The sequence below is a fragment of the Myxocyprinus asiaticus genome, chromosome 27 (assembly GCF_019703515.2).
Source record: "Myxocyprinus asiaticus isolate MX2 ecotype Aquarium Trade chromosome 27, UBuf_Myxa_2, whole genome shotgun sequence".
NCBI lineage: Eukaryota > Metazoa > Chordata > Actinopteri > Cypriniformes > Catostomidae > Myxocyprinus > Myxocyprinus asiaticus.
Window position 1 is genome coordinate 5,195,881 of NC_059370.1, and position 72,089 is coordinate 5,267,969.

The window sequence follows — 72,089 nt, forward strand, 5'->3', positions numbered from 1 at the left end:
CTAATAACATATTTTATTTGCAGTTGATGTACATCTAATGTTGTGTGGCTGTAAGACAGATTTAATTGTTGTGGTGTGTGCTGGTTTGTTCTCTTGTTTTCTTGTTCTTGTTGTTCCTCTTTCTTTCAGTAGACTCTGCTTGTTAACATCAGGTGTCATCACTAATGATCAATCATCACTCAGAGAGTATATCTACTTTATTTAATTATCTGCTGTAGATTCAACACTGCTTCAGTGTTAGTTTTTAACACCAGCGAGTGAGAACCATATAAACACCAGGAGTGTACATTTAACACCGGGGATTTTGCTGTGTGGCTGCATAGAACACTGCAGCCATCTACTGGTTATTATTGTCACAACATTATTTTCAAGTCTTGCTACCTCCAATATATGTCACATTCGCATATTGTCTACATGTTTCAACTTATAGAAGTGTTGGTTTTTACTGTACTACATTTTCATAAATATGAATATTTGCATATTCAAATTAATGGTAAATTGTAAAGTTACACCTTTGTTTTTTCCAGGCAAAAATGACCGGGAGGACCAAAGGTAGGGCTCATTTTAGAAGACCATGGGAGGGTTAATTTTAAATCAGTTTCTTCTATCCTTGATGATGGAAAAATGTAAATAAAAACTGACAAGTCCTACCGCCCCCACGACTTGCATGTAAACATAATATACATGTTCCAATCAGAAATGGCAGTACAGTTGATGTGCACTCTGTGAGTTATAAAACCCTTAATGTAAGGGTGTATTGCTTCACCACAGAGAGAACTGCTCACATTGACCTGTATTGCTCAAAGTAGGCTATCGGCACCGCTAGGGAACCTGGATAACGATCTCCAGACTGCGTCAGAGAGGCTTTCACTGCCACCCCATCCCATCATCTGCCATAAAGACAGGGCAGGGAAGGGCTGAGGGAGAAAACCAGGAGAGCTCATGCTCCACATTGAGCTTCCGAGTTGTGTAAGATTTTCCCCCTCTTAGACAATTGATTGTATCCATGGAAACCACAATGAAGCAGAGGAAAATGTTTTTTTTTTTTTTAAGTTGCCATTTTTGGAGTGACTGGAGGTCTCCGAACATCTTAAGAAATCTTATTATCGAGAATATGGTATTGGGATGCAAGTTTGCCAGCTTAAACCAGCCTAAATTGTTAAGCTGGACTTTCAGCCTGGCAAATGTGGTAAGACTGGTCTGGTTTGCTGGTTAAGGAGGGTTTTTGGCAAGTTGTCAACTCAAAGGGGTTATTTAATGGCCAATACGATATCTAGACAGAATTGTGGCTGATGTCGTGTTTAAATGTAGATATAAAAATAATAAATTTTAATGATAGACAATAACATGAGGATTTACACAATACACACAAATGCATAATTCTCAGCCGATGCGATAATTTCTAAATGGCCAAATATCGACCTATATATATATATATATATATATATATATATATATATATATATATTATTTATTTATTTATTTATTTTATTTATTTTTTTGCACTTATCATCTGGTTAGGTACAAAAATGGCCAATTTCCTACTACATGGCAATATCTGAATAATTGCATCAATATATAAGAAGCAAGACACTGTATTGAAGTAAACATGACAATTAATTCCCACCATCTACAAGCTGTTTTAAGAGTCATGTTAAGGGTTCAAGAGCACCTTGAAGGGATGGAGGTTCCCCACAAATATTAGTTCCCGTGATAAATGACCTATATACTCCAGAAAATGGTGTCTGTCTCAAATGTCTCTTAGTGGCTCGGCTTACGTGCAGAGCTAAAATTTAACTTCACTGCACCAGGGGGCCTTTCATATCTTTACATAGATGCAAGGCAGTCAAATTAAACTAAGCAATTTAGGTTGCCACCAGAAAATCCTAAAGCAGTGCAGGTCGAAATATTACACCACAGGAAAGCTCATTTCACTGATATTGAACTATGATGGATGTGTGTCATTTTAACACAGATACAGATTTAGTTCACACTGATCAGAAGATGCTGTTAATGGAGTATGTTAAAAAACTTTGTAAAAGTGTTGTTTATCACGCTAGAATTGAAAGTTAATTTGACATCAGGGTGAATCTCGGAAACATGCTCAGGTCAATGCAAAATCAAAATCTATTCTCATTGCTGTAGTCTGCTATATACAGATGTTCCCTATCTGTCACTCACTCGACGTTGTGTCAATGTAGTGACACTAGTGGTCATCCTTGGGAGCCCCAAACACCTCTGATCTTTGAGAAAAGGCCAATGGGAATTGGCAAGTGGAATTTGCATGCCACTCACCTGGACATACGGGTATTAAAGGAGCTGGCTTGCAACCACTCATTCAGATTTTCTCTTTGGAGCTGAGCAGTTGTGTTCAGTGAGCTGAATTACTCTGCTGATCCATTCACCTCGAAAAGCTGTTGGATTTACCGCGCATTACAGTGGCTTCTCCCCCTCTTGCACCGGTGGACTGCAGAGAATGCCCCTGAGCGCTTCAGCAGTCTAAAAGAGTATATTCTTCCTCTAAAAGAGTATATTTCCCTTCTAAAAGAGTGGCACTCACGGAGAGCGTCTTTTTAAAGATGCCTTTCAATCTGTGTTTAATTCCTGGTTGCGGTCGTTATCTCTCTGCTTCCAATGGCCACAATCGCTGTCTCACGTGCTTGGGCGCTGCCCACGTGGAGACGGCATTCGTGGACGGGTCATGTCCTCACTGCGAGAACATGACCATGGTAATGTTGTGGTTGTGCAGAGGGAAAGCCACCCCAGCTGCTCCCTGCCGCGGTCCTTCTACCTATGGATTTGAGGCCACGTCGGTTAGCACTGAAGGCGATTTGGGGACCTCAACAGGAGCTTCTCCGCTGGGAAACCCCCCACGGACCTCCCATTCCCCAGCACGCTCGTTTGCCCCAGTCGAGTTCTGGGATGAGACCGCCGGCTCATCTCACGGCGAGTTCACAATCTCATTCGGTGCACGCAAAGTGGATGAGCTCTCGATCGCAGCATCGGAGAGGGGGCTCATCCAGTCTGACGCTGAGGACTCGACTGGGCTCCCACCCTCGGGTGCAGTCGACCAGTCGCAGGCTGACGTGGAGCTGGCAGCCATGCTTGCCCGGGCGGCTGTGAGCGTCAGGCTGGAGTGGAACTCCTCACTCCCCCTGAACCATCGCGGCTCGACAATTGGTTCCTGGGCTCAGAGCGCCTCTCACGGCCGCGCCCCGCCCCGGTTCCTTTCTTTCCGGAAGTGCATGATGTGCTCACGAGATCGCGGCGGGCACCTTTCACTGCCCGGACCTGATTTATGAGCTCCTCTGCTCTCACTACCCTGGACGATGGGGTTTCCAGTGGGTACTCGGTGATTCCCCAGGTGGATGAGGCGGTTGCGGTGCACTTGTGCCCGCAAAACGCTGCTACCTGGCAGAACCATCTGAGACTCCCATCCAGGGCTGGACACTGTTGGACAGGCCACCTCCACCCTGCACGCCATGGCTCTCCTGCAAGTGCATTAAGCCAAGGCGCTGAGAGATCTGCACGAGGGTAGTTCTGACCTGGGATTGATGCAGGCGCTGCGCTCGGCAACCGATCTCACTCTCCGGGCGATAAAGGTCACGGCGCAGTCTCTCGGGTAGGCGATGTCCACCCTGGTGGTCCAGGAGCACCACCTTTGGCTCAACCTGGTCGAGATGAAGGAGGCTGACAAGGTACAATTCCTTGATGCCCCCATCTCCCAGGTTGGCCTATTCAGCGACACCGTCGAGGACTTTGCCCAGCAGTTCTCGACGGTTAAGTAGCAGACGGAGGTTATCCAGCATGTCCTGCCAGGGCACGGATCAAGATCAAGATGATTTGGAGTTGATTCGGTCAAGCGCAGGTAGACCTGTTCACTTCCCAGGAGTCCTCCCACTGCCCACTCTGGTATGCCCTGACCGAGGCGCCCCTTGGCACAGATGCGCTGGCACACAGCTAGCCCCGGGGGCTATGCAAGTATGCGTTCCCCCCAATGAGCCTACTTGCACAGATGGTGTGCAAGGACAGGGAGGACGAGGAGCAGGTCGTCCTAGTAGCACCTTAGTGGCCCACCCAGACTTGGTTCTCAGACCGCACGCTCCTTGTGACAGACCCCCCCCCACCCCCCAGTGAATTCCCCTGAGGAAGGACCTTCTTTCTCAGGGACAGGGCACCATCTGGCACCGCCGACCAGACCTCTGGAATCTCCACATCTGGCCCTTGGAAGGGACACGGAAGACCTAAGTGGCCTACCACCCGTGGTGGTAGACAAGATCACTCAGGCTAGGGCTCCCTCTAAGAGGCGCCTGTATGCCTTGAAGTGGCGTCTGTTTGCTAAGTGGTGTTCTTCCCGATGCGAAGACCCCCAGAGATGCACAGTCGGGTCAGTGCTTTCCTTTCTGCAGGAGAGGCTGGAGGGTCGGCTGTCCACCTCCACCTTGAAGGTGTACGTGGCCACTATAGCAGCGCACCATGATGCAGTTGACGGTAAGTATTTAGGGAAGCACAACCTGATCATCAGGTTCCTTAGAGGCGCGAGGAGGTTTGAATCCTCCCAGACCATGTCTCGTCCCCTCGTGGGACCTCTCCGTGGTCCTTCAGGGTCTACGGGGAGCTCCATTTGAGCCCCTGCAGTCAGTTGAGCTAAAGGCACTCTCCTTGAAGACTGCCCTCCTGACTACTGATTACTGGTACTAAGACCCCGACCGGGCTATGTGCCCAAGGTTCCCACAACCCCATTTCAAGATCAGGTGGTAAACCTACAAGCGCTGCCCCAGGAGGAGGCAGACCCAGCCTCGTTGCTGTGTCCGGTGTGTGCTTTTTGCATCTATTTGGATCACACGCAGAGCTTTAGACACTCTGAGCAGCTCTTTGTCTGCTTTGGAGGACAGCAGAAAGGGAGCGCTGTCTCCAAACAGAGGATCGCCCACTGGGTCATTGACGCCATTGCTTTGGCATCTCACACCCAGGACGTGCCGCCCCCCTTAGGGCTACGAGCACACTCTACTAGGAGTGTGGCGGCCTCCTGGGCTCTGACCAATGGTGCCTCTTTAGCAGACATCTGCAGAGCAGCGGGCTGGGCAACACCCAATACCTTCGTGAGGTTCTACAATTTCCGGGTTGAGCCAGTCTCGTCCTGTGTGTTGTCAGGTACGAGCAGGTAAGTTGCGGGACAGCTGGCTGGGTGTACCGCTTGCGTATAGCACCTTTCCCCTCCTTGAGGCGAAGACGTTTGCTTTTTACCCCCAGTCGTGTTCACAAAGTCATGGACCCTGGATGTCCTTCCTCCTTAGCCCTGTGGCAGGCGAGTTTGTGGAGAAACTCGTTGCCAGCCCAGTACGTGTGCTAACTTGGCCCTGTACTGGGGTAGGTGCTCCACATGCGCTGGTTGCCCATATGTAACCCTGTGTGATATATCTTCCACGAGATGGTTCCCCTGTTGGTGAACCTCATCTTCCTTGGGCAGAGGCCCCCAGAGGTGTTTGTAGAGCCCCTCCCCCCCTGGGTAGGACCTACTACGGGGACTTCTCCACATGAGACACTGCCGAAAATACTCAGTAAGACCATGTGACGTATTTCCACACAATTTCCTCCCCCTTAGGCAGGGTGTGGTCTCCACGGTGTCTTCCCCTTGGGAGTGACACCCCCCCGACACGGACGCTATGTGACCCCCAGCTGAACTATTTTTCCTTTTGGGGAGAAGAAAGAGAAGAGGCCGCGGCTGGGGCAGCCGGTCCCCATTTTTTGGGCAGTTGACTTGTCCTAGAGGTGCAGGGGACCATACGATGCTCATAAGAGCATTGGGGGAGGTTACATGATGGCCAGGTGCGCTGGCTACAAGGCACACAATGGTCTGCCTGTCTCGTACCGCCAGTTAACGTAACACAGTTCATCTAGTTGTGGCGTTTTGTATAGGGACCCCTAGTGTCACTACATCGACACAACGTCGAGTGAGTGACAAATAGGGAACGTCCTGGTTACTTTCGTAACCTCCGTTCCCTGATGGAGGGAACGAGACGTTGTGTCCCTCCTGCCACAACACTGAACTACCCGCTGAAATGGCCGGGACCTTGTCTCAGCTCCTCAGCACAAAACCTGAATGAGTGGTTGCAAGCCAGCTCCTTTTATACCCGTATGTCCGGGGGAGTGGCATGCAAATTCCACTCACCAATTCCCATTGGCCTTTTCTCAGAGATCAGAGCTGTTTGGGGCTCCCAAGGACGACCACTAGTGTCACTACATCGACACAACTTCTCGTTCCCTCCATCAGGTAACGGAGGTTACGAAAGTAACCAGGACGTTTTACTTTGGAGTGTTTTTTTGTAATTCACATTATTCTCAATGGTGAATTCATATTAGATTCTCATTACTGTATCTAATACAGTATTCTAACTGTATAACTGAAAAAAAATACTGTAATACAATGTTTTTTGCTCTCCCTTTGAGCGCAGCTGCATGACTGCAGTGGGCAGCACAGAGGGAACACTACCTCGACCCTGAAAGCACATCCATGGCCATGCACTAAAGTTTGAGTGCTCGAGATTTAGCAATAGCAAATAAGAGTCATTATACATGTTCTTTGTTGCAATGCTCTTAATATAAATTTTTTTGCAGATTTCCCAAGCACCAGAGATTAAACTTAACAATCAAAACTGCTTTTGTTTTGCCATCCGTCTAATCATTTAGGGTGGGCAAACAAACCTTCAGTGTGGGCAATGCCAAACCTAGCCCACCTGTAGACACGGCCCTCATCTAAATCAGCATAAATAAATGCAGTACAACAAATGTTACCATGATATGAAGACTTTTTAAATATAAATAATAATGTCAGACTTTTAAAAAATATAAAACTAAATTTCTTTGTTTTACCCAGTTCTTCACAGGTTTTGTGAGATTCACCCATTAGTGAATTCATTCTTAAATCTGCTACAGGCTGGTTATCAATGTTTAAAACTTTGAACAACATTCTAGCAAAATACACAAATCATTAATATTCTATTAACAAACAGAATGGAATACTCTAAAAGAATGAATCAAGTCTGACGGTTCACATCGAGGTCCTGATCACCCTGTCAGGGTTTATTTTGTGAAAACAACTGGCTGACTGTACATCATCTCTTACTTAAACCCTTTTATGGTGATACAAGTCCTGATCACCCTTTCAGGGTTTATTTTGTAGTAATGACCGCCTGACTGTAAATTATCCCTTACTTATTGCAGATTTTGGAGTTTTGGAACTTATTTGCACAGATTTCCAGAGGTTGTTCTTATGAGGAGGATGACAGACTTACAGCTCAATTTGGTGTCGACGCTCCTGAGACCTCCCATTAAACCTTGCTTGAGGTGACATCATAACTCTCCCATGATCCCCAAACAGGCTGCAATGAGCAGAGAGGACAAACCAGAGCTAATGAATCAGTCTGCTAGCTTCTTCCAAATCTCACAGGGTGTTTGTCTTTGTGCACAAAATAAAGAAGGGAGTCCAGCTGTTGTCTTTCTTTGTGTTTATCATTAGCAGTGGTTGCTAATCCAAGCATCACTCTTACAATTGCTTATTCTTAGAGTTAGAGATTTGAACAAAAGCCTTAAGGTGCTGGTTTACTTCTAGCGAAAGAACGGAAGTAACTTCATTTTGAACAAAAAAATTTTGAACTGGTTAAAAAGGTGTTTTGAGTTTGTTGCGGTGGTTCAAAACAAGTTTGCCAGTGCAAACTTTCAGGAAAACTTTTTGCTGGTTTTGACGGCAACATATTTTTCTAGTAGATTTTTTCACTCAGTCGGGATCAGTCAACATGAACACACTGGAGTAAAGAGCTGACACCATTTTATGCACCCATCTCTGCCAATGTCTCAATGTATTTCTTAAAAAAAAAAAAAAAAAAGATCTCATGATCTTCTGTGGATTCTTATCACAAATTCATCATAAAATACAGTGACTGAGGGTAACTGCTGCATATTATGACCATGTGCAGCATGCTAGCATTAGCATTAGCACCATGAATGCAGAATGTAGCCTAAATGTGACAAATTACAAATTATCTAGGCATATCTGTAAGTGATAATCCATGGCTAGGTGTGAGTTAAACGATTTTAATGCATGACATGGAGGTGAAGAACCACCCAACGGATACTGTTTAATGCACACCAAGCCATGGATTATCCCACTTATACCATGGTAACTTGCCAGCATTGATTAAGTTTTTTGGATCAAACACTCTTTAAAAACTGTGATTCTATTTCACTGTCGGGACTATGCTAGTCACAATACTCATGGAAGTTCCTTCCGCCTCGCCGCAGGATGAAGCATTAGCACTCCTTTAAATAACTTAATGCTGCACACACCTTCCTCTTTTCTTCCCTCAGGAAGCAGGAAACGAGTATTGTGAAACATATATTGCTAGAAGTAATAAACTTTTTAAATCTGCAGAAATCTCTACCTGGACAAAGCTTGCTCCTCCTGAGAGCATCCTACAGTGTTTTTGTTGATTTGTTCCGAGATGTAAATATCTTGGTCTTGCTAAAACCACAGTTATTGCATTCTCTCAAAACATGAACAAGTGGTCACTGAGTTACACTTTTCGTTCGTTTTCTTTTAGGGATGTCTCGATACGATACTTGTATCAGTATCATGTCCGATTCCACGATCATGTACTGTTACTCGTAAAAATGCTCCGATACCAAAAACCATTACCATCTGACATGCAAATGTCATTATGTAAACATTCAGCCCACAAATTAAAATCACGTTATGTCCTAGTGAGATTATTTTACTGCAAAAGCTGTGATTTAATATTGTTTGCATGTAATTCAAATGTGAGCGCTTGTGAATGTGTGGAGACAGTGTTGTGCTGAAACTGGCTGCTCATACTTTTTAAGGCTCCTCCAAGGCTCATACAGGAAAAACACCATCATGAGCATCGCACACTCTGTTTGTAGCAGATGACAGAAACAGAGTGCTAATTCACGGTGTAGCATGAGGCAAATACAGATCAGCATTTTGCGATTATAATCACTTTGAGTCACGTAGGGACCTGCTTTTCCATAGTGGGAATCTGCCATCATAACATCAGAGCTCTTTGGTCAAACAACACAGAAACACTTCAAAATAAAAGCTCAGTCAAAATTAAAGGTAAATTTATAGGACAAAAATATGACAGAAATGTATCACTACTGTGAAGTTATGTAATATTCACTGTAATACTACTACTACTAATAATAAATCAGTAGTAATTGTATTATACTTAAGTTGTATATAACATCTGTGATGCTCTGTTATGCAGCATTTTATTTGACAAAATACAACTCCAATGTTATATTTTGGATTGTGCTGTGAGGTTCTGTATATAAGCAATTCATTTGATAAAAATAATACAATATTATGTTGAAAATTAATTGTTATATTTTCATTTGATTAACGTTTTAATGAATTCATTTATTTAAACACCATTTTGATGATAAAATTGAAATAAACTGCTGATATGGAGTTTAGGGGAAACAATTTAATAACAGGTATTGGACCGGTGAGTACCAAAAATGAAATATCGTACTCGTACTTGTTCTCAAAAAAATGGTATCGGGACATCCCTATATTCTTTCCCTTTGTATACAAATGAACGTGTTCACTGAGTTGCACTTTACGTTTGTTTTTCTTTACCTTAGAATACACACGAACGAGTGGTCACTGAGTTGCACTAAACATTTGTTTTTTCTCTCCGTTAAACACATGAAAGTGTAGTAACAGAGTTACACTTAACGGTCATTTATTGATTGGTGGTGAATGTTTGTACAGACTGTGTGAGCACATTGCCCATCCTGAATAGCTCAGTTGGATAAGCACTGGTTTGCAGATTCCGAAACCCTAGTTTTGAATCCTGCCGAAGTAACTTGAGTTAAAGGGTGTGGTTTTTGGCTTTGCTTGGTGTTGAGCCCTCTTTATTGATATCTATAAATATAAATATATATCCATCTTCTACATATAGATATATTTATCTGTATATATAGTATATATAGAGTAGTTTTGGTATTGTTACCTGTAGATTGCACTCTATCACAATGCCATACTCTTGTGTTAAGTGTGGCACAGGTTTTGCCAGTGCTGATGCCCACTCCTCTTGCATGGTGTGCTTGGGGCTGCAGCATGCTATCCAGGCTGTTGAAAACCCTTTAAAGGGACATTTCCGCTACCGCTTCCGGGGCGAGAACGCTGTGCGCGTTTGGCTGCTGCTTCGCACCTGGACTATCATTTGTTCTGTCTGTTTTTGTTTGTGCCTTATTTGGATTATTTCGTTTTTTGATTCCTCAGTGTTTTCTGTTTTGGACTCTCTTGGATCCTGATATTTTGATGTTCCAATTTTGCTTGTTTGGCCATCGGCCTGCTGCGAGCTCTCTCCCCACTTTGTCTGCCACTGCTTTCGGCTTGGCTGATGGGTGAGTTAATGCTCTCTGTGTCAGTTGCGCTGATCGTTTACTGTTTGCTGTTTGGATGGGTTGCTTTCCTTTTGGTGAGCTGTATATTGGTGATGTGATGATTGGGGCTCTGTCTAACATGGTATCGCTGGTGGCCCGCATTATATCTATCAGCGTAAATATGCCTCGGGCAGTAGCACTCATTCTGCTTTTATTTTGCTTCATTTTTGTTTATAAAACCGAAATTAAAATTGGATGCTCACCATCTCAACTCAGGGCTTTAAACTGCCATCTGCACCTTAATTCTGTGACATATGAGTACTGTCAGATGCTTGGAATTGCACGTCGTCCACGATATATACACCGCTCATCCAGAAGATCCCTGAACATTCACTGTTCAATGCCTGCTGCAATGCCATGCATCTGGTCTAACAACAGGGCTCCACCTAAGTCTAAGCTCCCTTCTACTGACTGCAGAACACGCCGATCGTTGATATATCTTAACAGCGATGACCAGCACCATAATTCATCGATCAACCTTGATGTTTCATGTCGTCACTTTGCTCTTCTGAATTGTCGTTCCATTTCCGATAAAGCCTCCTACCTCAATGAAATAATCACTGACAATAACGTTGATATGTTACTGTGGCAGGGTGAGAGGGATAAAGGCCGACTGGAGATGGCAGTGCGACAGAGAGAGAGTTACGGAAAGCTGCCCGACACCTGTGTGTGTGTTTGTGCTTTTGTTTTAGCTAATCATTAAATATTATTTATATTGTCAAGTTGGTTCTTGCCTCCTCCTTTCCATTGATGTGTTACACTGGTGCCGATACCCGGAAAGGAGGAGAGATGTGCCATATTAGAGTTCTCGCCGCTACCATCCACCCCAAAGGAGCAGCCGCGGCCATCCGCCGGAGGACGGAGGAGCCTGGCTGCCTGGAATTGGAGGAATGTCCGCTGACCGTGAGGGGAGGAGGGGCTCCCAACCAACCGCCTGGAGCGATTACCGCTGCCAGGGGCAGGGGAGACCCCTACCGTCCACCAAAAATGCGCCAGGGCGTTCCATCCGCCAGGGGCTGGAGGACTGCCTCCGATCCACCCGGGGAGGCACGGCTGTTGTCCACTAGAGGGTGGAGGAGTGGCCAAGGAACGGACTACGGCATATCGGAGAACCGGCAAGTAAATTATAATTTTTTTTCTCTCCTCTCTCCCGCTGCCACTCCGTGTTGGCCTTTTTCCTCTCTTTTTAAATGTTTTGTTCATTTGACATGATCGCTGTTATGGCGTGTAGGTGCCACATTTATTTATTTTTCCTCTGTTTGTCCCTTCCCCTGATCCAGGTAGATGGGGATGACCTTCCGGCAAACGGGGCGGAAGGCCCGGGGTGGGGGGGGAGGGTGTATGTCATGGGAGAAAGGAGGATGAATGTGGCAAGGCGGAGGGCAGGGCCGGGTCATGATTCTACACACCCGGCCCCTAATCAGGCTGATCATTAAATATTATTTATATTGTCAAGCCAGTTCTCGCCAACCTGGAGGGAATAGCAGAGGGAGACGGGGGGTAGGAGAGACAGACAAGGGGAAGGGTCCTCTGGACCGGGGGCGGGATCTGGGCGGGCCTCCCCACCTCTGCGGAGCCAGAACTGAGCGAGAGTGAGGAGAACAGGAGGGAGGGGAGGGAACATGAGGCACAGGGGTGGAGAGAGAGAGAGAGAAGAGCCTGCTTCGCCGCCTCCTGGGAACGCCACCATGTAGTCCTCTGCCAACTGGACGGCTCCCTCCAATGACGCCGGGCGGTGGCACTGGACCCACTTGGACATGCCTCGAGGAAGTTGGGAGACGAACTGCTCCAGTACCACCAGATTGACCACTTCCCTGATGCCACGGGTTCCCCCCCACCAGCAGTTATTTCCGGCAGGCGTCACGGAGCTGCTGCGCAAAAGTGAATGGGCGGCTGTCCTTCCCGAAGCTCAACGAGCGGAAGAGCTGCCGACTCTGCTCCGGGGTCTGAACGAACCGTTGCTGGATGGCCTTTTTCAGGTGACTGTTGCCCCTGCTCTCCTGGGAGGCGCAGCTGGCAGCATAACAACTCCCCACCGCCAGCTGCGCATCCCCGGAGAGCAGGGGCAACAGGTGGGCCGCCCACTGATCGGGAGGCCACCTCCAAACCTCCACGTTTTTTTCAAAGAGGTCGAGGAAGGCCTCCGGATCATTGTTTGGCCCCATTTTCATGAGGGCCACCGGTGGGACGGGCTCCAAGGAGGTCGAAGCGCCAGCCCCCTCCCTGGCGATCAAGCTCCGGAGCACCTGCCGGTCCTCTGCTTGTTCCTGGAGCAGGAATTGAAAATGTTGTTCCTGCTCCCAGCGTACCTCCATGAGGGCATGGTGTTGTGACTGCTGGATGATGGTGAGGGTCTTGAGGACTTCGCCCAGTGGTGAGGACTCCATAATAGCGCTCTCCTCCAAAGCCGGGTTCTCGGCACCACTGTAACAAGTTCTTAGTTCAGGGCAATGGAGGAGTCAGGAGACAACGAAGCAGGTTCAAGGTCAGTCCTTTTATTTGGAACCACACAATCGATGATAACCGTCGATAATAGAGAAAAAGTAAATAAATGAAAACACTAAACATAAACACAATCTCTCTCTCTCTGGGTACGGGCTGTCATGCTTGAAGAAACACCCTCTCTGCTGCTTCAGCATCCTTTTAAGCCTTCCTCCGCTATCACTTTTATGAGAGACAGGTGTTAGAAATAATTATGAGCCAAGTGACGAGTCTTACTGCTCTCCCTCTCCCGCAGACCGACACATGACCATGCCCCCAAAGCCACAGTTACTACTCGTTGAAACCTGGCAAGTACCAAATGATTATTTGCAGCTGAACATTCTTACACCAGATGGATATAAACACCTGTCCAGACCATGGCTACATGGCAAGTGGGGTGGCTTTGCTGTCATCTGTTGAAATGATTTGCGTCTTTCACAACTTGATTTCCTCAACACTAATACATTTGAATATATGGTATTGAAGGCTGATTCTCACTGTCCTCTCACAATTATTCTACTATATCGTCCTCTTGCCTGTGCTTCGTCATCTCGTGTCCTCCTGCTTGGTGACTTTAATATTCATGTGGATACAGTTTGCTCTAATTCATCTCAACTGTTGTCTGTTTTTGACTGTTTTAATTTGACTCAGCAGGTGTCTTTTTCTACTCATACTCATGGTCATATTCTTGATTTAATCTGTACATTTGAGTTTGATATTGCTTCAGTGTCTCCTTTTGACACTGGCATCTCTGATCATAAATTACTGAATTTAGTTTTAGTCTACCTGCTCAGAAAAAATGCAATAACAAAATGATATCAGAATCAGAATTAGAATCAGAATGAGCTTTATTGCCAAGTATGCTTACACATACAAGGAATTAGTATATATATATATATATATATATATATATATATATATATATATACATACATACATATATATGAATATATATACATACATATACATACATACATACGTACATACACACACACATACACATACATAGTGCAAATCTAAATACAAATCGGTTATATACAGTGCAAGGGAATGTAATGGCAGAAGAGGTAGAATGTGTTGGAAAATATAAAAAAGACTAAGCTGTGTATTGCACATAGTTATTACTCAAAGGGGCAGTTTTAACTGTTCATGAGATGGATAGCCTGGGGGTAAAAACTGTTCCTGTGCCTGATGGTTCTGGTGCTCAGAGCTCTGAAGCATCTGCCAGAAGGCAACAGTTCAAAAATTTAGTGGGCTGGGTAAGTGGGGTTCTTGAAGGGAGGGCAGGGGGCAACCAATAATCCTCTCAGCAGTCTGAACTGTCCTTTGTAGTCTTCTGATATCCAATTTCATAGCTGAACAAAACCAGACAGTTATAGAAGTGCAGAGGACAGACTCAATGACTGCTGAGTAGAACTGTATCAGCAGCGCCTGTGGCAGGTTGAACTTCCTCAACTGGCAAAGGAAGTACAACCTCTGCTGGGCCTTTTTCGCAGTGGAGTCAATATGGGTCTTCCACTTCAGGTCCTGTGAGATGGTAGTGCCCAGGAACCTGAATGACTCCACTGCTGCCACAGTGCTCTTTAGAATGGTGAGGGGGGACATTGTTTTTAGCGTGTTCAGCTCAATGATGTTTTGACTGCACCAGACAGCCAGCTGTTTGACCTCCCTTCTGTATGCAGACTCATCGTCATCTCGGATGAGGCCGATGACAGTGGTGTCGTCTGCAAACTTCAGGAGCTTGACAGAGGGGTCCTTGGCAATGCAGTTGTTGGTGTAGAGGGAGAAGAGTAGTGGGGAGAGCACACATCCCTGGGGGGCACCAGTGCTGATTGTACAGGTGCTGGAAGTGAATTTCCCCTGTCTCACAAGCTGCTGCCTGTCTGTCAGAAAGCTGGTAATCTACTGACAGATAGACATGGGAACAGAGAGTTGGTGTAATTTATTCTGGAGTATAGCTGGGATGATGGTGTTGAAAGCTGAACTGAAGTCCACAAAAATGATCCTTGCATATGTCCCTGGTCTGTCCAGATGTTGCAGGATATGATGCAATCCCATGTTGACTGCATCATCCACAGACCTGTTTGCTCGATAAGCAAATTGAAGGGGATCTAGAAAGGGTCCAGTGATGTTCTTCAGGTGGGCCAACACCAGTCTCTCAAATTACTTTATGACCACAGATGTCAGGGCGACAGGTCTGTAGTCAGTAATCCTGTGATTTTTGGTTTCTCTGGGATGGGGATGATAGTGGAACGTTTGAAGCAGCATGGGATTTCACATTGCTCCAGTGATCTATTGAAGATCTGTGTGAAGATGGGGGCCAGCTGGTTAGCACAGGATCTAAGTCATGCAGTTGAAATGCCATCTGGGCCCTGTGCTTTCTTTATCCTTTGTTTTCGAAAGACACGGCACACATCTTCTTCACAGATCTTATGTGCAGGTTGAGTAGCAGGAGGTGTTGGTGTTTGTGTGAAGTGAAGGTCAGAGCAGGTGTGGGGTGTGATATTGGGCCTTTCAAATCTACAGTAGAACACATTCAGGTCATCAGCCAGTTGTTGGTCCACCACAGGGATGGGGGGAGGAGTCCTGTAATTCGTAAGTTGTTTCATGCCACTCCACACTGATGCAGGGTCGTTAGCTGAAAACCTGTTTTTCAGCTTCTCAGAGTATCTTCTTTTAGCCACTCTGATTCCCTTATTCAGTGTGTCCCTGGCCTGATTGTACAAGACTTTATCCCCAACTCAGTAAGCATCCTCTTTGGCCTGACGAAGCTGCCTGAGCTCTGCTGTAAACCATGGTTTGTCATTGTTGAACTTTAAATAAGTCCTAGTAAGAATGCACGTATCCTCACAGAAACTGATATATGATGTTACAGTATCTGTGAGCTTGTTCAGATTGGTGTCTGCAGCTTCAAAAACACTCCAATCAGTGCAGTCATGCAGGCTTGTAGTTCCAGCTCTGCTTCGTTGGTCCATCTCTTTACAGTCTTTACTGCAGGCTTAGCAGATTTTAATCTCTGTCTGTAGGTTGGAAGAAGATGAACCAGACAGTGATCAGATATTCCCAAAGCTGCTCTAGGGACAGAGTGATATGCATCCTTTATTGTTGTGTAGCAGTGATCCAGTATATTTCTGTCTCTGGTGGGGCATGTAATGTGCTGTTTGTATTTGGGCATCCAAATACAATATAGGGTTATCCTATCGTGACCTTAAATCTGTCAGTGACACATTATTTTCTACTTCCATCACTTCCTCTGCAATTTCTGATGTCGTTGATGTCTCCTGTCCTTCACTGATACTTTCTAAGTACCACTCTGTTATTTCAGAAATTTTGCATGAGCATATTCCTATTAAGACTAGGTCTGTTCCCTCCTCCCACACCTGAGATCCGGGCCTTAAAAGTCACTTGTAGACAGCTTGAGAGGCTTAATAGGAAAACAGGTCTAACTGTTCACCATCTAGCTTTCATTGAACACCTCAACGCATACAAAATTGCTCTGAACTCTGCACGGTCTATGTCTCTACAATTATCAATAAAGCAAGCAATAGGCCCAAGGTTTTGTTTGACATGATAAATAAGCTCACCCAACCTCCAGCTCATGATGTCCATGCATCTGATGAGCTTTGTTGTTCTTTCCTGAATTATTTCCAGGAAAAGTTGAATGCTGTCTGCCAGTGCTTTATAGATGAGGCTTCTGATTTTAGTTTTATGCCAGACCACTCTTGTCAATATTTGTCTAGTTTTACTCCTACAAACCCCTCCTCTATAAGTGAATTAATACTGAAGTCCAATTCTTCATCTTGCCGACTTGATCCTGCTCCCACAACCCTCCTCAAACTCTCCGCACCTATCTCACATTTCATATACAGATCACTAGCTTCTGCTTCTCTACCTTTACCACTTAAAACTGTGGCAGTAACTCCAGCACTTAAAAAACCTAACTTAGACCCTACTGTTCTTTCTAATTTTCGCCCTATCTCTAACTTAGCATTCATTTCAAAAATACTGGAAAGAGTTGCTGCCTCCCAGTTACAATCTTTCCTTGTTCAAAATGATCTTTTTGACCCGTTTCAGTCTGGCTTTCGCCCACTTCACAGTACTGAAACCACCCTTGTAAGGGTTGTCAATGACCTACTACTCACTGGTGTCTCTGGTTCTCTCCATTCTTCTATTACTTGATCTTAGCTCTGCTTTTGATACTGTTTTCCATTAATTACTTCTCTCCCGCCTCTCGGATGTTGATGTCACTAGTGCTGCTCTCTCCTGGCTTTCTTCATACCTCATGGATAGACAGTTTTATATTTCAATGCAAAATTATCAGTCACCTACTGTTTCCCTGAAATTAGGTGTCCCTCAGGGATTGGTTCTTGGACCTCTGATATTCATTATATATATACTGCCTTTGGGTCAACTCATTCGCCGCCACAGTTTCAGTTACCACTGTTATGCTGACGACATTCAAATATGTACAGCTTGTAGATCTGCCCCCACTCTCCAGACTGGTCCACTATCAACATGTGTAAATGAAATAAAAAAATAGCTTAACTCCAACTTCCTAAAATTGAACATGGATAAAACTGAGATCATTATTATTGGAACACCAACACTTATGAAAAAAATTCCTTATGACTTTGGTTGTGATATTGATGGCACTTTCATCAAACCGTCCAATACTGTAAAAAATTTAGGTATCATCTTTGATCCCTCACTTTTGAAGCTCACATTAAATCTGTTTCTAAAATTGCTTTCTTCCACCTTCGCTGCATTGCTCGCCTTCGTCCCTTTATCTGTCTCAAAGACGCCGAAACACTGGTTCATGCATTTATATCCTCACATCTTGAATATTGCAATGCCCTCTTCATTGGTTTACCTGCTAACTCTATTGATAGGTTGCAATATATTCAAAATTCTGCTGCTAGAATTCTTACACATACCAAGCGCTTAGCTCATATTACTCCATTCCTGTTTGAACTTCACTGGTTACCAGTTTTGTTTATCATCAAATATAAACTAATTCTGCTTACATTTAATTCACTTCATGGTCTGGTACCTCACTATCTTAGTGAATTGCTTCTCCCCTACAACCCGATCCACTCGCTTAGGTCTTCTGGGTCCGGACTCCTTTCTGCCCTAGATCTTGCCTCTTTTCTATGGGTGGCAGGTCATTCAGCATAGTAGCACCCAATATATGGAATTCATTCCCCCTAACACTTCGCAGCATCTCTTCTATCGCTGAGTTTAAATCTCAACTTAAAACTTTTTTGTTTTCTCAGTGTTACTTATCTTAATGTGTTATGTATTCACTCTCAGTGACTGTGCTATCTGAACTGTGTTTTTGTGACTGTTCTTTGTTTTTGTATTATTGTGTTACTATTGTAAAGTGTCCTTGAGCTCTGGAAAGGCGCTATATAAATTAAACATATTATTATTATTATTATTATTTAAATTGCTTGTGCTGTGTCACATTGGGGCTACGGCTGTGTGAGGCATGTCTAGCTATGATGTGTCAACACACAAATAAGGGTACGGAACCTGAAGAACGCAGATCTCATTCCCCTGGACAAAAGCTGGTACAAGGTTCCACATATCAAGCAGGTGCAAACCCTGGAGTTTCATGTCCTCCTCTGAGAAGCTGGTTTGGACCATTACCCTCCGATGGACCCCATAGTAGCTGCTATGGTGCTTTCAGATAAATAAATTATTGGAAAGGTTCCTTGTTGTCCCCCTGGCTCTCACCATGTGGCAGATGATCAACTGAAAGATACTTTTCTTACATTAGACATGATGGCTCGATTACTGAATGCAACCACCCTTCTTCAGTCATATCAGTTTGCTGTGATGGCCCATGCAAGTGGCAGGGCCCTGGCCATGGTCATCTTTCCCAGTCAAAAGTGCCAGCTACCCTCCAGAAGCCTTTCATGGAGCTGCCCATCACCCCTGGTCAGGCATTTGGTCCAGGGGTTGATTCTATCTTGGAGCTGATGGCAAAACTCTGGAAGGACAGAGAAGTTCTCCAAACTTTCTGAAGACCTCATATCTTGAGTCATTAGAAAAGACCTCAGACCTCTTTTGCTCCTAGAACCTGCTTTGGTACATCGACTGAGTATACCGGGGTAAATCCCATGGTAGGCACTGTCAAATGCTTCTCCCACAAACAAAGATCAGTTTGGGAGCGGCTAGTGAAGTCTCCTTGTGTTTTAAAAACAATGCCGCAAGGATACAGACTCCAGTTCTGATGCTAGCCACCTGTATTCAGGGGCATTCTTATGACCTCTGTGACCCACCCAGAAAAACATCAAGCCCTTCTTATGGGGATTGCGTCCTTATTGAACAATAATTCAGTTTGACCACTAGGGCAAGAAGAACAACTGAATGGATTTTATTCCATGTATTTTCTGATTCCCAAGAAGGAGGATGGGTTCCACCCCATTCTAGACCTGAGGCCCCTAAATCGCAGCAGAGGTCACAATGGACAGGCAGCAATGGACACAGCAGAGGTCATCCAGCACATATCATAGCTAGGCTTGACTCTGAATCATTGCAAAAGCTGCCTTGTCCCAGCCCAGTCAATGAAGTTCCTGGGTATGCAAATAGACTCCATACAGATGAAGGCATACCTTACCTAGGAGCATGTTTCAAACATCATGACACACCTTCGTCTTTTTCAGAAGGTCAGTAGGTAGTCAGTCCACTCCATGACTCGGGCTCTGCTTCTGTGGGCACAGCAGATATATGGCCTCTCTGTGAGCAGCACATATTCCAGACCACTAAACACAGTGGCCAATATTCTGTCTAGAGGGTGTCTCCCACAGGGAGAGTGGAGATTACATCCAAGAGTGGTGAGTCTCCTGTGGGAAAGGTTCGGCCAAGCACAGGTAGACCTTTTTACCTCCAAAGAAAACACTCAGTGTCAGCTGTGTTTCTCAATGACCACTCCCCCAGGGCCACTTGGGCTGGACACCTTCATCCACGAGTGGCCAAGGGTACAACTTTATTCCTTCCCTTCTATTCCTCTGATCACGGCTACTCTAGACAGATTTCAGAAGGCAGGGCACCAGCTGCTGCTGATTGCCCCGAGTTGGCCCAGCTGCCACTGGTATGCAACGATGTTGTCATTTCTGGAAGGTCCCCCATGGAAGCTTCCCCAGAGATCAGAACTCTCATCTCAGATCAGAAGCACGCTATTGCGCACAAACTCCTCATGATGAGGGACCCGATGGACCCATTGGCAGGCACCCTTTGTTTACAAGGTTTCTGAAAGGGGTCCCCAGGTTGTGGCCAAGGAGGTTACCTTCAGTTCCCCAATGGGACCTTGATGTAGTGCTTTCGGTTTGCAGTTGTGTCTGCCAAGAGAATGGGAGAATTGCATGCACTGCCAGTCAGGGACCAGTGCTATCAATTGAGCTGAGACGGACAGAGTGTGAGACTTAGACCCAAACCATAATTTGTCCCCTGGATTTTTTCAACAAGGACATGGTTATTTCAGCATTTTCTCCCTCATCTTCCTCAGCAGAGGAAGGGCACTTTATTGTCTTATACCCAGTGAGGGCCATAAAGACTTATGTGGAGAGGACTCAGACTTTTAGGTCCACTGACCAGTTTTTTGTGTTGCTGATGTGACAGTTGTAAAAGTGGCACCTACTTGTACATAATGAGGGAAAAACCATCCAAAACATTCTGAAACCTGCAGACTTTGACCTCTGATACATCCATATGGTATCCATTAAGGCTTCACGGTTGATTGAATTAACACTGAAATCACAATATGGCCTTGCTTGATACTAAATTGATAGTCCATTCACAGCTTCAGTTAGCGATGTGTGATTGCTGGGCGCCCTCTAGCGGCTATAAGCGACACATGTTGAGCAGGGCAGCAAAATTAGATGATGTTTATCATATTACAATTTAATTTATGACAAACCACACTTTCCTTACAGGCACTTTGGGTGATACGGGGTAATACGGGGCTGATGAACACTTGTCTTTTCCGTGTTCCCTGTAGTGATTCACAGTTGATTTAAAGACAGCACTGCATGACTTGATGCTGTCTTGTGATGAGACAGTTAATCCCAGCTCTGAGACTATATTCATGTCCAGAGGTCATTTGAACAGATATTAAACTGTCGCAATGTCCCATTGTAGCAAGATCTCTGAGTTCTGGGCAAAGGAGGAGTCAGGAGACAGCGAACAGCCAAAGGTGAGTGTTTTATTACTCTTAATAAAATGTCTTAATAAAACTTAAACAAAAAGAGCTCTTGATGGCCAAACACACAAACAGCTTCAGGTGGTGGCTCTGGTCTCTCTCCCCATTCTGACACTCTGGTGTGCCTTTTCAGGTCTCCCTCTGCCATCACTATAATGACAGACAGGTGTAAGAGATAATTACGGCCTAGGTGACGAACCTTACCGCTCTCCTTCTCCCGCAGACCAACACATGACCATGCCCCCCATGCCACACCCATTATGGAGGACAGCAGAGTAGGCGCGTTAACCCTTGGATGGTCTTAATGATCAAGTCCCTACTTTGAACCTGCCAGGTCAAATTGACAAATTTTTAATCTTCATTTTCAAAAGCTTGTAATAAAGGCTCAGTTTGCTCTATCTCTCTACATTTGGTCTTAAATTGTTCCTCTAGATGGCCGAATATACTATTTTTTTTTTTTTCTCTCTATCATAGTCTATCACAATATACAGATCTGAAATACAGGGGATGCTCCAACACAGCTTTAAAAGTCTTGAACTAAAAAAGCTTCAAAGGCTTGTAATAAAGGCTCTGATTGCTCTATTACTCCTACTTCTACACTAGATGGGAGCAAACACCAGAAAAAAAAAATATATATTTTTTTCTCTATCAATTAAAATTAAGAACCTCAGCTTTGCAATGGTTTATTGCAACATTTCATCATCAGTAGTCAGGAACACATTCAAACAATGATTTTTGTTTTTCTTTCTTTTTTTTTTTTTTGCTGAAATGCATTTTTTCTGGACATTTGAGAAATAACAGTGGATTATTTACCCAGGCAAGTTGAGACACAAATAAAAATTGACTCATTTTGTTGAAAGGTAAGAGCTGATATAGAGTTTGTGGCAATTTGGAGCTTACAGAAGCAGTGATCGGAGCACACATGAGACTTTTTTCACTTTTATTATTCACAATTTCAGTTTGAAATAATTTTGATGATTATTCGAGCAAAATAATCCAATAATAAATGTAATTTGCATTTATTCTACTTTTTTTTAAACAGGTGTTTTTTGTTTGTTTATTATATCTCATTTGAATATGTTGAACATTTAATAAACATAATGAACACTGAATTGACATTCAAATAAATTTTGAAGAAATTAAAATCAATAAAAAATCTTGTGTTTGCATTTGTGCCTGTTGTCAATTAGTGTTTGTGTGTGTGGGGGGTGGGGTTTAGGAGGACATTGTTTTAGGTTACAAACTGGTAATTACATGGGTATTAGTGTACTTATGAAAACATTTTAAACTTTTATACCATTTTACAGCTTTCTTGTAAATTTTTATATGATCCAGGTCAAATTGACCTGGAGGTACAAAGTAGGTACTTTTTTGTAGCTTTGTTTATAAAAAAATAAAAAAATAAAAATACATTGCCAGGTTCAGATCACCTCCGTGGACAAAAACTTAAAGTTAAGTAATATAAATCAGTGTTAAAAGTTCAAGTGGGTCAAAGTTCAAAGTGTATCAGAGCCTGTAAAAACATCATGTGTAAGGTGGAATAAGTATATATATATATATATATTCAAAACACTTCAGCTTTAAATCTGTACAAAGATTTTAACTTTTCTTCAACCTATGGGCTTCAAAACTTTGCTAGTACTGGCTGATGATAAAATAAACTTGCAGATTGGTTGGTTTAAGCTTACTTTGGTCATTAATCAAGCAGGCATGCCTTATTAAACCTCTCATGACCACTTATCCAGAAGTGTAAAGTCTGTGTCCTGTGGTCTCTTGGGATATTGGGACAGAACCTTTGAGTAATAAATTAGACAGGGTTATATTTAGCCTGCATAAACGAGCTCCAGTGGGTGAGAGGAGATGTGGATCGCCTTCTGCGAAGATTTGTCGTTTCGATGTGGGAATGTGGCGTATCTCCAGGTCTCTGTTATGTGCCACTGACTGCAATAACGAGACTCGTTTGTATTGTCATTTGTTTACAAGGCTTGCAGTGACCATGCCTGCCACTGCCAGACAGAGATCATGAGACGCTAATATGAGATTATGGTTATGTTGAATCTATGACGGTGTGATTCTAAATGAATCAACAGAACAAGGAGTTATTTAAAGGAATAGTTCACCCACACCTGAAATTTCTGACGTCATTTACTAACCCTCATATTGTTTCAAAGCTGTATGATTTTCTTTCTTCTGTAAAGCTTATTACAGTTATTAGGCAGTCCTCCTGGAGTAACCAGTTAACTTGAAATAAAAATGGACCCTGTTTTCTTTCTGTATTCATGTTCCTGAGAAGAACAGGTGTTTCCTTTTCGGTACCTACCAACATCAACAGGGTGCAATGGGGCTAAAGGCTCCATGGGGTAAAAGGCTCCTTTAATTGTATTATCTCCCTAAACACTAAATAGCAACAAAAACTATCACAGGACATTCTTAAACACCTGTTTGACACCTTTTGAGATCTTTGTGTGTAAAGGTTAATTTTGTGGCAATTTGATCTAATATTTAATATTTTTTTAAATGTTGTCAATTTATGTAGCTAATGAATATCCTTGGCCCCTATTAAACACATGTTTTTTCTTAAGTGGGGTGAATAGATTTTTTATGACTGATCCAATCACAATGGAGATTCATTTGTTTATAGGATATTCTTAAGATGTGATGAAATGTCAAATATGATTGAAATGAACAAGAAATTCTGCACCCTTTTCTGAAGTGGCTATTCTGATTAAGCATTATCATAATTTGTTACTAAAAAAAAAGCATCTTGCCATCTCAAAATTATTTGCATTAGTTGACAAATTTTGCACTATAATAATTGTAAATTTACACAATATCACTATAAACCCCCTGGGGGCCTTTTACCCCAAGTAAGGGATAAAAGGTGTGGGGTAAAAGGCACCCTTGCCAGCTTTAAAATATAAATAAATAAATAAATAAATATTAAAAACAACCTTCTGTTGTTCTTTCTTTTCACATAAATTATGTTGCTCCATCAATATTCAATAAAAATGTATTTATTTCTCAAATCTTGATATACTTTGTGACTAGAAAAAAAGCTAATTTTCCTTAGGGTGTGCCTTTAGCCCTTGTTTTTTGCTTTATTTTTATTTTTTGTAATTTTATAGTTTTCAAATACAATACAAATACAATACTGTGAGACTGATGATTTGTTTTAGCATAATAAGTATAATAATTATGTTTATTATGCTTCAATTACTCAAAAGACATCATCAAAAAGTAATTTTTATCTGTCTTAAAATGATCAAAAATCACAAACAAATTTCACAAAAAAAAAAAAAAAAAAAAAAAATTATATGTAAATAATCACTATAAACAAAACCAAGAGAGCTGACCTGCTGACTCTATTGGTTTCAGCAACTGTAACTTAACAGACATTATCAAAAATAAAAGGGGGAGAAAAAAAGATTAATTTTTAACTCTCAAATTTCACAGAAAAAAAAAACAAAAACACAAAACAAACAACAATAATAACCAATGTAAAAGCTGTCAATCAATAAGGATTCCTCTGCAAATGTAAGGGGCAGTTGCTTATATTAACAGAAGCATCTCTCATGCATTTTTGTCTTCTTCTGAATTTTGTATTTGACAGTTTAATTAAATTTTAAAATAGAAGGGTGTCTGAATAAATGAATTCATTAAACTTTTATAAAAACAATAAATAAAAATGAATATTACACATTTGTTAAGATATGGGAACCCTTTGTTGAACATATTATATCACTTCCTCTCGCACTTGCTGAACAGATTAATTTCCTATTAATATATGCACTGTGAGACTTGGCATTGCCATCATTAAGGTACACTGTTGTTTTGTTTTTTCTTTTTCCTTTTTTCCATGGGTATTATACCTGTTTTCTTTTTCTTTAAGAGTTATTTGATATTTATTTATTGTTTTCATTTGTTTTTATCATGCACATCTGTGTCCAACCATTCACTTGTCAATGTTGTGTTAAAGGGGTTGTTTGTTTTCATGAAAATTTTAAAATAAAATGAAATCTACATAAAAACAACAACAACAAAAATTTTCAACATAAAATTGCATTATTTTAAGCATATGAGGTACTTTTATTTTTGTCAAATAAAGTGCTGCACAACAGAGCATCACAGATGTGAGATATTGCTTATATAATACAGTTATAACTGATTTATTATTAATATTATTACAGTAATAACTATTCAGTAGTGATATTTTTCTGCCATATTTTCCCCCCTTTAAATTAAGCTTTTATTTTGGCCGAAAACCAAGTGAAGTCCTTTCAGTTTGAATATTATTGACGATAGCATCACACCTCCAGAAACGCAGGTCCCCACATGACCCAGTGTTTTTATTAAACCTCAAAATGCTGTGATTTAATAAAATAAATATTTAGTCTGTAGAGTGATGTAGAGTGAATGCTCTGTTATAGAGCATGCATGATTCTCAGGATGAGGTGTTTTCAGTTTACGAGCATCCGGCTTCACACATTCATTGTGAAGCATGCTACACATGCACACTTTGTGGTTTAATACTAGGACATATACATTTTTTATTTGTGCACTGAATGTTTACACAATGACATTTGTTCTGTATGCCAGATGGTATCGGTTTTTGGTATTACAGCATTTTACAAGTACGCATACAAGTACTGTACGTGAGCACAATATAGGACCTGATATCGAAATCAGGACATTCCTAGTTCCTGGTTTTGTGGAATTTCCAGTTCATTTCCAATAGTTTTCTTTTTTTCACTCAGAAATACATCACATTATGGATATAATTTTCTTTCTCTAGGAAGCCAGACATGAAAGGTCACTTCTTTGAGTTCATTGAGAAATTACTGAGGAAAAATCATGCAGAAGTAGCACCACCACTCAAAAGCCAAGAAGAATGCTGGTACCTGCCTCTTTTTGGGGTGTGTCATCCAAAGAAACCAGGTCAGATCAGAGTTGTTTTTGACTCAACAACATACTTCTGACCAGCCCTGATCTCAGCAATGGTCTTCTTGGAGTACTTTTGCGATTCAGGAAAGAAGCAGTTGCTGTTACTACAGATATAGAACAGATGTTTCACTGCTTTCTTGTCAGACCAGAGGATAGGAACTTCCTCAGATTTTTTTTCTGGTATCAAGATAATGATCCAAGCAAGAACGTTATTGAATACAGAATGAAGGTCCACATCTTTGGCAACAGCCCCTCTCCTGCTGTTGCGATTTATGAACTTAGACATGCAGCAAGAGAAGCTGAAGCCGAATATGGGTCTGATGCCAAAGAGTTTGTAGAAAGGGATTTCTACGTTGACGATGGTTTGAAATAACTACCTACTGCTTCAGCTGCAGTTGATCTCTTGAACACAGAAGATGTTAGCTTGTTCCAATCTAAGGATTCACAAAATTGCATCTAACAGCAAGGAAGTTATGAGTGCATTCCCTTTTGAGGATCATGCAAGTGAGCTGAGAGATTTGGATCCAAGCGCTGACACATTGCCCATGCAGCATACTCTTGGAGTTAGCTGGGATCTCAAAAGTGACTCATTTACATATCAAGTGTCAAGTAAGAAAAGTAATTCACATACCATGGTGTTTTATCAATTGTGAATGGGTTGTATGATCCCCTCGGTTTGGCAGCTCCAGTTGTCATTCAAGGCAAGGCTTTGATTAGATACCTTACAGCTTACTGTAAAGATTGGGACATGCCTTTACCCCCTGAAAAGGAGCAACACTGGCAGCGATGGAGAGATTCTCATCATGAGCTTCAACTCATCAGTATTTCCAGGCCCTACACTAAATCTTCTCCATCAGAAGCTTTAAGCAGAGAGCTCTGCATATTCTCAGACGCTTCTGATTTAGTCATAGCTGCAGTGGCTTATTTGAGGATTTTAAACACAGACAAAAACTACAAGATGGGAAAGCCAGACTAGCCCCCCGTCCAGATTGGACAATTCCATGTATTGAGCTCTGTGCCGTAGTGCTGGCTGTGGATATGTCTTGCCTGATAATGTCAGAGATGGACATTAAATTCGATAAGACAGACAGCAAGGTAGTCCTTGGCTACATCCATAATGAGAGGCGTAGGTTCTACATGTTCGTGAATAATAGAATTCAGTGAATAAGGAGAAGTACTCACCCTCATCAATGGTGTTACGTACCAAGTGATCAGAATCCAGCTGACCGTGCAACAAGATCCGTTCCTGCAGCTCGTCTTAGTGACATAACGTGGCTTACAGGTCCAGCATTCCTGTCTCACCCTGACTCAACACACCTTGGTGCAGCCAAATATGACCTTGTCGATCCCACAGAAGATGTTAATGTCCGCCCAGTGGTAATGACACTCGCCACCTCTAACTCTCCACCTTGGTTCAGCATGCTTTGAACTTTTCTCATGTTGGAAAGCACTTCTTCAGGCGGTTGCACACCTAATATACATTGCTCGCTCTTTCACAAAGGTCTGTAAAGGCTGGCATTGTTGTGAAGCTTTACACAAAGCAGATGTCTTAACACAAGCCAAGAATTTCATCATTCGAGCCATGCAAAATGCTATCACCACTGAATTTCAGTGCATTGGAGGCAGTAAATGTCTCTCAAAGGATAGTCCTCTATATACACTGAATCCCTTCATAGATGAGGAAGGCCTAATGAGGATTGGAGGACGTATTTTTCAGGCAAACATTGGACAGGACAAAAATAATCCCGTCATCATCCCAAGACAACATCATGTTGCAGTTTTGATAGCAAGACACTATCATAAGCAATCACAGCATCAAGGAAGACACTTTACCGAAGGCACCGTCCATATGGCTGGCTTTTGGATTGTGGGAGCCAAGAGATGCATGTCTTCCCTTAACTTCAAATGTGTTTTGTCACAGGTTGCGTGGAAATGTGAAGTTTAGAAGATGGCTAACTTGCCTGTGGACAGATTCAGCTCTGAACCTCCAATTACTTATGTGGAGGTTGATGTATTTGGGCCCTGGAACATTTCTACATGCCACACAAGAGGAGGTCATGTCAATGACAAAACATGGGCAGTGTTGTTCACCTGCTTACTTGGACGAGAACAGAGTGACAAAGTTTCTTGCAGAGCAAGGGTGTACTTGGATCTTTAACCCACCCCAAGCTTCACACATAGGTGGTTCTTGGGAGCGGATGATCGGCTTGACTCGAAAGATTTTGGATACAATGATGTTCGGACCTACCAGAATCACAAATGAGGTTCTCACAACATTTATGGCTGAAGCGACTGCAATAATAAATTCTAGACCAAATATCTTCTTCAGCGTGGTGATTGGTGAGAGTCATCTTTCTGTCAGCTTGTGCAGGGAGCATAGGGATGGCAGAACAGTTAGCATTACCACTATGAATGAAAAATGTAAACATTGTAAATTACACATTATCTACAGCTTATATATTACTTAAATCATCACTGAGTGGTTAAAGCAGTTTCTTTTACGGATGTCATGTGGAGTCTTCTTACAGAATGAGGGGTGTAGTAATTTGTTATAAATTTTAATGTCATATCGGTTCATGTTTTACACATAGTCTGTTGACACAACAGCGTGCATCTCATATTTAAATGCTCCTCTAAACACTGGCACCAGCTTCTTGAGCGGTGTATGAATGTTCGTAAACAGTATACCATTGCTGTATCGACCTTCCTTCTATCTCTAATTGAAGAACAAAGAAGAAATTCACTGGGAGTGTATTGGAGCTTTAACAGATGGATACAGCTCAACTTGCACAAATGGATTTTCACTAATGACCATATACAGCCTCACATTTTCACAACCTTGTTATTCAGTCTGAGTTCAGTAACAGCACAGTATTTATCCTGCTTCATAAAGACCCAAACACTTTTATCCCACAGCTACCTTTGAACTGAGGGTTTTGTTGCCATGGAAATAGTGAAATGATCTTCTATTACATATATAAGTACTGTTCAGAAGCAGTGTTTTCCACAAAGCATGGATAAAGAAAAAAGAACGTGACAAAACAATGTTTTCAAAAAGATAATGAAACCATCATCAAATCATCAAATGAGAGGCAAAGCATGAGCCACTGCAAAAAGGGCTAACTAGCTGCAGGCATAGTGGATGTAATCATCCTCCAAATAACTGTCTAAAGTTATTTTTTCTGTAATCATCAGCTATCTGCAGCAGCCTACCCCTGACAGACTTGTCCACGGGTAAAGATTACAGCAGGAGTTCTCGGCGAGATTGTTTAAGGGTCACGGGTTCAATTGAAAGATCTAACTTGCTTGTGTGGATATTTTTCCATGATGCAAGCTGGCACTGTGTGTTTTTGAGACCAGATGAGGTGGATCAGTGCTCAAAGAAGCACAGGATGAGAAGACAAACCCAGATCTGGAGGACAGTAATGCTCAGATAAAAGCTGTGATGAAAAATGATTAAAGGAGGAATTCTGAAATATATCACATCTGTCTGTCAGTCCCTTCGGCATAAACTGAACCATGAGGGAGTGCAAGGACACTTTAAACATATGTGTGTCACAGAGTTTCTGTTTGCATATCCACATCATAGAATGTTACATCACCAGCATCCTGGGAATGACATCAAAAATGGATGTCAGTTGTGATTCTGTTTGATCTTATTTGCATGTCCATAATGGACTGTTGAAAAGGTACATATTTAAGTTGTCTTCAGGCAGGAAAATTCCTCTCTAATCATCTGTGCTCCCATTGGCTGTCATCCCCAGTAGACATTTATGATGCCAGCATTACTGACTACATCAAGACCTATAGTGTTTGAGGAATGATCTATGTAACTATGGCAACAGATTACAGAAGTTTACAAGCAAACTTTAACTTCACATCCCTCTGTTCTCTAAGGGATTTGATAGATTTGCAATAATTGGCCAAATCTCACAAAATTGTGTTCAGGTCACTTTTCACCCCAAATTCAAAAGAAATAAATTAGAAATTATATTTTACTTAAAGGGATAGTTCACCCAAAAATGAAAATTCTCTTATCATTTACTCACCCTCATGCCATCCCAGATGTGTATGACCTTCTTCTGCAGAACACAAATTAAGATTTTTAGAAGAATATTTCAGCTCTGTAGGTCCATGCAATGCGAAGTGCAAAGTGAATAGTGGCCAAAACTTTGAAGATTAAGTACATTGAAGCACATAAAGGCAGCATAAAAGTAGTCCATAAGACTACAGTGGTTAAATCTATGTCTTCAGAAGTGAGTAACAGATCCATATTTAAGTCATTTTTTTATTTAAGTCATTTTTTACTATAAATCTCCAATTTACCTTTCACTTTTACATTCTTCTTCTTTTGCTTTTGGTGATTCACAATCTTTCCCACGTACTGGGAAGGAAGGATAATTTATAGTGAAAAATTACTTAAATATTGATCTGTTTCTCACCCACACCTATCATATCTCTTCAGAAGACATGGATTTAACCACTAGAGTCTTATGGATTACTTTTAAGCTGCCTTTATGTCCTTTTTGGAGCTTCAAAGTTCAGGCCATTATTCACTTGCATTGTATAGACCTACAGAGCTGAAATATTCTTCTACAAATCTTTGCTGAAGAAAGAAAAAATTGGTGCTGGCCAATCACCAGCAAGCCACCACGTTCAGACCCTCTCTGTTAGCGCATCAGAATCAGACATCAGTTGGGCTGTAGGTCTCAGCAGGGTTAACAAGATGTTCACATGACTGCGTAGCCACGTCTGACTACATTCTCCATCTGTCATCTCTTTCAGCTCAAATCAACCTGCCCAGCACCCAGGGCTTTATTAATAACACTTTTATAAACTGACACAAAAGAAGCCTTAGATCTACAACAGTGTTGTTTGCTAAGACAAGCATCACTAATACTACTGATCACACTTCGGGTTAGTGATGAACAAACCCCTAACCACTAGGTACTGCATTTTGGTGAATAAAACTTCACATTGTGTGGCTTGTTGAGGAGAGGAGTTCTATTGCTTTTCTAAGTGATCAGGCTTACAATTTTTGTCTGGCGGTCGATAAAACATATTGATAAAACATAAACCATGGGCATATAAGAACCAAAATCTCAGAGAGTTGGAAATGGGCTCTTTTCACAAGGGTTAGTTAGCAACACCAATGCACTGTCCTACATTATGGCAGATAGTTTTGCAAGGGTAAACACCAATAACATTTTCTTCAGTAAATGTAAAAATCTAGTTTAATGTTGATGATTAAAATACATGGTTTTAAAAAAATAAAATAAAATAAATACATGCCAATCAACTCACTGAAAAAAATACAAAACTCCTGTTATCACTTAAGAAATTATTTTATCATGTCAAAATCAGGTCAGGTCACTCTGAAAGGGTTTAATTAGTGATAATTAAAATGTGAGAAAAAAAGAGTCTCCAGAAACAGCTGAATTCCAGCTACGGTTTGCATCAGAGTACTGCTTATGTTTATATTGTGAAAATGACCATCTAACGGCTAATTATCCCACTTATAACAAGACTTCTTGCTTAATAAATAAATAAATAGGCATGAAATATTGATGTTGATTTATTTATTTATTTTTCACTTAATGATCACACAATGATAGAAGTAGGATAGATGACTCGCAATACCTGGATAACCAGTGAAGTATTACTTTATGTAATTTCTTTATATCAGAAATAGTTGACTATTTAAATATATTTAAACATTGAAAGGAATATTCCAGATTCAATACAATTAAGCTCAATCAACAGCATTTGGGGCATAATACTTATTACCACAAACATTAATTTTGACTCGTTCTCCTTTTATTTAAAAAAAGCAAAAATCTGGGTTACAGTGGGACACTTACAATGGAAGTGAATGGGGCCAATTTTTAAACATTCAAATAAGTATCGCCTCAAGACATAAACAATGTGCATGTAAACATGATTTTAGTATGATAAAATCACTTACTAACTTTTTCTGTGTAAAGTTGTAGCCAATTATACAGTTTCGTTGCCATAACGATGTAATGTCAACAAACCCTAAAACCCTAAAATGACTATAAAAATGACAATTTAAACAACTTTAAAGCTCAAATAATACACAAGTTTTAACAGAAGAATTAATGTAAGTGCTTTTATAAAATTATAAGCTTCACATTTCTGCCTTTAAACCCTCTAAAAATTGGCCACATTCACTTCCATTGTAAGTGCCTCACTGTAACACAGATTTTTGTTTTTTCTTTTAAAGAAAAGGAAGGATGAGTCGAAATAATTTTTTGTGGTAATCAATATTATGCCACAAATGCTGTCGATTGAGCTTAACTTGTATTGAACCCAGAATATTCCTTTAAATATTTAAATTCAAGCTGGTTTGTGTGATTTACTACTCTCAGTACAGAAGGCCTCTGATGTATTTCAGCCACTGGTGTAATTTTTGTGTCTTTCAAGTGGATCAGACCAAAGCATCTATGTCTAAACCCGAGTGCAACCACCAGTGAAACAAATGACTGTGTGCTACCATTGGTAACTGTTTTACATTATCCAAATATGGAGCGACTTGTACAGCGAATACCAAGAGAAGTGAGTGTGCATGCGTGCGTGTGTGTGTGTGTGTGAGAGAGAGTGTGTGTGTGTTCCGGTTTTACTATCCTTGTGGGGACCAAATGTCCCCACAAGGATAGTAAAACCTGAGATCACCTACGTTAAATAACATATTAAATTATGTTTTTTTTTTTTTTATGTAAAAATGCAAAAAGGTTTCTGTGAGGGTTAGGTTTAGGGGTAGGGTTAGGGTTAGGGGATAGAATCTATAGTTTGTACAGTATAAAAATCATTATGTCTATGGAGGGTCCTCATAAGGATAGCTAAACCAACGTGTGTGTGTGTGTGTGTGTGTGTGTGTGTATGTGTGTGTGTGTGTGTGTGTGTGTGTGTGCAATTTTAGTGGCATAAAAACTGATTCAATGTCAACATGGAATGACATTGAAGGACTAATTAGTGGGCAACCATCACTAGGAATGCATGCTAGTGACCAAACAGGACAGCGACTGGCGACAAGTAGCGACAAAGGCAGTGTGGTTGGGCTTAAGACCAAACCACAGCAGGGGTCAGAGGGAATCAGAGAACACATGCCAGTTTGCCCTTCCATCCACAGTATGAAATACCTAATCTCTCTCAAGCAACATTTTAACAAAAATGAAAATTCTCTCATCATTTACTTACTCTCATGCCATCTCAGATGTGTATGACTTTCTTTCTTCTGCAGGATGCAAATGAAGATTTTTAGAAGAATATCTCAGCTTTGTTAGTCCATGCAATGCAAGTGAATGTTGACCAGAACTTTGAATGTCCAAATATCAAATAAAGGCTGCATAAATGTAATCCATATGACTCCAGTGGTTAATCAATGTTCTGAAACGATCCAATCGCTTTTGGTTGAGAACAGACCAAAATATAACTCCTTTTTCACAATAAGCCTTGACATCAGCAGTCTCCTTGGCAATCATGATTTCAAGCTCGATTACACTTCCTATAGCGCCATCTAGGTCACTGTGCATGCATCTAGCACTAGGAAGTGTAATAGAGCTTGAAATCATCATCAAACCTAGAGACTGCAATGGCAAGATGTTCAGTGAAAAAGGAGTTACATTTTGGTCTGTTCTCACACCTACTCAACTGGATCACTTCAGAAGACATTGATTAAACCACTGGAGTTTTATGAGTTATGTTTATGATGCGTTTATGTGATATTTGGGCGATTGTGAGGACTAACAGAGCTGAGATATTCTTCTAAAAATCTTTGTTTATGTTCTGCAGAAAGAAAGAAAACAGTCATACACATCTGGGATAGAATTAGGGTGAGTTAATGATGAGAGAATTTTCATTTTTGGGTGAACTATCTCTTTAATTAAGTTGATGCCTAATTATTGCCTGGAAATCCTGATCGCTCAAAGTAGCAATGTTACAAACGTAACTACATTTTTCAGCAGTGTGACAGAAGTTCAGCCATTTTCACAATAGTGTCGATTTCCAGTAGTGAGCTCAATTTTCCATGTAACGAGTCGCACTGTAGCATCACAAAACGCTACATTTGTCGCATTGTATTGCAAACACAGCAATAAAGCAGAGGGAGTAATCAAACACACTCACATAAACCATCCTTTCTCTCTCATGTAGTGCTGGGAAAACAAAATAATTTGAGTTAATCGGATCTTTTGGACAGTTCACATAAATGATTCACTGATTCACTTGAGCTCTGCGTAGGGACATCGCCTTTCTTTTTGAAGCTAAATATTTTGTATATTGCTGCTGTTTATCACTATATTTCTATTCAGTTCTATAAAATATATTTTTTTCTAGTTTCATTAGACTTTTTTATGTATAAATATATCTTCAATTTAACCCTATTTGTATAACCCTTACAAAAATGAACCATGACTGCAGTAACGCAAGTAACTATAGTTTTGCCATAGCCCTTAAAAAAACTACAAATTTGCCGCAAACTTGCCACAAATTCGCCACAGATAATTTACACATGCAAATGAGCTTTGCGGCAAACTTGCGGCAAAATGTCCATTGTTGCCAAAGGTTTGCCAGAGGTTCACCACTACCGGCAAGTTTGTGGATAGTTTAGATTTTTGTAAGGGTGGTTTTGTTACAGATATGGTTACTGTAGTAAAACCATGGTAAGGGAACATCAATTTGATTAAATATATAACTATCTGATATTATTGAATTCTGCAATAGTGGTGGTGATTTTGATTCATCTCAGTGACTGGAGTCTTTAGAATCTGTTCACCAAAAAGGTTTGTTCACATTTGTTCATTGATTCGTTCATCGACCATTTCTTCAAATTAAGTCTTTGTGCCTGTAGATGGTGTCAAATGACCATCTTTTATATTTTGAACGAGTTAATTGCATGGAATCAAAAGCACCAAGTCATTCACAACTAAAACCGAAGTCTAAGAGACTTCAAGCATCATAAGCGTTTCCCCACAAATGACAACAAAGCATACATATATATATATATATATATATATATATATATATATATATATATATATATATATATATATATATATATATATAAAATCAATAAATAAAAAAATTAAATTAAAAATATTTATGAGTTTCAATAATGTCCAAATGTCACTGAAATGTGTGCTTCTTACTCACTTTTATTCATAACTTATCCGGCACCTTTTCTTGTTGAATGAGATTGACGAACTGAACAAACGACATGCAGCTCCTCCTCTCAGCAATTCATCGTTCAGTAATGATGACTTATTTATTCAATTCATTGGCAAACAATTTTACCAGTACATTCAGTTCATTCAGGAACGACATATGACCAACTAGTTCAGTGAAGGGTGTATTTGTTCAGTGGATCAAACCAATGAAATGCTCCTTTACAGCCCACTCTTGAATGCTAGTGGCTTGTGCTAAAGTCAGTCTTTAAAAGCATGACAAAGGAAGACAAATGGAATTTGCATGTCTACAAATTTACGAAGACACTTTTATAAGTAGAGTTTAAACACGATAACCGTTTTCACCACAAATGTTTTCATGTCTTAATCTTCCTATATTTTGTCAAATTCTTAGCTAATTTTTTACTAAGACAGAGAAAAAGTTCAACTAAAGCATAAATATCTTTCACTGTACATCAAAGCACAACATTTATATCTGTAATTCATGTTATTTTAACTGTATGGGCTTAAGTCATTTTTTACACATTCATAAATTGAGGATTATGTTTTGTGCATAACTATAAACTTGTGTTAGTGCATTTCATCCCTTTCTCTCCTTTTTGGATCCAATTGACCTACATGCCGAATTGAACAAACGAAATGCATCCTCTTGATCACTCAGTCAGTCAACAGATTTTAGTTGTTGAACGAGATGACCGAGTCATTCATTTTGTTCGCAAACAATTTACAAGTACATTCAGTTTGATCATGAACGAGACATCTCATCTCGTTCAGACTTACTGACTGGTTCAGTGAAAGGGCGTATTCGTGGTATTCATAGCCCGCACTTGAACGCTATTGGCTCATGCTTTAGTCAGTCTTTACAGGCATGAAAAGCCACCACAGCAGTCCAGTGCTTCAAACTAGAGCTCATTGGTTTCGAAAGGGAGAGACATCAGTGAACAAGAAATATGAGTCAATGTATGGAGGTGAATGAGCGATATGTTCACTTAAAAGATTAGTTCAGAAAGATAGATTTGTTCACGAACAAAACATCACTATTCTACAATCAGAACCGTAAACAACTTCAATGTAGTTAACTACTTTTTGTTAGTAGTTTGTAGTGTAGCTTTTTTTTTTTTTTTTTTAAAGAATAGTTTGACTGATTGTAGTTTAATTACTTTAAAGGTGCACTCAGTAATTTTTTTAAGTATGTTAAAGTGGCTTACATTGGCTTACACTGACATAGTTATGAGTAGCTTGTAGCTTGGGAAGCTACAGTTTTAAACTAGCATTTCTTCTTCCCTAAAATTGTCTTGGCACCCTAAAATAAATATTTATTTGTAGCAAGTTATTTTTTAGAATGATTTATTTATTGTATTTTTTTTTATATGTTATCTTAAAGGAATAGTTCACCCGAAAATGACAATTCTGTCATCTGTCATCATGATGGCAGCTGCAGGCTTGAATGTTGAGGAAGGTCTCATTAGCTTTTTTCAGGTTAAATGACATGGACCAGTTTAGAAGGCACCAATTGCAGAATGTATCAATCACACTCTGATACCTACAGACACATTAGTTTGTGTCTGTGAAGAATTAGAGACATTTGGTAAATCCAGTTGAACAAAGAGCTTCATTACGCTTCCATATTCAGCCATATGGGGTGGATTATCTCCATACAGGAGAAAGAAATTAGTCATTTTATGTGTTTGGAGGTTAACCTTCATGGTAAATGGTCACGTGTAATGACAGGCACCTCCACAAACTGACACTGGATTTCCAGCACCTTTACCAAGCCGTTGGAACATAACAGTCGTCCCACCTATGTTTTGAGGGGTGTCACGAGTACAGTGGTCTGCTGTCTACAGGTATAATCTACTTTTCATTAAGAACCCTACTGGCCTGCTGATAGGACCAGGTGTGTGTGTGTGTGTGTGGGGGGGGGGTGTTATCTGTATGTGTGTGTAAATGCAATCATGTGGGAAGGTTTCAGACTGACGGCCCATAAAGGTGGGGTTGCTGTACCCGGCTAGCAATCTGGGCGCATGGCTTTACCTGCTGTTATGAGCAATTTGTGCTCCCTGAAATCTAACATCGAAGTACATTGGCTAATATGATTTGAATCCTCTTTGACCTTAAAAACTCAGCAGGGTTTCTGTTTTGATGAAGTAATATGTGAGATCCCATTGTTTCTGAGTCAGAGTCCATATGTAGGTATACTATGTCCAAAGGACTCTTAGATGTAGAACGCCTACATGTGTGTACCCATACTTCCTGCATTTTGAAATGCACTCCACTGCCCTTTCAGAAATGTACAATGGTAAACATTGTAGGGTTATTCCTATTTGCAGTACCTTTTTATGGTATCCACCTTTTTCCAGAACGTGGATGTAAGCCATGATTCATAACAGATGCCTGTTTTCCATTTCCATTCTCCAGTGGTTTCACTCACATCAAAGTATGTTCTTATCAAAAATGTGAGGTTTAGAGTATTACATTTGTAAAAATGGTCAAAAAAGCAAGTGACTCCATAGTGCCGATACTTTAGAATTGCCATGACCACAAGGACAGTGCCTTACCTGAGTGGTTAGATGACATGAAGCGATAGTCCGAGATTAGTTATGATGATATCAATAACTATTTTGAGTTGTTATGACAGCCAACAACTGCCCAAGCCTGAAATTCATTTTAAAGGGCTGTTCACACCAAGAACTATAAGTAAATTATAATGATAACTATAACCATAACGTTTTAAAAATTGTTCTAACTATAAGAGAATAGTCCACACCACAACTATAACAATAACCACACAGAGGAACAATATCATTGCACTTTAAGAGAGATTGCTTTTTTTCCAGCTGATGAATGATAAAAACATTAACAAGCAATCAAAATCCATCTAACTTTAAAGGGTTCGAGCTGCAACGTGCACTCATCTTCAAGATAACACATTCCAGAACTGGATCGCCACTTATTATTACACACACAAACAAAATGAAAACTCCTGCTTAAGGACCGGCAATTTTTTTCTGCATTTTTCTTCAGTATTGACGGAGATGATTAAAAGGCATTAAGCATTAAGGCATAAAATTACTTCAGGTAACCAGCGCTTATGTTGACAATATTGTCTCGTCTCCTTTGAAGTTTTATGCGTCTGTTTTTCTTTTGGCTTCTTTGCAAAATGTAGAGCAGAAGCAGACTGTGAACATAACTGCAGACACAGGAAGTTATCATATGTTGGTGTGGATGCTAATATAATTATATTTATAGTTATCATTCTTGGTGTGAGCAGGCCTTAACTCCAAACAACACTTAAATGCTTGCTGTTCTCCCTCTGGATCGCTTCTTATTGAGACCATAAACAGAAAACAGGCAATCAGAATCATCATGGCACCACCTAGTGGTTGCTCAGGAAAACTGTGGTTATGTGAAGATGCTTGTGTGGTCAACATGATCACATGGGAAGTCGGCATGCTGTTTCCGAAAGTTCCGGTACCTTAGGATCAGCAACATTATGCCGACTCACTGACATGCCCTATCTCCCATCGGACATATTTGGAACAGCTCAACAACAATTACCTATCCTTGTGGTATGACTGTTATTGCGTTACATCAGTTGCATGGGAGACCACAGTTCTCAATCCCCATTCAAACGAGGAAGTAATCAGGTTTGTATAAACAATCACAAGTGTGATAAGGAGGTTGCATTTTTATCCCTAACATTGCATTTGTCTCTACTAATGGTTAGGTTTAGATTTGGGATTTGGTTGGGGGGTAGATTAAATAAAATAAGCATTTTTCTTTGCTGTTTTACAGCCTGTTCATCTGAAAACAATTCTTTTCACAACTGGCTTCTGGCTACCTCTCCTGGATATAAATGGATGTCACACTTGTTTATATGCTCTGAAACACTTACCACTTACCGCTTTAGAGGCAGTGTTTTCAAATTTGGTCAATGTATACCGATTTCAGCTAAAGAAAAATCGGCACACTTGACAAATTTTATGTGAGTTAAGGCTGGTGTGGTAGTATTTCTATTAAAAGGTATACCAGATATTTTTGTAATATGCTCTGGTCAAGCTAAAAGGCACTAAAACCTAATAAATTTCAACCTGATTGCACAATGGCAAGAAAAAAATTTCAATCATGCTAATAGTTATTGTAGTAAAACAATGGTAAATGTTGTGGTTACTATAGTTTTACTACAAATGCCATAGTTCACTATGATTACTGCAGTAAAACCAAGGTTAATTTTCATAAGGGATGGAAAAGGGTATTGTGAGGGAACCCTAACTAATAGCCAAGTCAAGTCAAGTAATTTTTATTTGTATAGCGCTTTTCACAACAGACATAATTTCAAAGCAGCTGTACAGGATATTATGTTATAACATAAAATAAAGCTGTAATGTATTTTATCTTTGTGCACTATGATAAAAATGTGATTGTAGATTGTGCTTTAATAAGTAAATAAGTAATATTTGTTTTCAGCCCCCCAAGTGAGCAAGCCAAAGGTTACGGAAATAACATTATATTATTTTGATTTGGATGATCTCTGACGCCCCCTGCTGTCTAGGAGACGTCATTCCATAACATGAGCCTCGCGGCTTGCCGTAGTTTAAACATTAATCACATGGATGAGTTGTCAGGAAAAAGAAACAATAGAGATTTTAGGCCAGACGTGAGAATGCGACCCACGGGTGACGAATGATGCAGCCGCGCGAGCGAAGCATCCGCAGGTGACTCACCTGCGCGAACCGGTCGCATGCACGCGCTTACACGAGTCATGCAGATAAAGTGCCCGCGTCCAAAGAAGTGTGTAAAGAAGCAGCATCCGGATCAGCTATGGAAAAGTAGTTGAAATAAATGCACCTGATCCGTGCATGTCATGGGGAACTGCTGGGCGCAATGTTTGGGACTCTTTAGAAGGGAAGCAAACAGAATCCAAAGAGGAGGAGGGTGAGTCATTCATGGGACAGTTACATTATTTAATACGCATTATATAAAGTGGTATTTTGATCTTTGGCAGCGTTCAGCATGATTTGCCGGTTGGGGTATCAGGTGCATTGCACTGGAAAACACCCATACAGCCGGTTAACAGCTGAAAATCTCTGGATATTTGTCTTGGAAGTGACTGAATACTAGTAATGAAGCTATTGGTGTGGTAAATGCGAATAGTCTTGTGAAATTAGTCCTGTCAGTGATGTCCGTTTTGAAACGGTTCTTTTTTAATGATTCGACAGAAACGGTTCCCAAGGCGATTGCAAATCACTCGACTGTTTGGGAGAAGATTTGTTATCATTTCTGTGCTATATTCGTCAATATGGTGATAAATAGCTGTGTTTGAATAAAAAGTGTTTTAATTGCAAGTAAAGTAGACGTGAACTTCTGAGAACACCTTTGAGCGATGCCTCGACATGAATTGAGCTGCTTCATTGAAACGGACTTTCCGAACGAACCGACTCGCTCAAATGAACCGGACTTCTGAACGCCCCTCTGGTTTCCGCATTAGTAGACTTTAAGATCAAAGGGCTACGCCCAGAGTCCTCTTGTGAATGCTACCAGAGCCAGTCTGGGGACTTTCATGTTTAGTTTATCCCTATTCATGTTTAAATGTTGGGTCCAATTAGTAAAGTGCAAATTTTATGTGTGTGTATGTGTGTAAGAACTTGTCTTATAATATTGAACTTCATTCTGACAAGCATTGTCCTCTTCTGTGTCCCAGATTTGGGTTGAGTACATGTGTCTAACAACACAAAGACTTTACAGACAATAGAGATTCAACAAACATTAGTGGGCATAATGAGTCAAGTAACCTTCTGCACTAGTGAATTCTAAAAACTTCTATGGTAGTACCATGGTATTACAAACATACTTTTTAAAGAACACCATGTAAATACCATGTTATGCAAATATGGTAATCGTATAATGTTGTAACCCTCCAATATTTACCATGGTACCACCACAGTACTTTTTTGTAAGGGTAGGGTGTATAATCTTTTAGGTTCCTATTTTTAATCACTTATGCTGTTATGGTTATATTGGATACTACTATTTTGTTTTAAAATATTGTAATACATTTTGTCAAGGAGACGTGGGTGTTACCTCCCATACAACCAGCCCTGTCTGATTATTTGTTGTATGCCACTAGGTCAAAGTACTTCAGAAGTAGCACAGCTGGGGAACACTATACCATAGAGGTACAGCCTTTGTAATATAAAACTTATTTAAACTGAGTATTCTATATAAATATATAGAGCTGTTCAGGTTGTAGTCCAAAATCCTGGGAGACATTTAGCAATTTGGAGCCATAGGTTCCCTCAGGAATTTTCTATTGGTTTTTTGAATAGATCTTATTTTACTCGTAATTCAAATATCCCTGTGGTGCAAATTGCTTAAAGAAACTTTCACATTTTGTTCTAGAACATAAAATACACACAGTCGTACCTCAAGCGTTAATTTTGACATTACTGTGTTAAAAACAAAAAAGATTTTTCTCATGTAATCACAATGCTAATTAAGGACTACAACTACCATGAGCATGTGAGCTACATGCTTTATGAAATGGATGACTGTTGTAGTCCTTATTTAGCGACGGGTTAGCAGTATGCATTTTTAAAAGACACAACAGCTTCAAAATCCACAATTGAGGTATGACCGTGTGTAATTTATGTCCTAAAACAAAACGCGAAAGTGTCCTCAAAGAATTTTCACCACTGGTCTTATTTAACTCAGAACTCGACAATCTCTATTGTAAAAACCCATAGGAAATTCACGAGGGAACCCATGGCGAATTAGCCTTCTGGGTTTGCTAAAAATTGACGTCACGGCTGAACAGCTCTGTTGTCTTTGCCGAGAATCTCTGCAGTTTTAGTGACTTTGCTCTTCTCTCCTTCCATTGCAGTTTGAGAACCTCGTGGAGAGTGATGAGGTGAGAACACACTTACAGAACAGCACTCAAGTTTTTACACAATTTCTCCTTTTATCAAATGTCAACACTGTCATCTTCTTTTCCAGGGTGAGAGCTCGCAAAGCTGTCCCAGGTATGTTATACTTAATCTTCGCTTTTTTACTGGTATTTTAGAGTCTGATCACTTATTGCCTGAATGATGTTGAAGTGTTATTTAGACTGACTTTCACATACTTTGGTTCCTATTTGGTTCATGGCATGGCAGGTGTGAACTACATTTTGTGGCACTTACTGAAAGGTTTTCTGCTCATAATTAAAGTTTTGGAGGACAGTTGCAATTCCAGCAGTGACATTATTTCTCAGTTGCCATTTTCTGTACATTGGTGCTGTTTTATAGCCTTAAATGATAAACCTACAAGCTGTTCATGAACCGTCCAATGTGCATTGTTTATAAAACTTGTAAGAGCTGGTTAAAATCGGCAGTTCCAATGTGATTGGCTCACAGATATTTACGCAATTCCTGGGAGTGAGGGTGCAAGGGTTTATTATCAGTCTGCCGGTTAACAAATTTGTGTTTACAAGCTACCAGGTTGCTACAAAGAGAAAAAAGTGGTGTTGAATCCTTCAACAATACTCAATCATTTTATTTGAAACACTTAGGAGTAATTCAATTAGATATCCTTGAGTGTAACCGTATATTCTGTTTTTGTCTTACCCGCCTTTAAATTTCAGGGGGGAAAAAACAAAACAAAAAACAAAACAAAAACGAATTGTGGTTGTTCATTTTATATTTCAGTTAATCAGTCTCTTTCTGTCTAATTTAGTTGCTTCTAATGAGACTTCTGATATTGTTGCTTTGCTGTATTTCTGTGTACAATTTATACAAAAATTGAATGTTTAGTTTTGTCATGCTACGAAGTATGCCAGTGTGGACTTTATTTTAGGGATGCACCAAAATGGAATTTCTGGGCTGATACCGATAATTTACAGCTTATTTTGTGTGTGTGTGTGTGTGTGTGTGTGTGTGTATATATATATATATATATATATATATATATATATATATATATATATATATATATATATATATATTATAAATACACTGGCGGCCAAACGTTTGGAATAATGTACAGATTTTGCTGTTTTTGAAGGAAATTGGTACTTTTATTCACCAAAGTGGCATTCAACTGGTGACAAAGTATAGTCAGGACATTACTGATGTAAAAAACAGCACCATCACTATTTGAAAAAAGTCATTTTTGATCAAATCTAGACAGGCCCCATTTCCAGCAGCCATCACTCCAACACCTTATCCTTGAGTAATCATGCTAAATTGCTAATTTGGTACTAGAAAATCACTTGCCGTTATATCAAACACAGTTGAAAGCTATTTGGTTCATTAAATGAAGCTTAACATTGTCTTTGTGTTTGTTTTTGAGTTGCCATAGTATACAATAGACTGACATGTCTTGTCAATATTAGGTCAAAAATGGCAAAAAAGAAACAGCTTTCTCTAGAAACTCGTCAGTCAATCATTGTTTTGAGGAATGAAGGCTCTACAATGCTTGAAATTGCCAAAAAACTGAAGATTTCATACAAAGGTGTACACTACAGTCCTCAAAGACAAAGGACAACTGGCTCTAACAAGGACAGAAAGAGATGTGGAAGGCCAGATGTACAACTAAACAAGAGGATAAGTACATCAGAGTCTCTAGTTTGAGAAATAGATGCCTCACATGTCCACAGCAGTGGTGTATCCAGGACATTTTTACTGGGGTGGCCAAGATGGGGCACAGACCTAGTGTGGTGTGGCGATACCGGGAGAACCTTTATGAATGGCACATGATCAAAATGTGTAAATATTGTATTGCTTTGCTTCAACATCTACACATGTAGAATAAATGAATTCTTAAACTCATGGTAGCATTCACTGAATTGTTTGTATTCAATATCAGACTGTTGTTTTGACATTTGACAGTTTTCTGTTCCTGTTCTATTTCAACCTATTACAGTTTCTGGGAATCTCTGGTTATTTTAACATAACATCCATTTTTAAATCAGTAATTGTTTAGGAAAAGTCAGTTACACGTTTTTAAGAGCTATTCTCATTGAAGAGAATTAATCTGCGTATAACATCAGGTATAGTGTATAATCATAAAAAGATACAAGTACAGGAGATAACTGATTGAGGCGCAATTCAGTCAATCATTCAATCAATTATTCATTCATTTATTAGCTATAACTGCACTGTCCAGCAGAAATATTGTTAAATTGGGTACAAATCAGTGTGTGAAATTGGCTACGAGGGCTTATAGGTGTCTGTCTGGAAACCCCAAAATTGCAGATTGAGCTCTGAATACAGTAAAAAACAAAACTCTATTTACAGTGTCTACTCAGGTTTATTTTCCACATGTTCTGATAGTTTCAATTACTTCGAATATTACCAAATAAAATAGTTAGTCAAATCATTTGCGGCATTTAAGTGCAATTTGCCCTGCCTCTGCATATTTAAAATGTCAAATAAGGTATAAAAACTTTGAAGATTTTATTGGTCTAACTGACCAATAATACACATAAAGAGCTCATAAATAACTCATGTAAAGATTTAAAGTACAGTCACAGCACAAACCCTTCCATTTCACACACAGGTTAGCCATATATATAACTTTAGCTATTGAACATATACATCTGTTAAAACGCTTTACACACCTCCGTCATTAAATCAGAAAACATGGCATTTCATATTTCATGTCAATATAAAGATAACATGCTGAATGTGGTGTAGGGTCTAGCTTACTCTTTAACCTAGCTACTGTAACAATGAAAAAATGTTTTCACATTCACATGGAAATTCGGGATAAATTAAACGTTAGATTAGATGAACATACCTCTCAAATAACAGCTTTATTTTTGACCACAAATCGACGTCGTCAACTCATTGGAAGTTGGAGGTAGACGCTAGCTCGTGTCAGCTTCGTGCTTCTGACCGACCATTATACTCCAGACCTGGCGCCCGCTGCCCGCGACCTGCGGCACCTGCCTGGCCACCCGCGGCCTGCCCCTCCCCCCACTGATCAAAGATCAGCTCACACAGCTTCAGTCCCACCACTACTATAATGGTCAGAAATATAAAACTGACCCTGGGTCAGTGTGGCTCTAAATCAACAAATGACCTGAGACGTCATCTTTGATTGACAGGCGTTTCTATTGGTTCTTCGTTCTTGTGTTGATGAACATGATGAACTACCAATCAGTTCTGGGGTGGCCACAGGGTGGCCAATGAGATTTCAGGGGTGGCCCAGGCCACCACAGGCCACCCCCTAAAATCGCCACTGGTCCACAGCTGACACCTTCATTGAATTCTACCCGCTCAACACCAGTTTCATGTACAACACTAAAGAGAAGACTCAGGGGTGCAGGCCTTATGGGAAGAATTGCAAAGAAAAGCCACTTTTGAAACAGAAAAACAAAAAGAAAAGGTTCGAGTGGGCAAAGAAACACAGACATTGGACAACAGATAATTGGAAAAGAGTGTTATGGATCTTAACCCCATTGAGCTTTTGTGGGATCAGCTAGACTATAGGGTGTGTGAGAAGTGCCCGACAAGACAGTCACATCTATGACAAGTGCTACAGGAAGTGTGGGGTGAAACGTCACCTGAGTATCTGGACAAACTGACAGCTAGAATGCCAAGGATCTGCAAAGCTGTCATTGCTGCACGTGGAGGATTTTTTTCATGAGAACACTTTGAAGTAGTTTAAGTGTTTGTTTTTTATTTTTTTTCAAATTGTAATTGTAATTTTTCACATTATTAATGTCCTGACTATACATTGTGATCAGTTGAATGCCACTTTGGTGAATAAAAGTACCAATTTCTTCCCATAAGAGCAAAATCTGTACATTATTCCAAACTTTTGGCTGCGTGTGTGTGTGTGTGTGTGTGTGTGTGTGTGTGTGTGTGTGTGTGTATATATATATATATATATTAACCTGGAACTGCTAGCTAATTAATTAAAAGCTACTCATTTAAAAATGTGTTATTTAGAAGCTTGAAGCGCTGCTATTTGAAGTTTGCCAGATGCAACATGATTCAGAAATGTTCCTAAATTAAAGATGTATGCTGATCTGAATAAGAAATACATGATAATACACTTGCATAAACTGTATGGTGCCCATTTATACGAGTATTCACAGTAATCCTGAAGAATCGGTCACAGAGAGAGAATAATGAACTTCTAACTGCGTAATAATTCATTAAACCAAAATGAGGTGATAATTTAACAGATATAACAAACATTAAACAACAAAATACTCAATACAAACCCTAATCTCTGTATAAGTGCTGTAATATTATTGCTAGCGGCCAGATTGTGAGTGCAGCGGTGGTTTGAGCGTTATGTGTGTGCGCATTGTGGACATGCATGTCTCATTTACAGTTGCTTATTACAGCGCTCATCTATGACAGTTTAATTGTATAACTTATGAAATGTAAACAATAATCATAATGGTAACAGGAAAAACATCCACAGATCGAATAGGCATGAGTTACAAAAATCATTAGATAAATCTCAACTCGTAAAATACAAGCACATTCGTTTAACTCGCATGCCATCTCTTGATGCTCTGTGAGGATTATTTTAAGCTCTATGCATCGTGTTATGTTGTGTTTGGGCTTGTTTTATTCATAATCCTTTGCTATAAGTAACAGTGTGGTATTTTCATATTCGGTTTATGTTTCATGAAGTAATAAGCGAACATTATTCCCCCAAGTAACATACTAGGGATGGGCTTGAGTACTCAGATGTGACAGCAATGTTTGGTCATGAAAACGATGATAATGAAAATGTGTGATGAGACTTTTCACTCAATACAAAATTCAGTGACAACTATACACAAACGTGTCAAAGAGCAGCCTTATTTTTTAATTTTGAGATTAAGTTGTGATTTTCAGCGCTACATTGTTTGTCAACAGAGACGTCTAACCAAACCGATAAACAATGCTGCAATGCTAGCGTTTCTTTGACAGGTTTACTATAATCAAAAGAGAGTGTAATTAACCATGTTTTGAACACCTGTCTTTGCAAATGTTTGCTTAACAAGATGTATAATCATGTAATATAGAAACTTTGACTCATTAATGGATATTATTTAATAAAATTCAATGTTTATCATTGACTCTAAATCTCCTGGGTTCTGACTTGTTTGCGTGAGGTCACACCTGCATCTCTGCGAAATCAGAATCTGATCATTCTGGCGTGGGCATCCATTGACTAATGAGAATTACTTTCCACACCCTCAAAATGCATCTTAAGCATTCTTATCCATCAAACACCCCTTCAGAGTTTTCTCGAGTCTGTCGCTTCAACCCAATCACTGATGTTTGTCTCAGAGCTGTGCACCACATGACTTGAGCTCACAGAGTTGGTGATTGACTGTTGAAGGCTTTGAACTTTACGCTTTTTCCTGTCATTGGCCCAGACCTATCAGCGAGGAGGAGATTGGCCAATTGAAGGAGCATTGCTACGGTGCTATCTCAGACAAACAGGTGCTGATCGACGAAAAGCTGAATGCCGAGGTACTACAGGTCACATCTGTATCTCCATCAGCACTATCACCATCATTGCTTTAGTTTAGTAAAATGCTAGTTTCTCACTGTAGAGCTTCAGTTACAGACTGTACAGACTTTATAATTGAAATACATAATTCGTGGTGGTTCTACATTACCTAATATTTAGTTAGACCTTCAATAGAGCACAACAGTGCCCGCCCACTTGAGCAGTCGTCTGGGTTCTGGATGTATTTTCCTTATTCTTTTCCATAGGGATTTCATAAAATTCTTCATAAGAGTTCTAAACCATTTACCAAACCAACCAGCTCCTAGGTGAATTACAACATTACAAACTTTGATTTAAAGCAAAAAAGATTTGAAAAACAGACAAAAAGACCAAGATACAAGACTGTATTTTATAAGAACAATAAATTATTGTTGCAAATTATTCAGATATACAAATATATAAGTAGTTTGTAGTGTAGGGAGGCCAACTCAATTGCATCATTCACAGTGTGTCATGGAAGAGGGCGGTCACTGCAGAGCTTGATGGGCTTTATTTGCCAAGATTCTGTGATTGGTGGAGTATGGGTAGTGTAGTTCTTAAGCAGAACTTCTGGAATTGGACTGATGGCTTCAGAAGCACATACCTTCGATTTACAACCTTGGAGCTCATGGTAGGCTGTCTACAAATATTTTTTAATTATCGTTAAAAATCAATTTGTCTATGGAGAAAATGAATGGGATTTTTACTTCCGGAACCGGACTGTTGTACTCTGTCTAATTTAAAGTCAACATGAAATTCCGTTAGCAACCCATTTAACATCTTTAATTGAACATATTTCTGAGTGAATAGGATGTTGGAGAAAAAAAATAAAAATATGGCTGGACTTGATGTTATCCATCGTTAAGATAATGAAAAGTTGGCGTTACCCAAATGGAGCCAGGTGGCTGGACGAGAGAGGATGAGAATAAGAGGTCTTGGTGATGTCATCCGAAAAGGAAAAGCGTTTCAGAGGCAGTGCAAGTTTTTACATTTTGATGAAAGGCAAACTTTTGCTTTAGAATAACATGCACTCATAAATTGTGCACAATAAGAAAGTACTGTAAAGCTCGTCTGTTATGATTTCATGTTGACTGAATTTCAAACAATGTTTAAAACAACATCAGCAGTATTTTTACTTTAAAGTTACTGTTTATCTTGAGTTTTTATGGTTTTCTTTGATGTTTTCCATTGTTTTTCACCCTTTTATTTCTGTTTAGTTAACCCTCCTTTTCTTTTGTGATTTATGCCCAGTTAGTGGCAGAAGAGGAGAAGTTAAGGCTAGAAGAGGAGGCAATATTTGCAGCCCAGCGTGAGGCAGCGCGGCTCGTTAAGGAGCGAAAGCTAAAGGAGGTGAGGCGTTTGCACTGAGCACGCCCAGCCCTTCTCTTAACCCCACCCAGTGTGGCTTCTGCCACACCCTTCATCTATGACATGCCTTCAACTCTGTCACAATCTAGTCAAATCTGATTTTAACACTAACAATTACAGTTAATAAAGTCAAGCACTATATAACATTTGCTTGCTATTTTTATTCAAACTAAATTAGACTCGTCTTTTATAGGTTGTAATTTAAATAGTTGTGGTCAGAGACTCATAGTAAGAAACTGAAGACTCTTGACATTTTTCCAACTGTTTATCTAAGTCTGTTGAATGCTAATGCTATACTAAAAAAGTCAAAGCAACTGTTTTTTTATAGGGATGTCCCGATACGATACTGGTGTCGGAATCGGGTCCGATACCACGCTCATGTACTCCGATACCATCTGACGTTATGTCCTAATGTGATTATTAAACTGCAAAGGCTGCGATTTATTGAGCTAAAGATATGGTTTGCATGTGTTCTGTGCTTCAAATGTGAGAGCTTGTGAATGTGTGGAGCCGGTGTTGTGGCGTGGGGGGGTTGTAGCAGATGACAGCGAGCACAAATACACTTTGTTGCACTAGGCACATACAGAATACATATTTATTAAATTAAATGGCAGCCTTTTGTGGTTTAAAAATAATATTGGGTCGTGTAGCAACCTGCTTTTCCGGAGTTGAGAACCTACCGTCAAGAACACCGAACCAGAAAGGGCTTCACCCCAAAATAAAAGCTTTCTCCAAAATAAAAGTTCAATTTAAATGCAAAAAAGTATGACATAAATATATCACTACTGTATAGTTATGTAATATTCACTGTAATACTACTATTACTAATAATGATAATACATGCATTGTAATTGTATTGTATTTAAGTAATATCTCACATCTGTGCTGCGCTGTTGTGCAGCACTTTAATAAAATATAACTCCAATGTTGCATTTTGGATTGTGTTTTGAGGTTCTGTATAAAAGCACTTTATTTCAGAAAAATAATACAATATTATGTTGAAAATGAATTGTCCTATATTTATTTTATTAAAGTTTTAATGAATTCATTTATTTAGACACTGTTTTGATGATAAAATTGAAATAAACTGTTGAATATCGAATTCAGAAAAAAACAAAACAGGTATCGTAATGGCGAGTACCGGTTCTCGTACTCGGGATATCCCTAATTTTTTTTTTCAAATGTTCATAATTACAAACAATGCAATTAAAAGTCTTCTCCCCCTAAATCTATCTGACCTGGTGAAACTAAGTTTCTCTTATCTCCTCCTCATTTTTTATAACTTCTATTGTCATATTTTCTCTTAATTTGTTTGTTTTATTGTTTTCTTCTTTATTTGCCCTCATGCCTCTGTTCAGTTTTAATGTGTTTTATTTTGCTTTGTATCATATGTGTGTTACCATCTGCTGGTATTACATTTGGTGTATGGCACACAGAGTTAGAAATAATTTGTGGCATGTTATTTTTTTGAAATACTAAGAGATGCAAGGTATTGTAGAGCTTGTTGGGATATTAGTGGAAGGGAACTTTTATTGTTAATTTGGTCTGTTTTCAGGGGAAGCCAAAAAGGACCAAACCCAGAGCAGAACCAGAGAGCAATGACCCTCGTCACAAACCGTAAGCCTGATCTATCTGATTAATTTATAAACCTTTTCTGAAATCAGTTTGAATGTATAAGGGGACACTTAAGACAGTACTGAAATAACAAAGGAATTAGGGCTGCACCTAACAACAGTTTTGATCATTGATTAATCTGTCGGTAATATCTTCAATCATTTTTCTTTTATTAATCAATAAGATTAATTAAATATATTCAATGAGCAATAACTTATACATTTATACTGTAGTACAAATACAAATTCAAACTCTTAATGCTGCAGTCTCTCTAAATTGCAGATGGTTTTGTAACTGTGTGTTTTTCTCCAGTAAACCTCCAGATGGAGAGTTCGAGGTGTACCTGCAGACTGTGAAAGCTCAGTCTGAAGCGTTTCGCAGTAACAGTGAGTTCTCAAGACACTGCTGGTTCTCGTACTTCACCCAGAGGCCACATTTCACTTGTACACGTACACTGAGAATGCTGTAGATTACAATTAGAGATATACGGATGTTTCGGCCAAACATCAGTATTCAGCTGATAAAAGCAGCCGATGATCAGAGCCATTTATTTCCTGTCAATCAAAAGGGGGACGAAAAATACATTGGACAGTTGGCCTACAACTCATGATGGAACTACCGTTTAACACAACTAATTTGATTACTCGCCTTAAAGCTCAACACAGCAAGGGATGTGATGAGTTTGCGAAAGCGGAAGCTAATTCTCTGATCATTTACTCACCCTCATGCCATTCCAGATGTGTTTGACTTTCTTTCTTCTGGTGAACACAAATTAAGATTGTTAGAAGAATATCTCAGCTCTGTAGGTCCATACAATGCAAGTGATTGGTGACCAGAACTCAGAAGGTCCAAAAAGCACATAAAGTCAGCATTTAAGTAATCCATATGACTCCAATGTTTTAATCCATGTCTTCAGAAGCTATATAATAGGTGTGGGTGAGAAACGGATCAATATTTAACTCCTTTTTTTACTCTAAATCTCCACTTTCACTGCACATTCTTCTTTTGTTTTTTGCAGATTCACATTCTTCATGCCATGTTGCCACCTACTGCTCGGGGCCGGGAAAGGTGGAGATTTATAGTAAACAGTAAACAAATATTTAAGTTTTTTTTTTTTTTTTTTTTTTTACCCACACCTATCATATTGTTTCAATCTTCATTTGTGTTCTGAAGAAAGAAAGTCATACACACTTTGACTCTTTTGGACCTTTTTTAATGAATCAACCAAAAATAACTCCAGGTTTGAAATCAGGAGCTCAGGTTAGCAGTTTGAATCAGCCACTTTCTCAGCGAATCAGCGAGTTTACAACTGGGAGTGCAGACATTACATAATAAGAGTCCAAGGTGTATTTTGGGCTTCTCTATAATTAAAAGTCCCGTGTTATATACCATATCTTGTTTATTATTATTATTATTATTATTATTATTATTTCTTCTGGTAATTATTGATTACGATTGGAGAAGCACAATAAACTGCATCTGGGATTTCATTCAGTTTGCAATCTTGTAGTCTCTGTTTCTGGTCCAACTGGTCACAATAAAGAGAGACTATGAATATTTTTTTAAATGTGTGTGTGTGTGTATGTATGTGTGTGTGTGTGTATATATATATATATATATATATATATATATATATATATATATATATATATATATATATATACACCAGTTGTGCTCAAAAGTTTGCATACCCTGGCAGAAATTGTGAAATTTTGGCATTGATTTTGAAAATATGACTGATCATGCAAAAAAAAAAAAAGGATAGTGATCATATGAAGCCATTTATTAGCACATAGTTGTTTGGCTCCTTTTTAAATAATAATGATAACAGAAATCACCCAAATGGCCCTGATCAAAAGTTTACATACCCTTGAATGTTTGGCCTTGTTACAGACACACAAGGTGACACACACAGGTTTAAATGGCAATTAAAGGTTAATTTCCCACACCAGTGGCTTTTTAAATTGCAATTAGTGTCTGTGTATAATTAGTCAATGAGTTTGTTAGCTCTCATGTGGATTCATTGAGCAGGCTAGATACTGAGCCATGGGGAGCAGAAAAGAACTGTCAAAAGACCTGCGTAACAAGGTAATGGAACTTTATAAAGATGGAAAAGGATATAAAAAGATATCCAAAGCCTTGAAAATGCCAGTCATTACTGTTCAATCACTTATTAAGAAGTGGAAAATTTGGGGATCTCTTGATACCAAGCCAAGGTCAGGTAGACCAAGAAAGATTTCAGCCACAACTGCCAGAAGAATTGTTTGGGATACAAAGAAAAACAGCGAGTGGCCACAGGTAACCTCAGGAGAACTACAGGCTGCTCTGGAAAAAGACGTTGTGGTTGTTTCAAGGAGCACAATACTTGTTGACCCCTCTTCAAATATAGCGCTCATGGTTGTGACCGTAAAGCTCTATTTTGGTCCCGTCACTCCAAATTACAGTGTGCCAGAAGCTGTGAGGCATGTCAAGGTGTTGTCGGGCATATTGTAACCGGGCTTTTTTGTGGCATTGGCTTCTTTCTGGCAACTCGACCATGCAGCTCATTTTTGTTCAAGTATCGTCGTATTGTGCTCCTTGAAACAACCACACTGTCTTTTTCCAGAGCAGCCTGTATTTATCCTGAGGTTACCTGTGGGTTTTTCTTTGTATCCTGAACAATTCTTCTGGCAGTTGTGGCTCAAATCTTTCTTGGTCTACCTGACCTTGGCTTGGTATCGAGATCCCTGAATTTTCCACTTCTTAATAAGTGATTGAACAGTACTGACTGGCATTTTCAAGGCTTTGGATATATTTTATATCCTTTTCCATCTTTATAAAGTTCCATTACCTTGTTACGCAGGTCTTTTGACAGTTCTTTTCTGCTCCCCATGGCTCAGTATCTAGCTTGCTCAGTGCATCCACGTGAGAGCTAAAAACTCATTGACTATTTATACACAGACACTAATTGTAATTTAAAAAGCCACAGGTGTGGGAAATTAAACTTTAATTGCCATATAAACCTGTGTGTGTCACCTTGTGTGTCTGTAACAAGGCCAAACATTCAAGGGTATGTAAACTTTTGATCAGGGCCATTTGGGTGATTTCTGTTATCATTATGATTTAAAAAGGAGCCAAACAACTATGTGATAATAAATGGCTTCAGATGATCACTATCCTTAAATATTTGTTTCAAAATCAATGCCAAAATTTCACAGTTTCTGCCAGGGTATGCAAACTTTTGAGCACAACTCTGTGTGTGTGTGTGTGTGTATATATATATATATATATATATATATATATATATATATATATATATATATATATATATATATCTCTGTATAAAATTTTAAAAAAATGTAAAAAAGTAAAAATCTTAGTCTCTCTTTACTGTGACTGTTTGGCCCAGACATATTTATTTATTTATGATGTGAGATCCAGCTTTTTGACACAAGATACTAAATGCATAATGTACTTTATGTAAATATCTGTTATGTACATTCTGAAGTACTAAATAAAATACAATAAAAAACATTTTATGTCTTTTTGAAAGGGGTGTGAGAACTTGAGACAAAAGGGGAATGTATGCACTAAACTGTAGATATACTATTAAACCTGTGATTAATGGGTTATCAGCTGTCTTCCTTTTCTTTTGTTTTCTATGTTGTGTCTGAACAACAAAATCTCAATCGAGCAATTCTGTGAATTGGCAACTAAATAAAGCCATTTGGGTCCTAAAAGTTTTAGTTTAGGAGCCAATGGCTCCAAAGTCATTTTTTTTTTAAATTATTTTTTATTTATTTTTTTATTCTTAAGCCCTTACACATTTGGGACGGCATAAGGCTGAGTAAATGATGGGAGAATTTTCATTTTTGGGTGAACTTTCCCTTTAAGAAGATTACAAAAATTAAAAGATACAAAAACAGACCAATTTAATGTGAGCCTGACAAGAGGATATTCTCTGTGGCACTTTCAACATTGATGTTTGTTTTGAGTGGCCATTCCAGCCTGACACAGCAACATTGGCTCAACCAATGGCATAAGTTTGGGGCGGGACTATCTGTTAGTTCTGAGTGTGTGTCTCTTGTGTGTTAAGGACTGAGCTCTGAGGCAAACATTGTGACCCCGAACACAGAGGGCAGCTGGGACTTCACCAGTAAAACTGATGCCACCTCACTGGACCTAGAGTGGGAGGATGAGGAGGGTGAGTGACATCACACATCTACTTCCTGCATTCAGTAAATAATTTATGAGTAATTATATATTTCATCCATTGCATTGTCCTTTTGCTGTTTAATCCTTTTAATTGCCGCATCCAAGGGCTGCTGTCTAGGATTGACATTTAAAATGTGCTGACACATGTAAACCAATATTATTAAGCGATTACAATATTTTGTAAAGTAACTAAACTTGAATAGCATGAACTGAAGCATCAAGCACAAAAAGACCAGGAGCATTTTTTCCCAAGTAAATGGTTTCAATTAATTTAGTTGTTTTCAATGTAATTAGTTAAGATATGAAATTCAACAGGAATGAATCGGATGGGTCCTGCATGGGAGCGTTCCAAAACAGAAGAGGACATTTTATGGGCAGCGATTCGTCCCGGCGGGAATCAGTTGGGCAGCGGCCCCACCTCCACCTCTGAGGACTCCAACGCTCTGGAGTGGGAGAACGACTTCATCAATGCACATCCCGAGGACAGTGGTGACCACGGCGATGAGGACTTTGAGGGATTTGTTAATCCATTACTGGACACACCCACTGAGGCGGCGGAGATTAAGCCTACCTCTGACCAACAAGAAAGATAGTCCTCATGAGACCACCGTGATGCATTATATAAATTCAGTGTAATATCACTGCTGAGCGGACAGGCCAAAATGACAATACGGATGTCTACAATTTAACTCCTAATTCTCAAAGCACGAACATGATGATTGTCTCAGAAAAAATCCAAGAAACTACTCACTTAAAGAAAAGTTTTATATGATTTGTATTTGTTCTTTGGGTGAATCTCTCAAAAATCTCTCGAAAACATTCCATCTAAATATATATATGTATATATACAGTACAGATTATCTTTTACATTGTGAATGTAAAAATGCACATGATTGTAATGCGTTTGGACTTTTACATTTTATTTGGGTAATATCCCATTATTATCAATGGTGATTCTCATTAGATTCTTATTACTGTTTTTTCATACAGTACAATACAGTATTTTAAAGCTACACTATGTAACGTTTTGCCCTCTTGCGGTTGAAGAATAAAACTGCAAGTTACTTGCGGAGGAACACTTTACGTCAGTTGTGATTCGGCACTGCTCTTGCGGCGGATGAATCTCATGGTTTGAGGACTATTTTCATGTTGATATTATGTTATTTGCTTAAACATTTAGAACCGATATTACTTACTTTGAGGACGATAAACAACACTCTTAATTATATTTTAATATGATTATTAAAGTGTATTATCCACTACACAATACACATTAATGTTTGTATTTTACTACACATATCAGTTTAAGAGGTGAAACTTGTGAAATGGCTGATATGAGTTCAGTTGAATACATTACATTTTTATATTACAATCTACAGCCTCAGTGGAGAATGCGAGTGAACCCTAATACAATAGTAGGTCTATGCACTGCAAACAATAACAATATAAAAGTTCATTACTCTGCTATGAAACTGGTACATTATAAACAACTTGAGATGAGCATACATTCATGGGGATCTGTTTAAAGAAACCAAAAAATGGCTCCAAAAATACTTTATTGGCTTACACTTGCTTGCAACGTTTAGACCATTAGGTCTTCGTCAGGCAAAAAATAAATAACAATAATAAATATTTCAACTTGTGCATTTCTGTGACTGAGGGAAAAAAGAAACAGCGGTGCAAACGTACTTAGAGACACACTTTGGGAATCTCGAAACTGCAGCAATATTATAAAATATTCAGAAGTCATGAAAATTAGTAAATGTAATGGAAACTTCACTTATACTTATGAACGCATCGTGATTAGTACACATTCGAGTCATTAAAGCATAACAGCAGAAAACATTCCCATGCATTACAGCAGGTAAACAACTTCACCAAACAGTTAAAAATCCATGAGGAGAGTGATTTCACAGCGCCGCTGAACAGCTGTTGCGATCGCTTCTCCAACACTCGAGTGAGTTGCGCCACAACCGAATTCTTTCTGAGCTCATGGACATGATGTAAACACGCAAGGACGAATGACATATTCCTGTGATTTCATGCCAAATCCGTCCCGACAGCTCTAAATAAAAATCTCTATTGTAGACTTACCGTAGTGAATCGGGGTAAGGCAAAAACATGATTTGGAAGACGGGTTGTTGGTTTACTCGATCATTAATACAATTTTGTTCATTTCTAACAAAAAAATCTTACATAATACTGAAATGAAACTGACTTTATTTAAATCAGCAAACATTAAAGGCAGTGAAACAAATACTATAATTTTGTATAAAAATCCTTTACAACTTAAATAATACATCGTTTTCCCACATTACTGCAAATTTTTTTATTTTTTATTTTGTATTTATTTATTCTTTGCATTACAATTAAGAGAATGGGAGGGGGGCTAAATTGCATCATTTTACAATAAAGCACAATTATTTTATAGTGATTTATTTTTATTTTTTTTCCTAAGGTGAAATACAGAGCCCCTTAGAGGGCAGGAAGGGAATTTATTTTCTGAAATAGTTATGCGTTCCCTAGTTATATACTATATACACTGTATATACAGTATAAAATTACTTTTATGGTGGAAACTATTGTACAAATTAACCATGTTGTTACTATTGTAAAACTGTACTAACCACATTTTTGGTGGAATTATTGATTAATACCATATTTTTTATTTTCCTGTTTTACTATGGTTTTACCATGAATATCATATGGTTAAAGTTGTAAATAATGTTTATTTTTGTTAGGGATGGATAAAGCTATTGCAAGGGAATGCAAAACTGTTTCAGAAAAAAAAAAAAAAAAATCCCTCCCTGTCCTATCAAGGTGTTCCGTAGAAATATGTTCCAGATGGGTTTCGTGAGATTCACCCCATTAGTATTTTGCAGTCACAAATGTATGTATATTCCTATTTATTTTAGCTGATTTAATTGTATGTGTTTGCCTTGGGTTCTTGGTTCTGAGTTTTATTCTAAAAACTAGACACTTAAGTCGTCCTGCATTAATATTTCATGAGATATCAGCTTTTAAATTCAACCTTATTTCAGAAACTGAATCAAGTGCAATTTTAGAAGAGTTTCCTAAAAGCATCTTAAGATCACTCATATGAGCTCATATAACCATTGGAGCCTTTCATTCAGCCTAATCATATAAAGTTTGAAACCGTCATGGAGTCTGGCCCTGGTCTGATGCATAGGAGACATTGCACTATTTGTTTTAAGGGAAAGACTTGTTGCCTGAAGGGAATAGCTAAACTTGAGAAGTTCCAACAAGTGCTGTTAATATTTAAAATGATCACCATTTATCTGCCTGCTAAATAGTGATAGTTCTTGAAAACAGCCAGTGAGTGTTCTCTACACTTGCAAATGCATTCATTGGACAAAATGAGCTGGAAAGAGGGAACATACTTTAATGGAACACAAATCTAGATTTGCTACCTCTGGTTTTAATAATCATGATGCTACTGAATTAATCCATTAACTGCTGTTTTAATGTGTCTATGAAATTCTCAGTGAATTGATGGAGACTGGAAATCTTCTTAATAATGAATGTTAAGACTGATCATTTTTCAACTGCAATACAAACCGTTTTATAGGAAATCTGGATGATCGTAAAATTGACATATCTGCAGAACAATATATTTCTCCAGATGCTTCTCTTCACAGATGGTCTGGTATTTCCTTTAAAGGAATGTTCCAGGTTTATTGCAAGTTAAGCTCTATCGTCAGCATTTGTGACATAATGTTGATTACCACGTCTTTGTAAAAAAAATAAAAATAATTGTGGTTACCATAAGGCACTTACAATGTTGGTGAATGGGACCACTCCATGATTGCTAAAATACCAATGTTACGTCATCATGAAAGCAAAGTTGTAATATTTGATATAGCTTTTAACCAAATAAAGTTAGTAAGTGATTTTTTTTTTTTCATATCTTGTGGCTATACTTTTGAAACAGTGTGTTTATTAGTGTTTATTGACTGGCCTCATTAACTTTCATTATAAATGCATCTCCGTTACTGAGATTTTTGTTTAAAAAAAAAAAAAAAAAAAAAAGAAGAAGAATACATCTACATTTTGTTGTGCAGATCAACATTAAACCACAAATAGCTGTCAATTGAGCTTAACTTTTATTGAACCTGGAACATTCCTTTAATATCCGCTTAAAGGAATAGTTCACCTAAATATGTAAATTATGCCATTATTTACTCACCCTCATGTGTAAATGATGTTTAAAAATGAGATATGTATTAAAGTGTCCACACAGATATTGTACTTACAGTGAAAGTGAATAGGGACAGATGCAGCCGAACACTAAAAATGACCCCCCCCCCAAAAAAAAACCGCTGTGAGAGTATCAGAAAAGTAGTCCGCAAGACTTAACGCACAAAATTTTGAAAAGTCGTTCACTTAAAATCTTCTCTTCTGCTGCAGCACTCAGATCTCATTTGCATTTCTGAATATTGCAATATGGCGCTGTTTTATGGAGCTCTACATTGTCTGGCCCCATTCACATTCATTGTATGGAAAAGAGTAGTATGCATATTCTTTTAACATATTTTGTGTTCCATGGGAGAAGAAAATAATATTGATATTGAACATGAGGGTGAGAAAATAATGACAATTTTTTCATTAATGGCTATGCTATTCCTTGAAGTTGACCCCTATACTCTCTTCCAATAGGGCTGAATTCTATACGGTTTGTTTTAATGAATGATAATCTGTATATGATGGATTGTAAAGCAGACACTAAATGCATTTAGGATTAGTTAGGACATTAGGATCCCTTGTTTGAGTCTGACGTGACTGGGGTCTGAAATCAAGTTGTGAACGGGCCTTCTGTTGAATATCATCTCACCCAAGAGACTTCTGTACAGCACAATCATGTTATTGTCTTATTTTACCAGCACACCTCAAAAGAGCATCTTGACAGACGTGTTCATGTCATCTGAATGTAAAGGATGTGTGATCAATGAAGTGGTTTTTTTTTTTCTTTCTTTCGTTTTCTCAATTGAACATGTATTATGTCCCATATGAAGAGTTTGGGAGAAATATATGTGTTTGCAAAGATAGATGAATAAATGTCTGTCTCCACCAATTGGAGTTAAACTACCATCTGTGTCTTATGGTGGAACATCTTGACACTAGAAATCTCAAATGACCATATATCCAAATTTCTGCAAGGATTCCATCTTAACCTATCCCAGTGGAAATTTGGGACTATCTACATGGTACCAGGCCTTATTTTGTGTTATGGCAAGTGTGTATTTTCTGCGAATCAAATGACAGCTGTTCACAATTTTAAAAAAATAACCAATGCTGCATATTCCAAGAAAGGGCTTGGCAGATCACCTCCCAACTCTTCAACAGAACTTAAATACTGTTTGCACAGTTTTGTCGAACATTTCCCTTGTGTTGGAAGAACATGTCAAGCTTTTAAATATCTTTTTTTGCAGTTGTGAGTGCTTGTGAAGAACCCATCAAATTTCAGATAAACTGAATGTAACTACAGTTTTCATAATTCCAATACCTTGTGTTAAGTCTGACTACAAAATAAATAAATATAAAAAAGACCTTTGCACCCTGTCTGTGCTTGTGTTGTTATCTGGAAAAATAATCTGCAAGCTGACAGTGCTGTTTGAATTTCTAATAAACTGCCATCTCAGTGTGATACTGTGTATGCATGACCAGCCAAAAGTTTGGACACATTTGACTAAATGTATAAGTGCTTTTCCACTATCGGTCCAAATGGTTCTTGTTGCAGAACCATGCCATTCTGTAATGCATTTTAGGGCTTGTTGTTGACACTGTCTTCTCTTTCCACTGTGGTGCTGTGAAACCAGGATAAGCATAAACAGACTGGACAAGTGACCAATCGTGAGTCGCCACGTCACTAAAGGTGTTCCACCAGCACGGCTGAGTATGGTTAACTGACCGTGATGAAAAATCTGTGATAGGAACAGTTTGTAATTATACCTACTGGAACCGTTACTCACCATACTCAGAAACGGCCGGCCCAGAGGTGGAAAAGCACTTTATGTTTCTCATGAGCTTAAAGCCCTGTTCATCTAAAGACTTATGTGTAATTCTTGAAATTAGTTTTCTAGACAAATAGCCTATAAGCTGAGTATATGTATGAATTGGATGAGTTGGATTTGATAGTGAAGGAAAAACAGCCATTAAGTGTCCATCACACATGGGAACTCCAGCAATAATGTTTAAATCGCATTTTATGATGCACCTCATGAAGTTGGCTGAGTGTGCAGAACTGAAATCCGGGTGTATTCAAACATTTGTTCTTACGTTTAATATTAAGTTGCTATAATATGAATAGATGCATGTCCACAATAAATCCTGTGCGCTGGCTGTAACAGCACACATTAAACTGCAGGTGGCAGTGAGATTTTACAAATGAATCCATCTCATTGGTGCCAAAAACCCAGGAAATTCTCCAATGTATAGTAGGCCTATATGGTATACATAGCTAATGAATATCATTAAATAAATAAATAAATTGAATTTCATTGTTAAAGCAGATTTCCTTAAAAACAAATGTGGAAAAAAAAAATCGAGTTTTGTGTAAATGAATTAAAGGCAGTTTATTCTGCAAGGGTCAGTTGGGGACAGTGTGTTCGATGTGTTCTTACAAGCACAATGATATACAGATATTTTCTTTTTCTTTCTATAATGAGAGATTTTAGCAGCAGCCCAGGAGAAAGAGCCTTGAGGTAAAAATAAATTGCTCTTTTTCTTTTCTATCTGCCACTGCAGCAACAGACACTCAAGAGGGAAACCAAAATGAAGATATACAACAGTGAGAGAGAGAGAGAGAGAGAGAGAGAGAGAGAGAGAGCACTGCCATTAATGCTCTCATTTGAACAGTAGCTTTGTGGTCTAATATTTGTAATGAAATTAAACCGTTGCAACACATATTTCATGATCCATTATTTCCTCCATTGTAAGCATACCACCCTCTGATCAGTGCTTGAGAAAAGGAAATGTACTGGTAGAGATAAAAATGTGTTACCCTTTCTAATTCCCTGCTGTTGAAAACATAATTAATGATTTAAGAGTGATGCGAAGAAACTAAGGAACTGGGCACCATAATCCATACAACATGCCTTGTTCATTTTTTGGGGGGGCACTGTTGAAGACCGCATACTGTATACATGCAGTGTCCATTCTTAGTTGATTATGTGAAGGAAACATAACATTAACTGACTAACCTCTTGCTAAAGAAGAGCTGAAATAACCTTTGGAAAACTTTGGGAAAAGAACAAAAATCAATAAACATTTTTGATGGGAATCAAAATAATGAAAATTCATCTCTCAGAATGTTGGAATGCCAGTCCCTCTGTATCGACCTAGAGTTCTAGTGTCACACTGTATGTCTTGCACCCTACGAACCTCATTTGCAACCTGCATTCATACTTTTATGATACATTTATGGTGCTTGTGCTCCCTTTTTTGAAGCTTAAAAGCCTCAGTCCCCATTTGTTGTAATGGCTTAAACAAATTAACAATAATAATAAAATTAAAAAAAATGTAGACAAAAGATACATTTTGCTATCTTCTGACAGAGAGCAAGATCTACTAAATAGACAAATCTAACAAGTACAATTCTTTAAAATTTCTAATTTTGTGTTCTGCAGACGAAAGAAAGTCATGTAGGCTTGGAACACATGAGGGTGAGTTAATGATGACATGATCTTCATTTTTGGACTAATGCTTTAAAAGTCCAAGTAATGTTTTAAATGAAAGAGAACCTTTTTTTACAGCAGTACAATGATGCAACAAGAACAGATGGAGTTAGCATAATTACTGTACATAGAAACACATTGGACCAGGTGCTTATAAATATCCTTATATTAATAAAACCTGACAGATGTACTTGTATGCACTATATACATTCCATCACTCTTCTAATCCCCAGTATGAATAAACTACTATTTGAGCTAAAGACATGCAGACCACCTGCCCTTGTTAAAGAGGTCAGTTGCAAAGGGGAGCGTGTTGTGTCCATGTCTGAGCGCACAGGATTATCGAAGAGTGAAGTGAGTTCAAAGATAAGCGCCATGACATGGAAGCTAAATATAGCACTAGACTGTTGAGTGTCAAGAGCCCAATTTTATTCTCCCAGAGAGACAGATATGAATAAGAGAAAGCTATCGCTCAGGGGATAAAGGTAAGGAAAGAAGAGGAATGTTCAGTGCCCATGCAGCAGAACCACAAGCATCAACAAGTAAAAAAAAAAAAAAAAAAAAAAGATGTATTATTTACATTTATTACACAGCTCTCTGGAATACTCGATTCTGATTGGTCAATCATGCCATAGTGGTCTGATATTTTGGAATAATGACTGCACATCTGGGGATTTCAACTCAAATCATTATTTCACATCCATTTACAGTAAGTAGCCATGCAATAAGTGGCCAGGCTACAGTCAGCAGCTTCAAGTTCCTTTACTTTTGCTTTTGAACAGAGCTGCATTATTTGAACCCTGCTACAATTTTTACTCATCTAAAATGATCTAAAACAGCCTACCAAAACAGGTGTATCCCAACTCATGTAGGATAAGAGGTCTTCCACTCGGGGTGAAGGGGGCCTCCAACAACATGTTCCCAGGTGACCCTTTATTCAGTCCGGCTTATAAAAAGTTACATTTTCACATGAGGAGGGCTTTTTTTTTTTTTTTTTTTTTTACCAGTTTTTGGTGGCAGAGGTTGAAATATCATTCCATCGCCAAAGAACTGTAAACAGTGTAAACAGTGTGAACATTGTTTATTAGAAATAAAGAATCAGTTGTTGTATAGGAGCAAATGTGCCCATTACAATGTTGATTTGAACACAGTTTGACATTTCTTTCACTGTGGGCAATGCTTACTTCTGTTCATCCATGTAGAACTGCACCATCATCCTGTAGTCTTATACAATATATAGTACTCAACACCTGGGGGCACTGCAGTGTAAATTTTAAAAAAGGTTTTCTTTTTTTTTTATTACAATCTCATTTAGCAGCTGGCCTGTGTGAGCACTTTTTCAGCTCAGCCTTGTTTGGGAGCTAAAACAGTCGAGACATTTCCATCAGGATTCATTTAGGCCTGATGTGTATTGTGCGTTTGCCCATGAAACACACCCCCTCGAAACTAAAGCTCTCTTGAAATGATCAAAACACTGTGAGATTCATTTGGTTTTTATACAGTAGAATAACAATGCTCAATCACACAAGTGCTTCAGTGAACACAGTGCTAAGAATAGACTCCTCAACAAAGCAATGGGCATTGTATAATAAAAGGATGAGTGAATGAGTTCTGGGCCGTTTCTCTGGGATCTATATGGGTGGTCAGGGCCGAACGGACCCAGAGAGTGCACAGAGGGAGGATCTTCTTACGCCATATCTCTGGAGGGTCTCCTGTGCCATTCTACTCCTTATCAGAGCATCAGATGTTTACAGTCTTATATTTCATGCAGCCATTTGGCTTGCCTTTCATTTCACTGCAAAAAGATAAAGATTATGAAACAGAGGGATTGAGAAAAACAGCAAGAGACAGTCTCGAACAATGCAACACAGGATATAAGCAAAACTATATTGTATATAAAAGTTTGTATACAGGCAAAAAATAGGCTAATTCAGTATTCAGTTCAATGCAATCAGTGCTATCAGTAAAATGAGCATTATGCTGCATTCTCATTTTCCTACTTGTAAAAGTGCATTACAGTGAAACTTGATGTTGGAATTTCAGCTTGGAAACTTTCTAGAAATTTACAGAAATCCAGAACACTGGCTTAATCCGAATTCCTGTACTTTCACAGCAGTGGCGTAGCCAAGGTTGGGCCGGGGTGAGCCTGGGCCCACCCAAAATAGACCCAGGCCCATCCAGAATATTTAGCACTGAAAGCGCAGATCACATTGATGTGGCTATTATGGATCACGGTCATAGCGCCACCAACTGGCAGCAGGAAGTATGGCACTTTTAACAGACTTTGAAATAGCCCTCTTGTGTTTATAAGAATTGCTTCAATATTCTTTAGAATAATGTCAAGACACTGCTGATGTTAAATTGTGAAGGAATATTTGAAATCTTAAATACTGTTGCCATGGCAACAGATTAATTGTTTTTATACCTTTCTTCCTATATTTGGGTGTTGTTGAGGCACTTGGCATGCTTAAAATGTCATGAAAGTTTCACACACATCAGAGTCGTTTGCCATTAGTTCACACATGAGCGTGTAGGAGGGGCTCTGTAGCGGCCCCTTTAAAATGGGTGTGTAAGACGGCCTCTGTAGCACCCCCATTTTCACCTACAGTCACCAAAACTGGTACATACACTATATTGCCAAAAGTATTCGCTCATCTGCCTTTAGACGCATATGAACTTAAGTGACATCCCATTCTTAATCCATAGGGTTTAATATGACGTCGGCCCACCCTTTGCAGCTATAACAGCTTCAACTCTTCTGGGAAGGCTTTCCACAAGGTTTAGGAGTGTGTTTATGGGAATTTTTGACCACTCTTCCAGAAGCGCATTTGTGAGGTCAGACACTGATGTTGGACGAGAAGGCCTGGCTCGCAGTCTTCGCTCTAATTCATCCCAAAGGTGCTCTATTGGGTTGAGGTCAGGACTTTGTGCAGGCCAGTCAAGTTCTTCCACACCAAACTCGCTCATCCATGTCTTTATGGACCTTGCTTTGTGCACTGGTGTGCAGTCATGTTGGAACAGGAAGGGGCCATCCTCAAACTGTTCCCACAAAGTTGGGAGCATGGAATTGTCCAAAATCTCTTGGTATGCTGAAGCATTCAGAGTTCCTTTCACTGGAACTAAGGGGCCAAGCCCAGCTCCTGAAAAACAACCCCACACCATAATCCCCCCTCCACCAAACTTCACAGTTGGCACAATGCAGTCAGACAAGTACCGTTCTCCTGGCAACCGCCAAACCCAGACTCGTCCATCAGATTGCCAGATGGAGAAGTGTGACTCGTCACTCCAGACAACGCGTCTCCACTGCTCTAGAGTCCAGTGGCGGTGTGCTTTACACCACTGCATCCGACGCTTTGCATTGCACTTGGTGATGTATGGCTTGGATGCAGCTGCTCGGCCATGGAAACCCATTCCATGAAGCTCTCTACGCACTGTTCTTGAGCTAATCTGAAGGCCACATGAACTTTGGAGGTCTGTAGCTATTGACTCTGCAGAAAGTTGGCGACCTCTGCGCACTATGCGCCTCAGCATCCGCTGTCATTTTACGTGGCCTACCGCTTCATGGCTGAGTTGCTGTCATTCCCAATCGCTTCCACTTTGTTATAATACCACTGGCAGTTGACTGTGGAATATTTAGTAGCGAGGAAATTTCACGACTGGACTTGTTGCACAGGTGGCATCCTATCACAGTACCATGCTGGAATTCACTGAGCTCCTGAGAGCGGTCCATTCTTTCACAAATGTTTGTAGAAGCAGTCTGCATGCCTAGGTGCTTCATTTTATACACCTGTGGCCATGGAAGTGATTGGAACACCTGAATTCAATTATTTGGATGGGTGAGTGAATACTTTTGGCAATATAGTGTATATAGTTCTCATCAAGCCGGACGACTTTCATAATTATAGTTATTAGCTCCGCCCAACAGGATGTCGGCCATTTTGGATAGTTTGAATATTGCAGTCTCTGAACTTTTAAATACTCCTCCTAGGGGATTCATGAGACTGTCACTATATTTAGACAACATAATGCCAAGACATTGAAGATGCTAAATTGTGAAAAAAATTTTGATATATTGAACGGTGTTGTCATATCTTCTGTGTGCATTGTGTGATTTAGATTAAAATTGAGATGTATGTTTAGTATTGGGGGCTAATCACATGGTTGTGACTATTTTGGGTCATGGTCATACCACCACCACCTGGAAGCAGGAAGTGTGGCACTTATAACAGACTTTAAAATAGTCCTCTTATATTTACCCAAATTGCTTCAAAATAATAATGTCAAATGCCAAATGCATGTGTCCACCTTGCATTGTTTTCCCGAAAACCACCAGGTGGAAATGGACCCATGGTGCTTGGGCCCATCATCGCTGCTTGCAGCTATATTAGAGATTATTCTTTGGCTTCAAATATATATTTATAAAACAATTATTCTAATTTCTGAAAGTGTGAAAGAACTGTTTGAATGCACTGCTTCTCTGTTGTTAAGGAAAATTTGGTAAAACATTTTTTTGGGGAAAACTTGGCAAATCCATTTTTATTGAGGCCCACCCAAAAGTAAATTCCTGGCTATGCCCTTGTTTCATAGTATGTACTGAATTTGATGAGGAACTTTCTGCTCAACCACTGATGAAGTACATTCTGTAGGTATACATGTGTGCAGTATTAACACTTTCCCAAATATACTACATCTGCTTGCTTCTATGCCATTTTGTTTGTCAGATTTTCAAATATGACGGCAGGGAAGTATGCAGCGGACTGATGACAGCGCCCAGGGGGATGTAGTAATGGGAGAAACAAAGCTTTCCGAAACTTCAAATTAACTGAACCAATTGCTTCGTAAAATGATGCACTGTTTCAAAGTGTTCAAAACACTGCACACTGAGGATATCTGCTGGTCACAGGTGTGTAAATGCACGGCTACAATGACACAATGACAGCTATAATGACACAATGCTTTTAAAATTAATACTACTTAAATAAAGTTCGTTTTCATACTAAAACAATACTTAGGCTGGTTTTATTTTTATTTTGTATTTTTATTTTTATTTTTTATTTTTTTGTTTGTTTGTTTTTTGGCTGTGCTCTGAAGCACTGGTTCAAAACAAAAGATTTGTAAAGGTATCGAAGCTTTGTGAAGCTGTGTTTCCAACATGCCCTTCACAGTAGATATGTGCACAGTTAAAGATAATTCACTTTTAAGCAAATAATATGCAGAGATATCAGAGATATAAAGTTAAAATTTCCCACATCCAACTTTGAATGGAACATAGGCCTTCAGATTTTTAGTTCCCACTTAACAATTAATTCACATACACACGTCAGTCATGAAGTGTGTGATTAAAACCCATCTTTCTCTCTAAAATCACCTTCTTGTCCCTAAGAGATAAGCACTGAGACCTAAATATTATTCAAGAATGGATTGCCATTTGACGTGACAACCCAATGGACCTGTAAATGTATGGGTAAAATTTGAGTGACAAAAAATAAGGAACAAAAATATATATACATCCAACCCAAGCCTGACGAAGACCTAATGGTCGAAATGTTGCAAGTGTAAGCCAATAAAGTCTTTTTGTAACAATAAATCAGTGTGCGGACACTTACCATTTTTCCTCAAATTTAAGTGATCTCTAGTCCTTCTGCACTTTGACTCTGAGGCAAAAACAAAGAAAATTCTGAACAGAGAGTAGCCTATAATGTTTAGTTCTGCATAAATTCATCAGCTTTCATAAGAAAAATGTCTATAGCTCAACTGGTAATAAACAGCGCTAACAACGTCGAAACAATGTGTTTGATTCCCACAAAGCACACTTATTGATAAAATATATAGCTTCTCTCAGTAGCTTTGGATAAAAGGGTTTGCCAAATGCATTAATATAAGTATATCAAATGTGGCATCCCCCAAGGTTGGGTATTAGGTCCATTTTGTTTTTAAAATACAATGACAAAAAATTTGCAAAAAGAATGCATTCTTTATTTTATTTGCAGATGAAACTGATATCTATTTCAATTAAAAAAGAAAAAGAAAAGAAAAAAAAGAAAGAAAAGATGGGAATCTCACCCATAAAATCTGAACTCTTCAATAATGATCATTGGTTTAATGCTAATAACACTTTACAACCTTAGTCGTCTTCTAGGTCAAAAAAATAAAATAAAATAAATAAATACAATCTTTTCCTCCTCAACAAGTTCCCTCTTTCTCTCCACTCCTTTAATCACCCACACACACACACACACACACACACACACTCACTCACACACACAAAATCCTGATAGCTATCTCTGCCTTCACTAATGCCACTTTATCCTTTAAAAGCAACAGGTGAAGGGCAGAGGCACAAACATCCTCTCCAGAGAGATGAATTAATAACAGGGGTTAACCTCTCACCCAGAGACAAAGAGAAATACAGCACTAGGGTTTAGACGTCTTCTGATAACGCACAGACCTGATTGCAGCTGCCACTGACAGACAGATGAGTTCTATCTCTGGACAATAACATGAGGGTGTCAAGCAGAGCTTTGCTTAACTACATAAAAAGTTTGTGAATGCAGGTAAAAAAAAACACAAGAACATGTTTTTGTTCTCTCAGAGAATAATAATTCTGCCTGAAATGTTTGTTTTTCCAGGTCACCTAAGTGAAGGCCAATTTAAACAAAAAGTTAATAAATTTGATATTAATGCATCTTAAAACTGTTCAATAGTGTCATTTATAATTGTTCTTAAACACAATAGCTGTTCTAAAACCTAGTGAGCTGCCTTGTTGTCAACTTCCTACATAGCGAGCATCCTAATGGGAATGGAACCTCATAAGCAACTGATTTGGAACACTCTATGTCACAGCACACAAATAGTGGTACTGTAGTGAAGCACACAAAAAGCATTGATTCCATTTGATTTCAAAAGAGTTTGAAATGATGTTAAGCTAACAATGTGCTACTCTAATAAACAAAAAAATACATTTCACACACCAATAAACTCAGACAGTTGTTTTTAAAATTGACAATTTTTTGTTGAAACTTATCAGTCCTGAATGAAATACGCCCTTACGAAAATTGAGAGTTCATGGCAAATTTGCCGCAAATTCACCACTGATAATTTTCACATGCAAATGAGCTTTGTGGCAAACTTGCGGCAAATTGTACATTGTTGCCAAAGGTTTGCCGGAGGGTCACCACTACCGGTGAAGAGCTGCAAACTTCTGGCAAACATTTGCAGTGAATCAAGTGCTAATTTGCATGTGAAAAATTTGCTGCAAATTTGTGGCAAGTTTACATTTTTTGTACAGTAGGGTGAAATAAGTATATTTATAATCAGCAATACATCTGTTGCTGCCTTAAGGCCTATTCACACCAAGCCCGTTTTTTCGGTGCAAATGTTTGTTGCGAATAAGCTTTTGTATACAGTAGGTACAATGCATGCCTATGCCGTTATTCACAACGGGTTCGACAAATCTTCTGCCGACAATCTGAAATTTTTTTTACGAAGAGCAGTCTGATTTATTTATTTATTGGACAGTGATGAAAACTGGCTGAACAATAAGAAACTGTAAGAGCCTGCTGCTGCACAATCCAGCACTTTGGTGCCGCTAATCAACTGGCAAACTCAGGTGCTGTGCTTTTTTACTCGTCTTATGCACAAAAAAATACAGAAGCTGTAAAAACATTCTTTTGTTAGAAAATGTATGTAATGTGGTGATACCTCATATTATATACAGTACAGTAATATACCTAGTGTTTTGTCTTAATGTACATTATTTAATTTGTAGATCATTGTGGCTGTTCTATTATCCTGGCATTAAAAATAGCAGTAAGGTTCGGCAATTTGTTTGGACTAGCTTGTAGTAAAATATTGCATAAAAATACTCATTACATGCATACTTTATAATGAGTGTAGACAAAGGAATTGCCGAACCACACTGGTTTTTTTATTGCAAGGATAAAATAACACGAAGTATTCCTGTAACGGTTCTCTTTTTCTCACCATGCACAAGAAACCCTGAATATGATATGCAATAATGAAATAAAGAAAATACCATGCATGAGCCTTTCTTTCATATAACTTTAATTAATAATGTTATGCATCATATTTTCTATACCTGATTTTCCTTAAAGGGGTCATGACATGCGGAATAAAATTTTCCTTGATCTTTTGATATATAAGAGGCCATTGCACCATAAAATCATACTGTAAGTTTCAGAACTGAAAACTTCCTCCTTAATAGAAAAAGAGCATTTAGTATTTAAACCAGGCTGTTGAAACATCTTGTTTGGAATTTGTGGAACTTGTGACATCACAAGGACAAAAACATCTATGACTGCCTCCAGCAAGACATCAACGTCTATTTTTCATCATTGCACCCTTGGCCCTGCCCACTGGTACTCAGTCGCACTCACTCAGGTGAAGAGGAGAGAGGGTCTGTCATGGGAGATTCATCCAAAGGATACCTTCATGTGCTTATCTAGATTTAAGTGTTTTTTCTACATAAACATGCACTAAACAAATGGTTTTGACCATTATCTTGCATCTTGCGCTGCTTTTCAAAGAGACGCAGTGTCAAGTTATAACTCTAAAAAGGAGACTTCCATTCTGTTTCATTCAGCTGTGCTGTTTCTTGCTGTTTTGAAGGCATCCTGTACCATTTTTGCACCCATCTGTACTATTTTTAATTGTTGATCTTTTGTAAACATGCACTCGATGGACGTCTTTGATCATTTCGATGCGTTTCCGGCAATGTGAGCTGCGTTTTAAGAGCTGTACAAGCGCAACTTTTAAACAAATGCTGTTCTGTCTGTCAACCAATGTTATTATTGTTTTGGGTTTTTAATTTAGGTTTAATTTGTATTTCGTTTTCAATTTTAAATTATTATTTAGTTTAGTTTCAGTTATTTTACCAACTGTGTTTGTTTTAGTTTTTCAATTAATTCAATTAATTGTTATTTCTATTTCAGTTAACACATATGAGTAAATGACTTTGCAGGCAACAACTTTGTGTAATGTACTTTAAACTATTCCCTATCCAGTCCAGATTACACATAGGTCTGTGTAGGGCTTTACTGGTTGTTAGATCAGTGTTACTATCAGAAATAATTAATAATTTTTTCTTTAGTTATTCATTAATATTTAAATTAATTAATTGAATCTAACTCATTAAAACCTCATATGGGGCTCCAATAAATGTAGTGTGCTATGTTTAGGAGCAAGTTTGATTATTAGCAATAATTAATCATTATCAAAGATAATGATTAATTATTAAAATCAATAGAACATTGATGAGAATCAATGTTAGCTTTTTTTAATCCTTTAAATCAACAATTATCAAAGATAATCGTTAACTGTTAACATCGATGAAACATTAATTAAAATTAACACTAGATTATTGATCATTCAAATTCAACAATCATCAAAGATAATTATCAATCAATAGAATATTAATAAGGA

General features: G+C 39.1%; 1 protein-coding gene across 2 annotated transcripts; it reads left to right on the top strand.

Annotated features, from left to right (window-relative positions):
* Positions 1-39,914: 39,914 nt before the first annotated feature.
* Positions 39,915-59,013, top strand: ap1ar (adaptor related protein complex 1 associated regulatory protein). Of its 2 annotated transcripts, XM_051658926.1 has the most exons (10): positions 39,915-40,233; positions 41,426-41,474; positions 42,179-42,205; positions 42,292-42,317; positions 47,663-47,759; positions 49,030-49,128; positions 50,702-50,763; positions 51,073-51,146; positions 54,836-54,943; positions 55,270-59,013. In XM_051658926.1, the coding sequence occupies exons 1-10, from the start codon at positions 40,163-40,165 to the stop codon at positions 55,545-55,547; spliced, it is 891 nt and encodes a 296-aa protein (XP_051514886.1). In that variant the 5' UTR covers positions 39,915-40,162; the 3' UTR covers positions 55,548-59,013. The 2 variants fall into 2 exon arrangements, with proteins under 2 accessions (XP_051514886.1, XP_051514887.1); XM_051658927.1 differs by lacking the exon at positions 49,030-49,128.
* Positions 59,014-72,089: the final 13,076 nt, after the last annotated feature.

What these genes read in the sequence shown, in the direction of transcription:
- ap1ar (XM_051658926.1), top strand. Translation starts at nt 40,163, where the DNA reads ATGGGGAACTGCTGGGCGCAATGTTTGGGACTCTTTAGAAGGGAAGCA. An exon ending in AGAATCCAAAGAGGAGGAGG is followed by an intron (nt 40,234 to 41,425) that starts GTGAGTCATTCA and finishes GTATGCCACTAG; the next exon opens with GTCAAAGTACTTCAGAAGTA. An exon ending in AATGACCCTCGTCACAAACC is followed by an intron (nt 50,764 to 51,072) that starts GTAAGCCTGATC and finishes GTTTTTCTCCAG; the next exon opens with TAAACCTCCAGATGGAGAGT.